The sequence below is a fragment of the Helianthus annuus genome, chromosome 17 (assembly GCF_002127325.2).
Source record: "Helianthus annuus cultivar XRQ/B chromosome 17, HanXRQr2.0-SUNRISE, whole genome shotgun sequence".
NCBI lineage: Eukaryota > Viridiplantae > Streptophyta > Magnoliopsida > Asterales > Asteraceae > Helianthus > Helianthus annuus.
This window is the reverse complement of record NC_035449.2, coordinates 151,869,093-151,941,181: the sequence shown is the minus strand read 5'-3', so window position 1 is coordinate 151,941,181 and position 72,089 is coordinate 151,869,093. Positions and strand designations below refer to the sequence as shown.

Genomic DNA, 72,089 nt, shown 5'->3' with positions numbered 1-72,089 from the left:
ATTTTTGTCATACACACTCTGCACAATAAAACAATATCAAGCAACATCTTAGTAATTCGGAGATCAAACTTTTTGTCATGTTGCTGGGTGTAAACAAGCCGAGCTACTTGTAAGCTACTTGAGATCACATCGTAAATAACTCGAATCAAACTGAGCTTACGAGCCCGGGCTCGAATTGAGCCTAGATTGGAGCTAAGTTAATAAACAAGCTTAATCTCGAGCTTCACATATCGAGTTTGACTAGGCAAACAAGTCTATTATTTCTATAAATATAATAATTTTAATATTGTATGACAAATATAAAATAACATTGTAGATATCATTATATATCAAATTATAATAAAATAAAATAATATATGTGTTGCCACATATGACATTATACCTATATATTAAAAATCATCCTTATTTACAATTATATACATATGTGCTATGTGTGTGTATATAAATAAAATAGTTATATGATAAACGAGTCAAGCCCGAGATCTCTTAACTTAAACAAGTTAAGTTTGAACTTAGGCTAGCTCGTTCTTGACTTGACTCATTTACATTGAGAGGCGAGAGCACAATAGACATAGATGTTATAGTCCTACCTTTTTGGCACGTTTCACGGCCACGAGGGTTCCGTCTTTAAGCTGACCCTTATACACAGTCCCGAATCCGCCTTGACCAACTTTAAGAGCCGGAGAGAAGTTCTTCGTCGCCGCGGTGATTTCCGCCAGAGTGAATTTAATACTTCCCGGTTCTCTCATGCGTGTAGAGTCGTTCTGAGTTGCGTATATACCACGAGCCGTTCCACGCTTCTTTCCTTCAGTGGAATCAGAAGCCCCCGAAACATCTATAAAATCAAACAATTCCACTTTTAGAGATGTTCATAAACCGTTTGAAACCAATCCGATATCAACCTTTTTTTCCTTTTGAAATACAATCATAAATTATTTTTATTTTTTTAAACCATAAAAATGATTTTCAAATAAAGTAGAAGAATCATTCTGTCAGAATTTTACTAAAAAAAGATCATGAACACAAATGTGCGGCTATGAATAACTAAATCACACCGTACAACTTTTATTACAATAAGTACAACTAAACGTATAACACACCTACACCAGATCTCTCATCATTGCCGTGCTCAACACTTAACCTAAATTATTTATTCAAACGACTATTTCATGCTCAATTAAAAACATACCATTATAATAATAATAATAATAATAATAATAATAATAATAATAATAATAATAATAATAACGACCTGATGTTGAACTGAATGCATCAGAACCACCGTACGCGGAGGAGCTATGGTGATTCGAGTCCTCATCCGGCGGAGAAAAACAAGCAACAAAAACTCCGGCAACGGATCTTGCAGCACCTTTGACTCGGCTTCGGCCAGAAGTTGACTTTTCCGACGAGTAGGTAGAATAGGAGCTGGGTGACGGTGACGGAGGATAACTAAAACGGTCAGGTGTACTCATCATGTCGGAGCTGTGTCTCCGACGACCGGACATTGTGGGAGAGAGAGAGATGAGAGAGAGAGAGAGAGATATGGCGGGTGTGTATGTATGTATGATAACGGATTGACTGTAAACAAAGACTTGATTTTTATGAGATGGTGGGTGATGCTAACGTGCGCGTGAGTAAAAGGCCGACGACAGTCCAGCTAAACATACGCCACTTGCCATTTATTGCATTTACCAATTGGATACCAACGACTAAACAGTTTTTTAATTTCTTTTAAAAGTTTCCTGATTTATCCAACATGTATTTTGTTGTTAGCAAATTTTAGATAAACTAGTTTTTTACCCTTGGTATGTTGTAGCGGCGTGGCATTATACACGACGTGATAAATTATAGTCTAGAGACTACAATCAATCTGGCTAGTTTTTGAATTAAATTTACGTCGAAGCATAGAGTAATTCGAATTGATATTGTTGAATGAAAATGTATTATATTTGACACGACTTGTTTCCAAATAAAATTTACATCGAAATGTACATAAAATAAAATTTATGAAAGTTGTGAGACAGTTGAAGCAAAATTTCTGTGTGATTATTGTTGGGATTTACTGTTTTGAAGAATTATCCAATTTGGATCCATGGTGATGTAGCATCTAATCTTTATCTCAATAGTATAACTATAATCACTAAAAACGTGTTAAAGGGCTCACGTGCTTAAGCAGGGTGATTCACACCTTTGGCTGAGGCTCGTTTTTCCTAAGACCCTAAATAATATATGAAATCGAAAAACTAGGATTCTATATAATCCAGTGACGGACCTAATAATTGTTTTCTAAAAGGCAATCGGGGGGTTTAGCTGAACTTTTAAAGGGGACAATCGAGATTTTTGTCTAATACTACACTAATTTTTTAAGGGGTGCGGCCACCCCCACATCTATATGTAGGCCCGCCAATGTATAAAACAATAAAATCTCAAAACTTATCGGACTCTCTATCTAATAATTAAACCCTCTTAACTTACTGGGCATAAATAAAAATAATTGAAGTTTTTCGAAAAATTATTGAAATCTTACTTACGATTCACAATGTCTCAAGAAAGACTTAGTGAATTGACGATAAAAACTATCGAGAACAAAATTTTAGAGAGTATAAACTGAGAAGAGGTGATCAAACAATTTGCTACCAAAAATGCTAAGAGAGCTTCACGAATCATTGGTTAGCTATCACGGTATGTCTTTCCAATACTATGATTTTATTATGTTTTTTGCTATAACGTTAATCGTCGTTTATGAAAATTAGTTTAAGTAATTCATTAGGATTTAAAAGCCTTTTTCTCAACTTGTACATGATATTTAAATCCTTAGGACCGACTTTGGCTTTACCTGTAAAGTGTAAACACTTCGACGTTTAAATCAGTTTATATTCAGCAAGGACCGTTAACCATCATAATATGGATATGATATAAATAGATAGATAAGTAGATAACCAATAAGGATGCATTGTCATAACAGATGGTAGAGTTGAAAAATGCACGTTTGCTTTAAATTTACTGTTTCATTTTTATTTTTATTAGTAAAAATACCACGTAAGTTGCAAAGTAAGATGACAAATCAACAGAAAATATTAGGTGATGTGCGACTTGAACTTGTTTAACATGTAACATTTACGATAGAACTACTTTTTTTTTTAAATGATAACATTTAGACACTCTTAAATATATCCTATAACTAAATGCTAATTTTTTTTATAAAATTACTGTACAAAATTACTCTACAAGATCAAAATTATTCTACAGGATCATATTACAAAATTACTCTACGAGATCATTTGTAAAGTAATTTTGAATAGTATGTTGTTTGATAAACTTACAGAGTAATTTTGATAATTACCCTACAAGATCACAATTACTCTACAAGAACATTTTACAAAATTACTCTACAAGATTAAAATTACTCTATAAGATCATTTGTAGAGTAATTTTGATAATTACTAATAATTATGAAAATGTCACTGCGTTTCTTCAGCAAAACCTTCAGTTCGTACATTTTTGTTGGTGCAGTTTTCGTGTCCGATATTGTTCGAATAGATTAGATTTACTTTATGCTGATTATGTAATAGTTAGTGAAACGGTCAAACGAACGTGTTTTGACCCGCTCGTTTGAAGTGGTCAAACGAAATTCGTTTGACCTTGTGTGTTTGCAAGACAAGGGGGTGTGGCTATAAATACCAACCCTTAGTCATTTGCAACATTTGAAGGTTTTAGACTTGGGGGAGAGATCATCACTTGGTCTCTCCCAGGATGTATGATCATTTGGTATAGCTCTGCTAGTTTGTAATCGGGCTGGTTTTGTAATATTATGCTACCGAATTCATACAAGGAAGTTGTTTATTCGTCTCTAATCTCTCCCGCCTTAAACATAATCACACACCAATCACGGGTTTCGGTCCGAATCCTGCACCTACAATTGGTATCAGAGCCATGGTACCCGACTTAGTGAATTTAACCATTTGCTAAGTCACATGTGCTCTAGATCAGTGATTTTGTGGTTTTGTTCAAGATTAAAATGGTGTAAAGAAGAAAAACCCAAATTTGGACCCAAATACACGGATCTGAGCTGAAACGGATTACACCAGAGGGTTGGGTTTTGTGTTTCACGCCTAGAATATCAAGTTTTCATCATTCATTATCAATTTTTGATGGTTTTTTCGTCAGATCTGCAAATGAACAGTTGGCTGTGTTCTTGAAGATGATGGCGGCTGTTAAGAAATATTAGGGTTTCTTCAGTTACCCTCCACGAAGAACCCTCCACTGGTGAAGAACCCCCCCCCCCCCCGGAAGAACCCACTGGTGAAGAACCTGCTTTGTCTTATTAGGTGAACCATTTTTTTGTCTTATTCAAGTGAAGAACCATTCTTCACCTTTGTTTCAATCTCACGAAGAACCTCAGGTCAACGAAGAACTTCTTTGAGTCGACAATAATCCAAGTGATTTGTCTTATTAGGTGAAGAACATTCTTCATGGCCCATTTGTCTTATTAGGTGAAGAACATTCTTCATGGTTCATCAACGAAGAACCTCTCATTCACGAAGAACCTCCTGCGAAGAATAGGAGACGAAGAACTGCCAGCCGAAGAACCACCTTGGCCGAAGAACATGTTTCACGAAGAACCAGTCTTTCGTCAAGGGGTTTGGAACGAAAGATGTCAATCAACGTAAAATAACCTCCAACGAAGCATATTCTTCGTATGATTGTGAAACAGGTCTGAGATGGTGATGTGTGGTGACATCTGTGCTGGATGATGATGTCCGATGGAGCTGAAGATGTTATCAGCTAGAGGTGAGTGCAGCATATTCATTTGCGGCGGATTTTACCAGAGCGTAAATGCTGAGTTTGTGATTAGGGTTTGAGTTCTTCGTGGTGGGTGGTGGGCGGTGCCGTAGCGGTGGTCTGTGGTCGTGAATCAGCAGCGAGTAAAAAGCATATGGGGTCGGGTGTTCACAAAGTTTATCTGAACTGAGCTTCTATTTTTCAACGTCAAATTCGTACGGGTTCGGGATCACTTTAGGATGATGAAAACAAATGTTTTTTTAACGTGGGGTAGTCACGGTTATCGATGCAAATGTCAAATTTGGTGACTTGACTATTATGGGCCAAAAACGGTGTATTTCCGCACATGAAAATTTGTTTTGTTATCGGTGTTCGTAAATGCTCGGAAGCATTTTTTGTTGTCATATTCTCGCATTTGGTAACGATTGAAGGAACCTAGAGAGCCAAGACCGGTCCTAACGAGTTCACAAAGTCGAAGAGTTATGCCTATGATGGAAGTTTGCGGATTAGGTGTTAGCAGAACTTTGGATGGATACAAGTCGGATCCTACGGGGCTAGGGGACTTTCTTTATCAACTAGAATATGCAAAGAAGAAAGTCGCTTTCGTGATTTTTCGAATAATCGAGAACATTTGAAAATTTCTGCTCAGTGGAGAGAATTTGTTCAGTGAAGTTGACGACAGTTCCGCTCAGAGGAGGGAATTTGTTAAGGTTTAGAGATTTTACCAAAGAAATGGGGGGATAAAAATTTTCATATGTTTTGGAATTTCTTCGGTAAAATTCTAAATGTAATCACAGGTGGTAGAGTTTGTGATTTTCTTGTGATACCAAAGGTTCTGCGTGGAATGTTTTTGTAACAACTGTCACTAAAATCAATAATTAGGACAATAATTAGTCAATAAGAAAACCCTAATTGAGACACTCAAGTAATTCTGCACTAGCCCTAAAATTTTCAGAATGATCGGAATTAGGATCAGGGCCCCTAAAACTCGAAGGGGGCAAACCCTAGCTGATAATTATCTAAATTAAAACGTTGCACAGTTCTGATTGGTTAAATTCTTGAGTCACCAAGGCTAGTCCCGAGTCTAGGCAGCCTATGAATTAGACTGCTTAGCTTACGGACCGTAAGGGGTCAGGCATACGGTCCGTAAGGGAGACCCAAAAATTACTATAAATAGCCGACATTGGGACTTGCACAGGGGAGTTAAAACGACGCAAATAGCTTCTGTGTACGTCGAGTTCAGGCCATTATATCACAATAAACACACACACGATCACGAGGTGCTGCCGCAATCAGGGTAATAACTCGATCGCTATTACGATTCAACGTCCGATCGATTATAACTATCCAACGATTGTCCGAGTGCTGCTCAAATTGAGCTTGTACTTTATTATTCATTGTGATTTCAACTTGAATGTTTGAGTGCTGTTCGAATTCGGACTATTCTCTGTCATTCGTTGTGAATCCATTGAATTGTTAAGTATCGCACTTGATAATAGTTGTGAGGGTTTAATCTCGTGAATTGACGTAACTGCTGAATTAGTTACTAATCCTGTTTGTGTGTGCATTGTTATTTAAATTAGGTTAGCAGGCTAATCAGTAAAGCTTATACTCTGCTCGTAAATCTGCAATGTGAGTCATTCCTCTTTTATAAACTCTTTTCTCACAGTTTGTGAGTCATTCTCTTTTTATCAACTGTTTTACAAAACTCCAAATTATTTTCAAAGTTATAGTTACAGTGATTAAGTCTATGTAATCACCAAGTTACAGCCGGTATGTGGGGTTTTGTATACATTACTTATTTCTCGTCACACTTGGACAAACGGGTGGCCAAGGGTGATCTGACCACAGTCACAGACACCATTGGACAAATGGGCTAGCCAATGGATGGTCGAGTGACAAATACTGTGGGTAGTTGGTTTGATATCAGAAACATTGTAATTCCCCTTAATACTGTAGATTATAACAAATGTGTCGTTTTCAGTAAAATGAATGATTCACTCAGTATTTCTCCGCTGACAAAACCTTTTTTCAAACATGTTTCAGGTGATCTGGTATGAGCAAAGAAAAGTGCCGTGGAGCACTCCCAGCTTAGAAAAGTGGCTCAATGTAAATAAATAAATGAACATGTTTTTGAAAATAAAGATTTCCGTGAGAAATCACATTATTGTAAATTTCGGGAATTTATCCCTAAGTTATGAAACGAGCAATTTAAATTATTGAAAGATCCTGTTTTTAAAAAGACTTCCGCTGTCGCTTAAATTAAATACCACGGGATTCCTATCCCGCGGCTCCTGAAATGGGTCAAACCGTGTCGGGGGCCGTGACAGGAAAAGGTGGTATCAGAGCCACTGTTTTAAGCTTACTGATTAAGCTCACTGTTCTAATTAATTTAAGTTTATTGAAAATTTTATTTGTCATTCTGTGAATATATGCTTATTAATTGATTAATTGTTAAAATTACAGTATGGGTAAACAAAAGATTTCTGCTATCTACCGCAAATTAGATAGTACACCTAAAGAACAGGGAACCTCTTCCTCCAAAACTTCCGTCAAGTTAGAGGAAGGAATCTTTGTCCGTAAGGCAAATTATGAAAACCCACTTACACCAGAGAAAAGGAATTTGATTATTAGGAAGGGTCAAGAGAAAAAGAAACCCCAAACCAATAGAGTGAGGTTTAACCCGGAAATTCAGGAAATTAACAGTAATCCACCAGGGGAAAATAACTTAGATGAAAAATGGGCAAATCTGTATCTGCTCGCTACTGTAGCAGAAAATGCAAATCTTTAAGCTTTAAATCTAGAAATATTTACTTCCCAGTAAATAAATAAATAGATCTGAGTGTGTTCTGTTTGCTGTTATGTTGTACAAATTAGTGTGCAATAAAAATGTTTATTTGTTAAGCTTTGTTCCAAAGTTTTAACTTAGCATTTTGTGCATTTTGCATATATGCCGTACAACATGAATGAGATATCGGAAGCATTTCAAAACTCTATCCTGTGCCAATTGAAGTCTCCCACAACTTCACTGGTTACATTGCTGACATAGAGGAACCTCTGGAATTCCAAGCTCCACCGCTGGAAAAAGCAAAACCTAAAAAAGAAGAGAAGATATGTAGGGTGGCGAAAAGTGCGCAGAAGGAAACCTAGGAGAATCCCTAAAATAGAAAACCCTGTGAGTGTGAGCAAGGGAAAAGAAATAGAAACCGGAGAAAGTTCCAAGCCAGCAGAAATAGGGATAGACCTAAAGCAACAGGAAATAGAGATCGGAGAAAGCTCTAAACAGTCTGAGGAAATCACATTCCAGGACGAAATAGACCGCCTACTGGATAATTGTGATGTTCTAGAGCCTATCAACGATAATCTCTTCTCTTATCCTGCTACAGCCCAATTCCCAATAAACCTAGGACCAGCTATTCCAGACCCGCTAGTTCACACCCGACCATTAGGCCAAATGGAGGAATGGTGGACCAATGACTGGCAATTCCAAAATATAGTCAATAGTCCCTATAGTTTTCTCCCACAGTTTGATCCAGAACCTATCCCTAATCCGCCAATGAGCTATGAAAATTTAGCTGAACTACGTCAGTTTGGTGAAGAACTGATAGGCACCGGGAATAGGATCCGGGAAATGGGGGAGCAGATCTCTTGGAAGTACGACGAGAGGGAGCGTCGTTACTGAAACTGCCAGTGAACCAAAAGATATGAGGGGTTTGAGAAGTTTGTTTATATTATTATAACTAATATAGTAAAACTAACTTTGTAAAATGGGCAATAAAACACTGTAAGATAAAAAGTGTGTATTGAAGGAGGTATAATATATAAAACAAAACAGAAGTCGAGGCATCGACAATTTTGGCTATGCTTGCATGTTATACTGATCTATGTGTTTATCTGTGATTTTGTTATCAATAATTAAACACTAATAATTTCTATAAATACTAATTAGCAGATGGAAAACGCTAATAGTGAACCAGTTAATGAAGTAAATCAGTCCGAGCAAAATCAGGAAGATCAATATATAACTAGACAAGATATTGAGCACTTTATTGCTCAAGGGATAGCCAATGCTATTCCAGAAATTGTGGCTGCTGTCCAAAAACCTGTCGAACCACAATTAATTCCTAGTAAACGTATTTCGGAAGATAACGGCAGTAACAGTATAAATGGAGGCGGCAATCATGACGATCATGATCCGCAACAGGCCCCACTCCCTAAGAGAATGAAAGCTGCAACACCTGGTTGCACTTACAAAGAATTTCTTGCCTGTAAACCCGCAGAATTTGCAGGTAATGAAGGGGCAACTGCAACACTGCGTTGGTTAGAGAAAACCGAAGCAGTAATTACAATAAGTAAATGTGCTGAAGAAGATCAAGTGATGTATGCATCAAACTTGTTCAAAGAAGGGGCGCTAGAATGGTGGAACACGGTGCTACAAGCAAAAGGAAGAAGGGTGGCCTATGCAATGAATTGGGAAGAATTTAAGAGTCTTGTAGAAAGAAAATTCTGTCCCGAATATGAGAAGGAACAAATGGCAAACAAGTTCCTGAGCCATCGTATGATAGGTGTAGACTGTCGAGGATATACTTCGACATTCTTCGAATATGCGAGAGTGGTACCTTCCCTGGCTTCGCCAGAACCGGTACTTATTTCCCGTTATATTTGGGGATTAATCGGAGAAATCCGCAACATCATTAAAGCTGCGAGACCACGCACGATTGACGATGCTGTGGAATTAGCTAATACCTTAACCGATGAACTAGTCCGCACCAGAGAAGAAGATCGCAAGAAGGAATTGGCTCAGAAGATTACCCAAGGATTTCGTGTGGGTAATAGTAACAATAAGTTCAAAAAGAGGGGAACAGGGCAATCGTCATCACCTCCTTTCTGCAGAAATTGCAAAAAGAAACACTATGGACAGTGCAATATATTTTGCAACTTTTGCAAGGCAAGAGGACATCGGGAAGAAGACTGCAGAAGGAAAACAAGAATTTGTTATAACTGCAGAAAAACATGACATTTCCAGTCTAAATGTCCTAAGTTAGCTAAACCAGCAGACAGTAGAGCTAAAACGACTGAAGGAACTACTAAGAAAAATGCACGAGCATTCCAGCTGACCACTCAAGAAGCCGAACTCATTCCAGACGTGATAACGGGTACGTTCTTAGTGCATAACGTCTATGCAAAAGTATTATTTGATTCTGGTGCAAACCAAAGTTTCATTAATACTGCATTCTGCCAAGCTCTTAACTTACCTCTAACTACCCTTAGGCAGATTTATACAGTCGAAACAGCAGAAGGGAATTCTGTTAACATAGACAAGGTTTTGCAAGAAGGAAAGATAGATTTATTAGGCCATAAGTTTTCTGCAAACCTATTACCTATGAATCTAGCCGGATTTGATATAGTATTAGGAATGGATTGGTTAGTCACCAACCATGCTCGAATCCTGTGTGATAAGAATTCCGTAGAAATCCGTACCCCCACAGGAGAAATAATTCTAATTACAGGAGATAGACCTCGAAAGCCACTAAAATTCATTTCAGTAATGAAATTGGCTAGTTATTCAAGGAAACAAGAAATGGTGTATATGATTTCTGTAATCATTAACACTAAAAGTAAGAAACTCCAGGACATCCCTATAGTTTTAGAATACCCAGATGTTTTTCCAGAAGAATTACCTGGTTTACCACCTGATAGGGAAGTAGAGTTTAGAATTCATTTAATTCTAGGTACTACACCAATAGCTAAGACACCTTATCGATTAGCACCTACTGAAATGCTAGAATTGAAAAAGCAATTAGATGAATTACTAAGCAAAGGATTCATACAACCTAGTTCATCCCCTTGGGGTGCACCAGTGTTGTTTGTGAAAAAGAAAGATGGATCAATGAGGATGTGTATCGATTATAGGGAATTGAATAAAGTTACAATTAAGAACCGATACCCATTACCTAGGATTGATGATCTTTTTGATCAATTGCAAGGAGCTAGGTATTTCTCTAAGATAGACTTAAGATCTGGATATCACCAGCTGAAAGTGCAAGACGAGGACATACCTAAGACTGCTTTCAGAACTAGGTATGGTCATTATGAGTTTAAAGCCATGCCCTTTGGATTAACAAATGCTCCAGCTGCATTTATGGACATGATGAATAGGATCTGTAAACCCTACTTGGATAAATTTGTGATCGTTTTCATTGACGATATACTTATTTATTCCAAAAGTCAGGAGGAACATTGTGAGCACTTGCATACACTCTTAACATTGTTAAGAAAGGAAAAGCTTTATGCCAAATTCTCGAAGTGTGAATTCTGGCTACAAGAAGTGCAATTTTTAGGTCATATGGTGAATCACGAAGGAATTCACGTAGATCCTGCTAAAATAGAAGCAATCACAAATTGGAAAGCTCCACGAACGGCTATGGAAGTTAGAAGTTTTCTAGGCTTAGCTGGATATTATAGACGATTTATTAAAGATTTCTCTAGGATAGCTATACCTTTAACTAAGCTAACCTGTAGAGCTGTTAAGTTTGAATGGGGATCTAGACAAGAGGAAGCTTTTAGGATTCTAAAGCACAAATTGACAAATGCTCCAATTTTAGCTTTACCCGAAGGAACTGAGGATTTTGAAGTATACTGTGATGCTTCAAAATTTGGATATGGATGTGTGCTGATGCAACGCAAAAAGGTAATTGCGTATGCCTCTAGGCAATTGAAAAAGCACGAAGAAAATTATACAACTCATGATCTAGAGTTAGGAGCCATAATTTTCGCCCTTAAAATTTGGAGACATTATTTGTATGGAAGTAAGTTTACTATCTATACGGACCATAAGAGTTTAAGGTATATATTTGGGCAAAAAGAGTTAAATATGAGGCAAAGAAGGTGGATGGAAATCCTAAGTGATTACGACTGTGATATTCAATATCATGAAGGAAAGGCAAACGTAGTCGCAGACGCCTTAAGTCGTAAATATCATGAAAAGCAAAAGCGAGTTCGTGCTCTTAGGTTAAATCTACAATTAGATTTAATGGAACAATTGAAGAAAATTCAGGGAACGGCAATCAAGGACGATGTCGAAGGAATGAAAGGTTACCTAAAGGAATTAGAACAAGGAAAGGATGGAATATGGAGATTCCCCAAGAAACGAATTTGGGTACCTAAGCAAGGAGAATTAAGAAATAAGATTTTAGAAGAATCTCATAAATCTAGGTATACTGACATCCAGGAAATAATAAGATGTACCAAGATTTAAGAAATAATTTTTGGTGGATAGGAATGAAAAAGGATATAGCCGAATACGTATCTAAGTGTCTAACCTGTTCACAAGTTAAAGCCGAACATCAGAAACCTTCAGGACTACTACAACAGTTAGAAATGCCTGTATGAAAATGGGAACTCATAACAATGGATTTTGTTACTAAGTTACCCAAAACCAGAAAAGGCAATGATGCTATTTGGGTAATTGTGGATCGATTAACCAAATTAGCTCATTTTCTACCAATGAAGGAAACCTTTAGCATGGAAAGGTTAGCCAAGTTGTATGTAGATGAAGTAGTATCCTTACATGGAGTCCCACTCTCCATTGTATCGGATAGAGATAGTCGTTTTACTTCCCGTTTCTGGACAAGTTTCCAAGAAGCAATGGGAACTCGACTTAATTTGAGTACTGCATATCATCCTCAAACGGACGGGCAAAGTGAAAGGACGATACAAACCCTGGAAGACATGCTCCGAGCATGTGTAATTGACTTTGGTGGTAATTGGGATAGCCATTTATGTAACACCTCGAATTTTTGTGTCCAATGATGTGTTAACACGTGTCATTTGATTACACGTGGCATTGATATTAAATAAAGGACTAATTTTGACAAACCTTGAATGTATGTAAATTCGAGGGTTATAGATGTCAAGCAAGGGTAAATATACTGTATGGTAACCCTAAATGGTGCTTGTACCTTCAAACGAATAAATCATGGATCGTACGGAAGCGAAACGCGGAAGAAAGTGAGAGATTACAAGCTACAGGGGTTAACTGTGTCAACATGTTTAATTATACCTCTGAGTGACCCTTTAACGCTCCCGAGGCTTTGTAACAGTATTATACGCTCACTAGAATATACTGTATGAATTCCGCGAAGTTCCGTTTTAAAACGAGAAAGTTATGATCGAATTCGTATGAGAAGGGTTAAAAGCATCAACAATGAAAGTTAAGGCTTTCAGAATAATTAAATAAACTAACCAGGGACTTAACTAAGCGGGTAAATAACACGAGGTCCTTAGTTGTAATTAACCGAGGGCCAAACCGCAAAGTTACCCCTTCAAATCCGAAAGGTCAGGATAATAATTACGAAAGATTTTGTAATTAATTACCGGATTCTCGTCATCATTATAAAAGATTTTAAAAACTTGAAAATCTAACCTCTCGCGACCCGCATTGAGTTTCAGGTTAAGTGAAAGCGGTCCGCGAGCCACCTCCTTTACGCGCCTGAAGTTTGAATCTCAGGCGGCCCGCATTAAAACATGCATGGATCCTCCATGCGGGCCGCATTGGACGCCCAGATGCAGAAACCTTGTATTTTCTTGCCTTTTGAGCTTGTGAATGATCAAAATGCCAATAAAAGAGGCATGGGCGCCCCCTACTCGACCCATAGCTCTATGGGACACCTGCCCATCATCCATGATCAGTATAGACCAATGTGGAATGATCTTGGAGCTCATTTTTCACTATAAATAGCCATGTTGTGTTCATAACAATCACACCACTCAAAACACACTTCACTGATCATTCTAAGAGCTTTCAAGCATTCTTCTCTGCTCCCTAAGCAAGACACAACTTCTGTAAGTCGTTCACATTCATTGTGGTCTTGTATTTCCATAGATTTAGCTTATAAACCCAACCGTCGTAACTAACGGTTGTCATAGCGATAATTCACAAATGGTCCAGTGAATTGTCGGATCAAAAGTAGTTATGAGTTGGTATTTATGTGGGTAATAAACCCCTAAAGGGTTCCCTCTGATCACCACTCTAACTATGTCAAATGTCGAGTCAAACGTGCACTTAAAAAGTCAACAGAAAGCTATTTTGCCGTTTTATACATAATCTGTAATGTATATGCTATGAAATCTGTTTTGACACTCATAAAACATGATATTAAGTATATAAACTTGTTTACGCTCATTTGAATCGACCATTTGCTATATTGACCCGGTTCGGAGCCGAATGTCGCAAAAGTTTGACTTTTGCTTTGACTTCAGTTCTGACCCGTTTTAGTGAGGTATAGATATGCCTTAGGACTCTCTTAGGACCAGGTTACATGATGGTATAGACCTCTGTGATCGGTTCATGAATTGTCCGAGTCTTTTACGCATTTCCGTTAATCGCCCAAAAGTTGACCGTAACGGCCTTTTTAAAATAAAACGAGTATTTCGGACACGTGAACGGACCATAACCTTTCTTACTAAATTATAAGCATGTCCTTAAAGTTTCACGTCAATCCGAGGTCTAGAATGAGAGTTATGCTAAATAGCGCATTTATAAGAAACTTTTGTAATAAACGGCGCAATTAGCATAACGCCTATCTAAACCAAGATTTCGTCACCAAAACTTTTACCCACTGTTATAAAATAATATTTTTGGAATTTTAAATATTTTTAATAATTTTTACCTTGCTCATAACCTGCGGTTATGGCTACGGTTCGGTAAATACCGAATATGCCCTTTTCGGCCAAAACTTGAGTTCTACAAGGTCTTTTGACCCGATTCCAGTTGCTACTGATTTTAAATAATAAATAAAGTATTTTAGACTTTACAAACTGATCGGGAAACTCAGATTTCCTGTAGAACTCGAAAAGCCCTTTAAAAGTCTTTAAAATGACCGAAAAGCCCCTACGGGGCATAATATTAACTTAAACTCGTTACGGGCATCACGGAAGGTATCCTACTGATACCACAACCTCTTTAAGGCATATTGACTTAGGAAATAAGCGTAAGACTCTCATGGTTAACCGTTTCGCCTATTGCGCGCACGGTTCGGCTTATGGAACTAGTTTTCATAAATTAGCCGATACGGGTCAAATTATATTATTTGAACCCCAAAATACAGAGTGTGAACATTGAACCCATATAAAACAAGTCTCTGAACTTGTTTGGGGCAGAATCACATTCCATTCTCGGTTTTCTCCTTTCACGCGATTAAACTATATCTATATATCGGAACCAACCGGTCTAGGCTATGGCTAATATAAAGACCCGTTAGGATTCTAAGAGGTTAATTACAACCTTCGTTCCAGATTAGGAGCCCCAGTAAAAGCTATCGGTGATTTAATCAAATTAAGGAATATACTTGCAAAGGTAAATACTTTTAACTTATTTCCCCTATACGGGCTTGGGATACGGTATAATAATACCGCTTGATTGAGCATCATATCTTCCATCGCTGAGGTGGTTAATTTGTATAATGTGATCGGCTCATTTAAACAGTTTTGTTTCTTAAAAGCCTTTGGGGGGTTAATGACCGTTGTCCCGGATATCCTTGGCATCATTTTACGAAATGGCCACGACCATCGACATCCCGGTGTAGGCGTACACCCGGTATATATTGTCGACATTTAATTAAAAGACGTAGCCGTTGGTTTCTATACTACGGTTTTACGCAATGTGGTGTGTCTATTAATCTTTAACCCGGCACGATCCGGGCTACTGAACGCATAAAAGAACATGTAATACGTTCACAAGATTTTAATAATTTTCCCAAGTTATAAAAGAATTTGTGCCTTGTGCATTCAAATCAATTTTAAATAAACATTTTCAAATGTGTCAGTTGAATGTATTTACCAGTGTAAACTGACGTATTTTTCCCCAAAAGATTAAGTGCAGGTACTATACGAAATTGGCTGGTAATAGCTTCCTAAGCATCACGAATAGTCTCGCAAACTCGATGCCGTATCTGATTGAACAATATTTTATTATTATTTTGATCCGTTGTGGATACATTCGACTTCTGTAATACTTTTGATATTACAACCAGAGGTTGAAGTATATATTTATCTTTAAGCTTCCGCTGTGCATTTATATAATTGTGTGGTTTGACTATATTGTTGCCAACTACGTCACGGTAATCCCCCACCGGGCCCACCGGTGATACACGTGGAAATCGGGGTGTGACAGGTTGGTATCAGAGCCAACATTGAGTGAATTAAACACGTTAGGCATTGTGTTTAATCTCAATGGCACAATTGCACATACTTGAGTCTAGACAAGAACTTAGGACAAATTCGAATTGTTATTCCAATTTTGTCTTTTTCTTTTATTATTGGTATTTAAAGTTTTATAAAGCAGGAAACATGCCGCCAGTAATATTCCGAGGAAGAGGAAGGGGAAGAAGAGGCAGAGGAGAGATCGTTACTCATCACGATCACGAAGCCGGACCTTCTGGTACGCGAGCTCCTTCGACTACAAGGAGTGAAGAACCACAGAGGCGAAGAGACCTTTACGAACCCGCGAGGCATTCCACCTCGCACAGCTCGACGCCATCGTACCGGCACTCCTTTGGGCCAAACTCAGAGAATGATCCCAACAACCCACAACCTTCCTTCATACCTCTACAACGTTCGGTATGACACCGAAATTTCGACGACCCTACTCCATACTTCATAGGTCAGTTTAATCCAGCTGACTACATACAGGAACCTTCAGGCTTTGTTCCATTAGGGCCACAAGATCACTTCTCCGAAGACCATATGGATGAAGATACTGATCCAACAGAACCTACTCGTGGTACGCCCACGCATCCGATAAAAGTCTCTGATGGGTCATCCTTCCATGGCACACCCTATCAGGGACCAGATAGTTTCCAAGCGTTGTTCGACCGACATGAGTGGTACTACACACCACCTCAACAGACATCACAACAACCGCGACATCCACATGATCCCTCTGAGGATTCACGCTTTGTGGCAGTTACGCCACCACCTCCGCCACCGGCACAACCAGTAATGCCTGATCCGCCAAGGCGTAGGAGAACGAATGCTCGTATGTCCACCCGAGGAGGAGGGGGTATCCACTTCAGCACCCCTCGACACTCTAGTAGTAGCCACTATCCGCCACTACAAGAAGAAGGACCTTCAAGTCCTATACAGGAGGCGAACTCCGCACCAGCTGCACCAAATTCGCCACCATTTGGGTATGACCAACCCATACCTGCTTACACGGGTCCAACGGCTTACAACCCGTTCGAACCGTCTCAGGCACATTACAACTACAATTATGAGCGCGACCCATATGTGGTGTCGGCTAGATATAATGCACGCTACCCTGACGGAGCTCATGGGAACATGGGAGCACCGGACTACTCAGCTCATGGGTATCCAATACCTCCCAGACCTCCAGTTCCGCAACAAGCGCCACAACCACGTTTCTCTCCTCCTGAACAGGAAGAGATACTCCATCGACTAGATCGTGTGGAGAGAGAGTTCGAGGAAGAGAAAAAGAGCCACCGAGGATTTCTCAAAGGCTTAGCGAACCTACTAAAGGGCAAAAAGAAGAAACGTGACCACTAGCCCTTAATAGTTGTACTAATGTAATTTCTACTTTGAAATAAGTCCCTGCGAGGACATTTATCGTATTTCAGTCCCTACGTGGACTTATCTTTTAGTCCTTGCATGGACACCTATCTTATATCAGTCCCTGCATGGACTAGTCACTTATTTTAAAACCTCTAAGTAGGTATGTACTCGTTTAAAGTCCCGTTTAGGGCAATATGTAATAGTATTTGAGATTTTGGAATGTATGATTTGAGTTCGGTTTTAATATATATGAAATAAATCAAAACCATTCCTTTTAAATTGATCCGCCAATATAAAGAATCTTAGAGTGAAACCTAGCCAGGTGTCTTTTAAGATCCGGCCAAGATGGTACGACCAAATTAAAAGATTCAGATTCCCTGTTAACCTCTGCAAGCATGTTGACATTCATGGCAGATGTGATTCGTTAAAATCACACACATCATTCTTATACAATAATCCTTTAAAGGATTTTAAAAAGACCCAACTAAATGATTTATAAATCATGGGTTAAATCATCAATAGAGATGATCACTTATTAAAACATCCATTAGTGATGTAGTGCCTACGGGCCAATCTTATTAAAACATCCATTAGTGATGTAGTGCCTACGGGCCAATCTTATTAAAACATCCATTAGTGATGTAGTGCCTACGGGCCAATCTTATTAAAACATCCATTAAGTGATGTAGTGCCTACGGGCCAACCTTATTAAAACATCCATTAGTGGTGTAGTGCCTATGGGCCGTAATAATTGTCTTATAAAGACAAAAGACAGTGGTGGTCTATGACTCCCTGCCAGAAAGGGGTAAGAGAACTACGGTTCAAACCTCTATGCCTTTGATTCTCTGAAATCTCGGCTAATATTGTAAAACATCCTCGTGATTAGGCTTTATGCCGCCAATATTATTGATATAGCTAAAATAGGATATATTCAAATCCTAAGATTAAATGAGTAATAAGTTAACCAAATATGGTCTCTGTTACCATGGTTGACAAATTGCCATAAAAGACAATTATATAATAATCTCCTGAATAAAATTTTGTTATCTTCTGTAACAGATTCAAGTTACAATGGCGGATCCCAATGGAGAGAATAGCCATACTAATGAAGATGACTACGACAATGCGCCAGTGCATTTGACAGGCGCACAGTTAAAGGCTCTGATTGACAACGCTGTTCAGGCAGCTCTGGATCGTCAATATACTGAGTCCCAAGGCAAAACTGTATCAAAACCACCCTCCAAACCAAATTCACAATCCAAACCACTCTCCAAACCCAAGAAAGATGATGATAACCACTCGTCCGCTGAGAATAGTATTCGTCGTGAACGAGAATATACTGATGCATCCGGTGCCAAGGGTTGCACCTACAAGTACTTCGTGTCTTGTAAGCCCCGGGAATTCACAGGGGAGAAGGGTGCTGTGGATTGTATCACCTGGCTGGATGAGATGGACACTATTGTGGACATCAGTGGGTGCGCAGAGAAGGATGTGGTGAAGTTTGTGTCCCAGTCATTTAAGGGCGAGGCCCGGCATGGTGGAGAGCGTTGGTGCAGGCATCAGGTAAGTCTGCTTTATACAAGATGACATGGGAGGAATTTATTGCTCTCATTAAGGAAAACTACTGCCCTCAGCATGAGGTTGAGAAGATCGAGGCTGACTTTGTGTCACTGGTGATGACGAACCTGGACTGCCAGGCTTATTTGACGAGCTTCAATACGATGTCTCGCCTGGTTCCGTACCTTGTGACACCAGAGTCTAGAAGAATCGCCCGTTTCATTGGGGGCTTGGAGCCTGCGATAAAGGCTAGCGTGAAGGCCTCTCGGCCGACGACCTTCAGGTCAGTTACTGACCTCTCCTTGTCTCTCACTTTAGATGCTGTCCGTCTGAGGACGCTAAGGAGCAAGGAGGCTGAGAAGAGGAAACGTGAGGATGATACCTCACGAAGGTCAGGAAAGAAGCACCGTGGAAACGGTGATGGCAAAAGAGGGTCGGAGACGAAGAAAGATGGGCAAACTGGTGAAAGACCCAATTGCAAAATCTGCAAGAAACCCCACTCTGGGAAATGTAGGTTTGGGTCGAATTCACAGTCTCAGCCAAAGACTTTTTCCTGTGGACTATGCAAGTCCAAGGATCATAAGACTGTAGATTGTAAGAAAATCAAGGACGCAACCTGCTACGGTTGCAATGAAAAGGGGCATATCAAGAGCAACTGCCCTAAGAATGCCAGGAAGGCGGAGGAGACCAAAAAGACAAATGCGAGAGTCTTCCGCATGGATGCAAAGGAGGCCGTGCTGAACGACAATGTGCTTACAGGTACTTTTCTCGTAAATAATATATTTGCAAGAGTACTTTTCGATTCAGGCGCCGATAAATCCTTTGTAGACCAAAAATTTTGCCAACTATTAAATATGCCTATCAAAACCCTAGATGTGAAATACGAGGTAGAGTTAGCAGATGGCACGATAGAAACCGTCTCCACTGTTCTAGAGGGATGTGAAATGTCCATTAAGAACCATTCTTTTCCTCTATCTCTACTTCCCTTCAATCTGGCGGGTTTCGACATAGTCCTAGGTATGGACTGGTTATCCCGTAATCAGGCCCAAATCATTTGCGGCAAAAGGCATATAGTATTAAGGACTCCGAGTGGTGAATCGCTTACCATTCGAGGAGATACGCAGTACGGATTGCCCGAGGACGTATCTATGCTCAAAGCTTCTAGGTGTTTGAACAGAGGCTGTGTCATTTACATGGCTCAGGTGATAATTGAAGAGCCTAAGCCGAAGATAGAGGATCTTCCTGTCATTTCTGAATATCCCGAGGTTTTCCCCGAAGAACTACCTGGTTTACCACCAGACAGACAAGTGGAATTCAGAATAGATATCATTCCTGGAGCAGCTCCTATAGCTAGAGCGCCCTACAGGCTAGCTCCGACGGAAATGAAGGAATTAAGGACCCAGTTGGATGAACTATTGGCAAAAGGTTTTATAAGACCTAGTTCGTCTCCCTGGGGAGCACCTGTCCTGTTTGTAAAGAAGAAGGACGGATCGATGCGTTTGTGCATCGATTACCGAGAGCTAAACAAAGTTACCATAAAGAATAGATATCCTTTGCCAAGGATCGACGATCTGTTCGATCAGCTGCAAGGAGCAAGCTATTTCTCGAAGATCGACTTGAGGTCGGGCTATCATCAGCTAAGGGTCAGAGATGAAGATGTACATAAGACAGCATTTAGGACTCGCTATGGTCATTACGAGTTCCTAGTGATGCCTTTTGGGCTCACAAATGCACCGGCTGCGTTCATGGATCTCATGAATCGCGTCTGCAAGCCGTATTTGGACAAATTTGTCATCGTCTTCATCGACGATATTCTTATATATTCCAAAAGCCAAGCTGACCACGAGAAGCACCTCCGTTGCATTCTCGAATTACTACAGCGTGAGAAACTCTACGCCAAATTCTCGAAATGTGAATTCTGGCTACGAGAGGTTCAGTTTTTAGGTCACGTTGTAAGTGAGCGTGGTATCCAAGTGGATCCCGCTAAGGTAGAGGCAGTAGTGAACTGGCAAGAGCCAAAGACGCCTACCGAAATTCGTAGTTTCCTGGGATTAGCAGGATACTACAGGAGATTTATTGAGAATTTTTCAAGGATTGCTGCGCCCCTGACTTCCTTAACCAAGAAGAAGGAAAAATTTATTTGGGGCCCAAAGCAGCAAGAGTCCTTCGAAGTTCTGAAGCAGAAGCTAAGCAACGCACCTGTGTTGACACTACCTGAAGGTACAGATGAATTCGTAGTTTACTGCGATGCATCACACACAGGCATGGGGTGTGTGCTTATGCAGAAGGGCAAGGTGATTGCCTATGCTTCAAGGCAATTAAAGGTGCACGAAAAGAATTACACCACCCATGATTTGGAGTTGGGTGCCGTTGTATTTGCACTGAAATTGTGGAGGCATTACCTTTATGGTATTAAATTTGTGATTTATTCTGATCACAAAAGCCTCCAGCACCTGTTCAATCAGAAAGAGTTGAACATGAGGCCGCGTCGTTGGATGGAAACCTTGAATGACTATGATTGCGAGATCAGGTACCATCCCGGCAAGGCGAATGTAGTCGCTGACACCCTGAGCAGAAAAGAAAGGGTAAAACCTATTCGAATCAATGCCAAGAGCATTGAGGTCAAGAACAATTTAATTGAAAGGATATTAGCTGCACAGCGAGAGGCTGTGTTGGAAGCTAATTATCCTAATGAAAAGTTAGGAGTAACTGAGGAGCAGTTGACTCTTAGCAAGGATGGAATCCTTAGACTGAACGGACGTATATGGGTTCCGATTTATGGAGGACTACGAGATGTTATCCTCCAGGAAGCCCATAGTTCCAAATATTCGGTCCATCCTGGAGCCGACAAAATGTATCATGACTTAAAGGCAAATTATTGGTGGATAGGCTTGAAAAAGTCTGTGGCCGCCCATGTAGCAAAGTGCTTGACTTGTGCTCAAGTCAAAGCCGAGCACCAAAAGCCGTCTGGCTTGCTACAACAGCCTGAGCTTCCCGAGTGGAAGTGGGAATGTGTAACTATGGATTTTATTACCAAGTTACCGAAAACCAGGAAGGGAAACGACACGATATGGGTCATAGTCGATAGGCTGACTAAATCAGCTCATTTCTTACCCATCAAGGAGACGTATAGCTCCGATATGTTAGCCCAACTGTATGTTGATAAGATTGTAGCCTTACACGGCATACCTGTGTCTATTATCTCCGACAGAGATACTAGATACACGTCACATTTCTGGAAGAGTTTCCAGCAATCTTTGGGTATGCGTTTGAACTTCAGTACGGCTTACCATCCACAGACGGACGGTCAAAGTGAGCGTACTATACAGACGTTAGAAGACATGCTTCGTGCATGTGCGATCGATTTAGGTGGTAACTGGGATAAGAATCTACCCCTAATCGAATTCTCCTACAATAATAGCTACCATACCAGCATAAAGGCTGCGCCTTTCGAGGCATTATACGGTAGGAAATGTAGATCGCCTGTTTGTTGGGCGGAAGTAGGAGAGGTCCAATTATCGGGACCAGAGATAGTTTTCCAGACAACGGACAAGATTGTCCAGATACGGGAACGTCTCAAGGCTGCCCGTGATAGGCAGAAAAGCTACGCTGATCCGAAGCGTAAGGACCTTCACTTTGATGTAGGTGAAAAGGTGTTGCTTAAAGTGTCGCCCTGGAAAGGGGTGATGCGTTTCGGCAAGAAGGGCAAGCTGAGTCCGAGGTACATAGGACCTTTTGTGGTCATTGAACGTGTCGGGTCAGTTGCCTATAAGTTGAACTTGCCTGAAGAGCTCAATGGAATTCACAATGTGTTCCACATCTGCAATCTCAAAAAGTGCTTCGCCGATGAATCATTGGTGATTCCACACACAGATGTGCATATAGATGAGAGCTTAAAGTTTGTAGAAAAACCTTTGTCGATTGAAGATCGACAGGTGAAGAAGCTTCGAAGAAAGCACGTACCGATTGTAAAGGTCAAATGGGATGCTCGTAGAGGTCCCAAATACACGTGGGAAGTCGAAGCCACAATGAAAGAAAAGTACCCCTATTAATTTGAGTAAATCTCGGGTCGAGATTTATTTTAAGGGGGTGAGGATGTAACACCTCGAATTTTTGTGTCCAATGATGTGTTAACACGTGTCATTTGATTACACGTGGCATTGATATTAAATAAAGGACTAATTTTGACAAACCTTGAATGTATGTAAATTCGAGGGTTATAGATGTCAAGCAAGGGTAAATATACTGTATGGTAACCCTAAATGGTGCTTGTACCTTCAAACGAATAAATCATGGATCGTACGGAAGCGAAACGCGGAAGAAAGTGAGAGATTACAAGCTACAGGGGTTAACTGTGTCAACATGTTTAATTATACCTCTGAGTGACCCTTTAACGCTCCCGAGGCTTTGTAACAGTATTATACGCTCACTAGAATATACTGTATGAATTCCGCGAAGTTCCGTTTTAAAACGAGAAAGTTATGATCGAATTCGTATGAGAAGGGTTAAAAGCATCAACAATGAAAGTTAAGGCTTTCAGAATAATTAAATAAACTAACCAGTGTCACACCCGCTCGTAGCGGAAGCGCGAGGTGTGATCTGATCAGTTCTCATTGCATAACAATATAAGTGAACATACTAAATGAATAAAAACAAGCTCCAATGCCATTGTCATAATCGTTTCAAATGAACGCAAATAAGTTAAATGTATTGGTTACAAACCATCAAATGAAAATAAGTTGTCATTGTTTTATACTTCGAAATGTAAGTCTTAAAATGTCAAGGCTTTGACCACTATATCACCGCAAAGAGGCGGTATATAACGGGCAAACCCTTTAAATGGTGGCATGGAGTCTTGATACTTGCTTTCCTTGACTGAAATGTCTGCATGGTCCACTAATTCCCTGAAATACATGTTAAGTTTGAAAACATCAACAAAAGTTGGCGAGTTCATGCAGTTTAGTTGGATGAGATGTATCTGTAAAATGTGAGTTGTATAAAATGTATCCATAAAATGTGAGTTGTATAAAATGTATCCATAAAATGTGAGTTGTATAAAATGTATCTGTATGTAATGATGTAGTATGTAAAGCGTCAATGAAATCGTTGATCATTAATGTTTCGCGAGGACATTAATATGTGTGACGAAAAAGGAAGCAATCCAACCCTAGACGATTTTATGCCGATTCCTATCGACTGGGACACAAAAGCACTCTTCCGTATGGGTCCACGACCAAGAGTGGGGCTCGCCAAAACCCATTAGATCTAACCACTTGTACCTAGGTCCAAACTGGATTAATGGTGCTTAGATGTATAACCCTAATTCGCACATGATCTAAGGTGTTTCATTCCCTAACTTTAACATACGTTGAACATGTATTTTCCCCGATAGTTGTAAAGTTGTAAAACATTTAAATGAATAGGGGACATGAACTCACAGAATTGCGTCCGTGAATGGTAAGTAACTGTGATCTGACGTACGGTCGTCCTGAATAGTATCACCACCTACAAACGTTCTATATTTGTTAGACACTTCGGTCTTGTAATGACTTGAGTACAAGTCTTTTATCTTGAATATGTGTTAAGAATTGTATGTCTTTGTTATTCATTGAACTGTGTCTTAGATGTATTAATTGATAACTGTTTAGTGTATATATTTCGCCAAATATATATTCTTGTATCTCGTGAGTTGTATCATCGGGTCTTGTCCTCTGGATTTCATGTCTTGTATGAATAAATTGTATAATTGTATTTTTACCAATTTATATGTCATTGGGCTTAGCCCAAGAATTCATGTTGTTGGGCCAAAATAGTGTTGGGCTTCAATAGTGTTGGGCCTAAATAGTGTTGGGCCTAAATAGTGTTGGGCCTCAATAGTGTTGGGCCTAAATAGTGTTGGGCCTAAATAGTGTTGGGCCTAAATAGTGTTGGGCCTCAATAGTGTTGGGCTTAAATAGTGTTGGGCCTCAATAGTGTTGGGCCTAAATAGTGTTGGGCCTCAATAGTGTTGGGTATTGGGCTTAGCCCATAATTTTTGGTATTGGGCTTAGCCCATGTATTTATGTTAAGCCCATTTAGGATGATAAGCCCATTTGTAAAAATAGCCCATTTGTTATAAAATAAGCCCATTTGTTAAAAATAAGCCCATTCGTAAAATAGCCCATTTGTTATAAGAGAAGCCCATTTGTTAAAAATATATTCTTTCATTTTTATAAAAATTACTAAGTATAGGCTTTTTAGTTAAAAGAATACACAATAGTTTTTATAAGTTTCAAAACATTCGGATATTGTTTTCGGTGATGTGTATGTATTCGTGTCGAAAGATCGCCTAAACGTCGTAGTAACTTCCTCGGAATGGCGAGATGTTCATAGATTCGCCCGTCGTCCGTTTTGACCATAAGTTGTGTTTGAAAACTCGGAATGTCCGTAAGGTGTTTATAAGATGTATTTAAATGTAGTCTTGTAAGACTTTAGTCGAAATGTACATTGTGTTCATTTGTATCATTGTATTCAAGTTCCTAGTTATCATAAATATAACTAATACAAACAAATGACACATAGCACATAAGTTGTTAAGTTAACTAAATATATATTTTCTCAAAAATATATATTTATATCAAACTTTGCTTTTATAAAAACTATTCTTTGAAATCTTTTTAATCTAATAAAGATTTTGTCAAAAATAATAGTTTTTGTAACTTATGATTTTTAAGAAAAACTTGGCCATATTTTATTAGAAATATGGACTTTGCCATGTTTAATAAAAACACATCTTTTTCTTATAAAATCACTACTAATCTTCTCATATTTTTCTTAATAAAAACATATGAGATTTATAACATAACTTATCAAGATGAACTCATAATCATGTAGGGTTTTGGTATGATCTTTACATATGTTTACTAGTCCAAAAATCATATTTTACTTCTAGTTTTAACAAGCTTTTCATAAAAACCCATCTTGTATGTTTTCTTTTTATAACTTGTAAAAGCATTATTTTTTGTTAACAACCTTATATACTTTAACAAAATCAAAGATCATGATCCTCCATCTAAACATTTATGTTTAACAAAACCCTTATACATTTTCATGTACACTTGTTAGATTATGTTTTTAAACATCATCTAACAAGTTATTTTTATGCTAATCATCAAAACTAGATCAAATATGCAAGTAATCATCTTTAACTCACAACATAAACACACTTTTATATCATGATTATTATTTTGCTTCTTTATATTTTCATCTTGTTTTGTATTGTTGTTTTAGTTATAAGTTGTTCTTTAACAATAAATACATAAACAAGTATGAAAATAAAGGATTTAGAAGTCTCACTTCTAGCTCTTGGCTAGGGATGATCTAGGTGAAAATAAGAAGCAAAGAAGATGAAGATTTGATGGTTGAAAGCTCTTAGATGAATGGAAATGCTTGCTTCAACTTGTGGTTGTCTTAGATCCTCCTAAGTTCCATGAAAATGCATCTTGATCATCATGAAAGTGGCTTGAAAATGAAGATGGGGGAGGGGTGTTCTTGACCGAAAATGGGGTGTTGTTGGGAGCTTTTGGTGTCGTGAAGATAGGAGGTGAAATGCATGAATGAAAGGGTTAGAAAAAGAAGGTAACTAGTTGCTACAATGATCACATTTCACCACTTGTATCAAGTTGCAACATGAAGTAAATATCTAGATATTATTGGTAACAAGTTGAAAGAAAAGTGGGGCCCACAAGGGGTGTTGCAACCGTGAATGGGGGGGGGGGTTCCCTTTGCTTTTCCTTCTGGAATTACTTAGTAAAAATGCTAGAGTTCTTAGTTAGATGTTTTAGGTAGTTTATAAGTATAAGTGTTTAAGTGTTTAAAGGGTGTTAAATGATCATTACTAGACCAAAATGATCCGATTAACACTAGATGACCATTAAAAAAAAGATTTGATATCGTTCGGACATTTGTTTCGAATTGTTTCGGTTAGATGTTATTTGAACGCTAAGTTGCGAAACATGTGTGAATTGATGTAGTTATTGGCTCGGATATTACCCGAATGTATCCTCACATGAATTATATGTCAAATAATATTTTTACATGTCGTAAAAATATTAGAAAGCTGATTTCAGCAGAATTTCTGCGGAAAAATGTTGAAATCATCGCTTTTAGTGCTTTTCGAGCAATTTTTAGTGTTATCGGACTTCGGAAAGGATTTAAATCAAACCCTTGTATTCCTAGTTAGGGTTTAATATATATAAGATGTTGGACTTTCGTCTAAGTCCCAAAGATGTCGTTTAGATGATTTTCTGCGGATTCTGCTTTTTCGTCAGAATACTAGTTTATTAGGTGCTTTTCTAGTAGTTTCGATGCATTGTTTAAACTGTTCCAAATGTACTTAATAAAAATGAGTCATATGCATCCTAAGTAAGTATTCCTTGAGTATTCTATGTGTATGTCACGAAATAAGCAGTTCGGATGTTCAAAATGAATAAAAAAATGTAGCTAAAAATGTAGCTAAAATGAGTATTTTAAGTGTGAAAAGTTACCGTAAAGTGGCAGTTGTCACATTCTCCCCCTGTTATTAAGAATTTCGTCCCGAAATTCAAGCTGAGTCATCCTTTGCAGGAGTATTCTCGAACAGGCAGGGGTATTTTGGTTTTGATTTGATCTGTACGTTCCCAAATATATACGGGTCCGTGTCGAGAGTTCCAACGAATTTTAACTAATATGTTACGACTCCTTCGTATTTTCTGAACCTCCCGGTCCATGACCTTAACAGGTGCTTTATGAATTGGAGTTTGTCATCAATGTGAACTTCATCCGCCGGGATGATAACCGTTTCTTGTGTTGGACTCTTCTTAAGATTCGACACATGAAATATGTCGTGTACACTACTTAGTTCTTCTAGTAACTTCAGTTTGTAGGAAACGGTGCCAATCTTTTCTAAGATTTCAAAGGGTCCTACATAACGGGGGTTAAGCTTTCCACATTTGCCGAAACTTGCTACGCCCTTCCAAGGTGAGACTTTCAACAAGGCCTTATCTCCGACCTCGAAAGATAATGGCTTCCGTCTCCTGTCTGCGTAGCTCTTTTATCGATCGCGAGCCGCCTTGATACTGTCTCTGATCTAAAGATTTTATCCGTAGTCTTTTGGACTAAATCCGGTCTAATTAGTTGTTTATCGCCCGCTTCCGCCCAACATAGCGGAGAGCGACACTTTCGACCATAGAGAGCTTCAAACGGTGCAGCTTGTATACTTGTATGGTAGCTGTTGTTGTAGGAAAACTCAACCAAAGGAAAATTAGTATCCCAATTGCCGCCCAAATCCATAACACACGCACGAAGCATATCTTCGAGTGTTTGGATTGTCCGTTCACTCTGGCCGTCAGTTTGTGGATGAAAAGTCGTACTTAGATTTAAATGAGGTCCAAAGGCCTGTTGGAATGATTTCCAAATTCTTGACACAAAGCGATCGTCTCGGTCTGAGATGATTGAAATAGGCACTCTATGACGAGCCACTATTTCCTTGAGATAGGGTTCCTCTGGTTTCTCTGTACTATCCTCCTCTCGAATCGGTAAGAAGTGTGAGGACTTTGTTAGTCTATCGATGATTACTCAATCATGTCATGACCGCATGAAGTCCTGGATAACTTCGTAATGAAGTCCATCGATATTTGTTCCCATTACCAAACAGGAATCTCGTGTTGTTGTAACAAGTCTGAGGGATTTTGCTATTCGACTTTGACTTTCGCGCAAGTCAAGCATTCTCCGACATAAGTCGCGATATCACTTTTGAGGTTAGACCACCAATAGTATTCTTTCAATACTTAGGCCTATGTGCTTCCTCAACATATCATCTCGAAGGCTGCCAAAGAATGGAACCCAATTTCGACCCATAAGGTATAAAGTTCCATCTTCTTTCGGCACTAATTGTTCCTTCATGCCTTGAAGTGTTTCTGCTTGAATATGCTCTTCCTTGAGCGCTTGTGAATCATCTTCTCTAATGCTTGAACTCTGAGTGTTCTAACTCGCTCCTTGCGGCGCAAGGCGTCAGCTACAACGTTTGCCTTGCCCGGATGGTACTTTATTTCACAATCGTAGTCGTTCAACAATTCAACCCAATATCGTTGACGCATATTTAATTCTCTTTGGTTGAATATGTGTTGAAGATTTTTATGATCCGTGAAAAATAATGCATTGAGTACCATATAAATAATGTCGTCATATTTTGAAAGCGAATACCACCGTACCTAACTCGAGGTCGTGAGTGGTATAGTTATTTTCATGAACTTTCAGTTGACGCGATGCGTATGCGATAACTTTCTCCCGTTGCATAAGTACGCAACCCAATCCTTGATGCAAAGCATCACAGTAAACTACAAAGTCATCGGTACCATCGGGTAGTGATAAGATTGGTGCATCGCACAACTTATCCTTGAGAAGTGGAAATGTTTCTTCTTGTTTCCCGATTGGGTGAGGGAGGTTAGCGGTTGAGAAAGTTTTAGAAAAATTCTCTATAAATCTCCGATAGTACCCTGCTAATCCTAAGAATTGTCGGACTTCCGTTGGAGTCTTGGGTGCTTCCCAGCTCTTAATTGCTTCGATCTTCGAAGTGTCTACTTGAATGCCTTTCTCGTTCACTATATGCCTGAGAAATTGTACTTCATAAATCCAAAACTCGCATTTGGTAAATTTTGTGTATAGTGTCTCCTTCTTGAGTAGTTCTAAAATGGTCTTCAAATGTTGTTCTTGCTCATCTGTCGATCGTGAGTATATCAAAATGTCGTCAATGAACACTATGATGAATTTTTCGAAGTATGGATTGCACATACGGTTCATTAAGTACATGAAGACCGCAGGCGTGCTTGTTAAACTAAAAGGTATAACGAGAAACTCGTAATGACCATAATGAGTCTGAAAAGCCGTTTTCGGTACGCCTTCCTCTTAAATTCGTAATTGGTGATACCCCGATCATAGGTCTATTTTGGAGTAGAAGCTTGAACCTTGCAATTGATCGAATAAATCGCCAATCCTCGATAGTGGATACCGATTCTTGATGGTGAGTTTATTCAACTCTCTGTAGTCGATGAACATTCTGAGTGTTTCATCCTTCTTCTTTACAAACAAAGCTGGAGCTCCCCAAGGCGAGAAGTTTGGTCTAATGAATCCTTTATCCAACAACTCTTGAAGTTGTGTGAATAACTCTTGCATTTCAAAAGGTGCTAATCGATATGGAGATTTGGTTATGGGTGCGGCTCACGATACCAAGTCGATATGAAACTCGACTTATTGATATGGTTATAGTGTCGACAAGTATTCAGGAAATATTTCAGGAAACTCTTTTACCACTGGAATATCTGTCAGTTGTGGCCCAACGGCCTTCTTGTCGACAACATGTGCTAGAAAGGCAATACAACCTTTCCGTAAGCACTTCTGTGCCTTTTTGTAATTAATGATCCGTAATGGTGTGTCGTGCTTCTCTCCGTGAATAACAAGTGTCTCTTTGTTCAGTGGTGGTAGGCGAATGACCTTCTCATGACAAAAGACTTCGGCTTGGTTATCGGATAACCAATCCATGCCAACCACTACGTCGAAACTACTCAACTCAACGGGTAAGAGATCGATACTGAATCTTCGCTCGCCAAGTTCCAAAGAACATCCTCTAACAACTTTCCCTAACTCGACTAGTTTACCGTATGGCGATTCTATAGAATATGGGGCACCTTGTTTACTTAACACTAGGCCAACTACATTTTGAATTCTATGTGGCGAGGACTTCACTGAATAGTTTTAGGAATCCCTATGTTTAAATGTAGGATAACCCAATCCATATGTTTAGATGTAGGATAACCCTATCCATATGTTTAGATGTTGGATAACCCAACCATATGTTTAGATGTAGGATAACCCAATCCCTAATTGTAGCTAGGACACTCCCGTCCCTAGCCATAAAACTCATGTATGTGAAATGTTGAAATGAAGCTAAAATTGGCACCAGTATCAAATAACATGGATGTGAAATGCTGGTTGATTGGAAATGTGTCGAGTAACTACTGTTTGAGTGATCAAGGTAGGGTGGGATGATGCGGTCATGCCTTGGATCTCTGGGGCTAAATCCCATATGTAACGCACAATGCGTTTGAATTCGGGTGTTACGTAGTATGGAAACAACCCTTGAGATATCGTGAAAGCCTCGAGTGTAACCAACAACATTGGCTCTAATCATGATCGAGTTCTAGAATTTTGTTTCCAACCTTTGAATTTAAATCAGCGAGCAATACTCTTCTTGTATAAGATCCTTGAGTTCTTCCCCCGACAACCTCTTTACTGTGTCATTTCCTAGCCTTTGTACTCGGAGATTCCGCCAAGTTAAGGCAGCTTTTAGTAGGAGACTCTCTATGTATCTAATTGTCTACTCAGGAATACGTTTCCTAGTATGACTTATTGACTTCATTGTCTTTATTTGGTGGACAGAACCTACCGCACCTCTCGTATTAACAAGGTCTTGCGGCTTACAGTCCGGAAAGGCCTTAGACTTAAAACCTTGTGCTGTCGTATCTTCCGGTGTGGCATTGCCCCTCGTTCCCGATCCATCGGGATTTGAACCACTTGAACTACCAGTACCACTAGTACCGTCACTAGTGTCTTCTCGATTGACCTCATGTTGTGCAATTTCTGCACCCTCGTGTTATTCCATAAGAACTCTTGTTTGACTTAATCAGTAAGATGCTGATTTCTTAATCCTTTTTGGGCGTAGACCTTCCTTTTGGCACCATGATCTTTTTAATAAGCGATATTAAAAGAATCTAGACATATATTTGGATAATATAGTCTATCATGCGCCCAAGAACGAAGGATGCAATCGGTCATGGAAACCTCAAGATCGCATTGTTCATACTTGTTTGAATAGATGATAATGTGGATAACCGAAACCAAAATGTGAAGTGCCTCTTGCGTATATTGGTCATATGTCTAAGTGAAAAATGAATTAATTCGTTGCGGAGGGGAAACCAACCAGTGGTCTCCGTCCCTATAGTATGCATTCCATACTACATAGGCTTTGATCATCCGAAGTAGAGAAATTCCTTTGTCGTACTTGTCCACGTGACGAATATGGAAATAGTACTTGAGCTTCACGAGCTCTAACAAGATCATTAAGATCTTCACAGATGTCGAACAGAATGCAATGAGGGGGTTGTAGTATGGCTCATGCCATACTATCCCTTTGGATAGGACAAATGTCAAATGACGGGATTTATTATATTCATTTCCAATAAGTAAGATAAGGTGTCACAGACACCAGAGAACCCACTCTTGTACAAGAATTCTAGAACGTTGAGGAAAGATCCTCCATGAGTGGTTAACAAGTTTTGTTTGTTTAGATGACTAGTCTCGAACAACTCGTGTTGTAGATCGAATGTTAGGTGCAAACAATACGTATCGTTTTCCTGTATTGTATTGTAGGGTGTTATGGTAACCATATCGGTTAGTGTTCTACTGGATAGAAATTTGAATAACTTGAGAATTTTGAATGGATAGTGATCACTAGCTTTGCCCGTAGAGTTTACCAGGATTCCCATGCACTACAAGTTGTTATTACGTGGGCCCCCGTAATAATAATTTGGCTTGCATGGTCACCCTAACATTCTCTTGTTCAAAGCAGATGATCAGTCAGAGAGAGGACACTATTGTCTAAGTTTAACACAGGAGGGAACTTCATGATAGTTCATGTGTCAACGTCCGTTGTCATTACTCGCAGAATGGCACGGCATTAGATGAAATAAAAATTAAGAGAATTCGTAAAAATAACAACTGGAGGGGCACCTTTAAGAAGAGTACTTCATCTTCCTTGTCTGGACAAGAGTGTCATCAATCATGATTTGGATGAGCCACAGGGACCTCGTCCCACTAATGGAGTTGTTGTCCAAGGCTTCCACCTCCGCCTCATCGTCACTACTGAAGTCAGGCATCTCAGCAATAGACGGGATCAATGCTCTATGGTCTCACTTAGGAACTATTCTTCCACGGGATCAATGCTCTATGGTCTCACTTAGGAACCACGTTCGTCATGAGCTCCGCAATAGACGTGAGGTCGATATTCTCATGGAAGATGTATTGTATAAAATATGTCATGTTTGCAAATAGAGTATCATATCTTGTGTAAAAGATGTCGTGTCTTAACCATGTTATGTGTGTCAAGGATGACAATGGAATTCGAAGTTGAAGGCATTTTGTTCTTGCCAAATATTTTGTACAACACATATATGAATAATGTATGTATATAATCATGTAAAATCCTATCAATCAAGGATTTCTATCTTGTATAAGCTAAACTTGTAAATTGTTTATAATGCGTAAACTGATAATGTAATGTATTGCAGGCACATAGTCTGTTAATGTAATGTGTCTATTTCTCATAGACTTCACCCATGGAAATGTCCTCGCTTGATTTATGTGAAGTGAATTTTTGTTGTAGTGGACCTTGAAAAATGTTTATGCAATGAAAACCTTTTGACCTGTCCAATTTTATTTATAATCTGTTCAACATGAACAAGAGGTTTTCGTGAGAGGTCCCTAGTGATTGTAGACTTAGACTCGAGAAAGAATCCTGGTTCACTACAATCGATGCTCTGATACCAATCTGTCACACCCGCTCGTAGCGGAAGCGCGAGGTGTGATCTGATCAGTTCTCATTGCATAACAATATAAGTGAACATACTAAATGAATAAAAACAAGCTCCAATGCCATTGTCATAATCGTTTCAAATGAACGCAAATAAGTTAAATGTATTGGTTACAAACCATCAAATGAAAATAAGTTGTCATTGTTTTATACTTCGAAATGTAAGTCTTAAAATGTCAAGGCTTTGACCACTATATCACCGCAAAGAGGCGGTATATAACGGGCAAACCCTTTAAATGGTGGCATGGAGTCTTGATACTTGCTTTCCTTGACTGAAATGTCTGCATGGTCCACTAATTCCCTGAAATACATGTTAAGTTTGAAAACATCAACAAAAGTTGGCGAGTTCATGCAGTTTAGTTGGATGAGATGTATCTGTAAAATGTGAGTTGTATAAAATGTATCCATAAAATGTGAGTTGTATAAAATGTATCCATAAAATGTGAGTTGTATAAAATGTATCTGTATGTAATGATGTAGTATGTAAAGCGTCAATGAAATCGTTGATCATTAATGTTTCGCGAGGACATTAATATGTGTGACGAAAAAGGAAGCAATCCAACCCTAGACGATTTTATGCCGATTCCTATCGACTGGGACACAAAAGCACTCTTCCGTATGGGTCCACGACCAAGAGTGGGGCTCGCCAAAACCCATTAGATCTAACCACTTGTACCTAGGTCCAAACTGGATTAATGGTGCTTAGATGTATAACCCTAATTCGCACATGATCTAAGGTGTTTCATTCCCTAACTTTAACATACGTTGAACATGTATTTTCCCCGATAGTTGTAAAGTTGTAAAACATTTAAATGAATAGGGGACATGAACTCACAGAATTGCGTCCGTGAATGGTAAGTAACTGTGATCTGACGTACGGTCGTCCTGAATAGTATCACCACCTACAAACGTTCTATATTTGTTAGACACTTCGGTCTTGTAATGACTTGAGTACAAGTCTTTTATCTTGAATATGTGTTAAGAATTGTATGTCTTTGTTATTCATTGAACTGTGTCTTAGATGTATTAATTGATAACTGTTTAGTGTATATATTTCGCCAAATATATATTCTTGTATCTCGTGAGTTGTATCATCGGGTCTTGTCCTCTGGATTTCATGTCTTGTATGAATAAATTGTATAATTGTATTTTTACCAATTTATATGTCATTGGGCTTAGCCCAAGAATTCATGTTGTTGGGCCAAAATAGTGTTGGGCTTCAATAGTGTTGGGCCTAAATAGTGTTGGGCCTAAATAGTGTTGGGCCTCAATAGTGTTGGGCCTAAATAGTGTTGGGCCTAAATAGTGTTGGGCCTAAATAGTGTTGGGCCTCAATAGTGTTGGGCTTAAATAGTGTTGGGCCTCAATAGTGTTGGGCCTAAATAGTGTTGGGCCTCAATAGTGTTGGGTATTGGGCTTAGCCCATAATTTTTGGTATTGGGCTTAGCCCATGTATTTATGTTAAGCCCATTTAGGATGATAAGCCCATTTGTAAAAATAGCCCATTTGTTATAAAATAAGCCCATTTGTTAAAAATAAGCCCATTCGTAAAATAGCCCATTTGTTATAAGAGAAGCCCATTTGTTAAAAATATATTCTTTCATTTTTATAAAAATTACTAAGTATAGGCTTTTTAGTTAAAAGAATACACAATAGTTTTTATAAGTTTCAAAACATTCGGATATTGTTTTCGGTGATGTGTATGTATTCGTGTCGAAAGATCGCCTAAACGTCGTAGTAACTTCCTCGGAATGGCGAGATGTTCATAGATTCGCCCGTCGTCCGTTTTGACCATAAGTTGTGTTTGAAAACTCGGAATGTCCGTAAGGTGTTTATAAGATGTATTTAAATGTAGTCTTGTAAGACTTTAGTCGAAATGTACATTGTGTTCATTTGTATCATTGTATTCAAGTTCCTAGTTATCATAAATATAACTAATACAAACAAATGACACATAGCACATAAGTTGTTAAGTTAACTAAATATATATTTTCTCAAAAATATATATTTATATCAAACTTTGCTTTTATAAAAACTATTCTTTGAAATCTTTTTAATCTAATAAAGATTTTGTCAAAAATAATAGTTTTTGTAACTTATGATTTTTAAGAAAAACTTGGCCATATTTTATTAGAAATATGGACTTTGCCATGTTTAATAAAAACACATCTTTTTCTTATAAAATCACTACTAATCTTCTCATATTTTTCTTAATAAAAACATACACTACTAGAAAAATGGGCAATTGTGACCAAAATTTGCTACCGAAAAGAAAATGGTAGCAAATTTAGTGATTGATTTGCCACAAAAATGCAAATACGTGTATTTAGTATGATACGGTAGCAAAATGGTAGGAAATTTTGCTACCATTTACTTTCGGTAGCAAATTTATGGAAAATATCAAATAATTTTAATAAGTATTATAAAAATGTGTCTAAATCATCCTGTATCTTTTAATTGCCACCATATTAGTGGTGGCAACATGAAAAATTAATTAGGCGGGATAATTTTTTAATTTTTTTTTTTTTTTTGAATGGCTAACGTTACTCTCCCAAACTCCTATATTTACAAATAACTCACCCTTGCTTGGGATTGAACCCAAGACCTCCCACTAAGAAGCATGAGCCTCTACCAAGTGAGCTAGCCCCACTTGGCGGATAATTTTTTAATTGATCCGCGCGCTTCAAAAATTGATTAATTAGGGTTTTAATCAAAGAACTCCTCTACCAAAATTCTAAATTGCTGCTCCCCCTCCCTCCCTTACATTGAAGAACTCAGCCTCTTGCAGAACAAACACAAGCAATTTCACCTTTCAGGTAATCTTTCGGCCTTTTATTCAATTTTTTTTATTTCGATTTGTGAAATTGAAGCTGGAATCATGAGGTTTATTCATTTGATGAATTGAAATTGTGTGTTTGTATATCAGAATTAGATCTTGGTATTTTGAGTTCTCCTTCTCCTTCGTCTTAGGGTTTTTGATTTGTGTCAATTTGCATTTCTTAAGCAAATTGATGCTCTTGATTGTATCTGGGAATCAGATCTTGGTATCATATTGATATTTGAGGTTGTATGGCTAGATTAGTTTTACCATGTATCTTAATACTCTCTGATTAGTGATTATGTGAAAGGTGTTTTTTTCTTCATTTTTGTTTTGAATGTGTTCAGGTTTTATGATTGACTTGTATACAATTGTTCAGGTACAGACAGTTCCTTTCCTCGTGGGTTTTGGCCTCCCAAATTGCAAACCCTTATCATAGGGGGTTTGAAGAAGCCCATCTTGGAATGGGGACAACAGAATTTCCCAACCTCACTTGTCTACCTAGGGTTAAGGTGGGGAGAGTCAGAAGAAGATGATGTGAGTAGGTGTAGTCAGTTGTCGTATCTTCTCTGGTGGCTCATTATACAATTTTATATATCTTCGAAATTCTTTGAACTGATGTCAACAGAACTTTTTTTTTTTGTAATATCATCTGTTGGTACCACATCTTAGGTCTGGTTGGGTGGGGTACATAACACTGGTCAACAGTGATCTAAATCGATGGCTGCTAACCATATCAGATTTACAGTTCGGTAACCCGTTTATTTTGTCTCCATTTCAGTGACAGAACATATGAGGTTATGGAGATGACTTTATACTACATTCTAGTGGAGTGACTGTCTGTAGGGCACCCTTTGGGCAAATGCCAGCACTGATTAATTGGCTATAATTGAAAGAAAAAAAATATAAAAAAATTAAAAAGCCTGCTTCGGTAATTCGCCAGTTCAACCGGTCCGACTTGTAACCAGCCGGTTCATAATCCAACCTATCTGGTTAGTTTACACAGTTTCATAATGTTTGACTTTTTCAAGTTTCAAACTTTTGTGGACTTTTTATTGTTGTTGATCGACTTTTTCTTAATGTTTATAGTGGTTTTCCAGTATGGTTGAAGTATGTTCCTGGTATGAGCTTCAGAACTGATAATGAGCCATTTAAGGTTTAATTTTTCATAACTTCTTAATTTATTTTAGCTTTTTATGGAATTTTTTTAAATGAAATGACAAAATATGACCCTCATTTTGTGGCTTATTATATGGTAATAATACTATAGGCAGCTATGCAAGGATTTACACAGAAGATAGTAGAGATGATGAAGGCTGAAAACTTGTTCGAATCACAAGGTGGCCCGACCATCCTCTCACAGGTTCTAATTTTTATCCAACTTTTCGATTGGTTTTTGTTTTTTCTTTTAAAACTATGTAGTTTTGATTAAATTTCAATTCATACATTTTTAAATTAGATTGAGAATGAGTATGGTGCACAAGGGAAGTCACTTGGACCCCCTAGAAAAGCGTACATGAATTGGGCCGCAAAAATGGAAGTCGGACTGAACACATGCGTCCCATGGTCAATGTGCAAGGAAGAGGATGCACCTGACCCCGTGGTTAGTTTTCTTGATGCCTCATTCTGTCACTAAAGGGTTCCTTACTTCCTTCATATGTTTTGGTATATATGTCCGAATGAGCCGAATGGGTAATACGTCAAAACTTGTTCAGGTCAAAATAGCTAAAATTTTCCACATGTTAACACAGGTCACGGGGGTTAACCAAAAACCTTTTTTGGTCAATAACTTTCAAAGTTATATCATCAGTAATAAAATATGTTTTTGCATATTATCCTTTTAGTTAATAGTTAATGTTTCCTTTTTATTTTACCCTGTTAGAGATTCTAGATGTCTCTCTAATCATGCATGAATAACTCTTAGATTAAAGTAGGGGTGCAAACGAGCCGAGCCGAGCCCGAGCTCGACCAGGCTCGAGTTCGATTAACTTATGAGAGCTTGGGCTCGAGCTCGGCTCAATTCGAGCTTTGTTTTCAAAGCTCGAGCTCGGCTCGTTTGTATTTTCTCAAGCTCGAGCTCGGCTCGGGCTCGGCTCGTTTATTATCTATTAATTAGTATATTAAATAAAAATAATATAAATAATAGACTTTTTAGGCTCGCGAGCTCGATAAGTGAAGCTCGGGCTCGGGCGCGTTTACTAAATAAGCTTATTTTTAGGTTCGAGGTCAGCTTGTAAACAAGTTTAAATAAGCTTGGCTCGACCCGGCTCGTTTACACTAAGGCTCGATAAGGCTCGACGAGCCTAACGAGCTTCACATGCGAGGCTCGAGCTCGGGCTCGATAAGCAAACGAGCTTTGTTTTATAGAACCAGCACAATATTTAGTTGAAATAACCGAATGCTTCATGAGAAAGTGTCAGTTTTCGATATAATTAAATTGTTGTTTTAATTTGGTTATCATCAGTAGTAACTTTATTAGCATGCAACTCCTTCAGCAATAATTTTGCTCGCTGTGGGCTCAACCACTCCCCCCGCCGAGGGAATACAGCCCCCTAGGAACCCTAGGGTTCATCGTTGTCAAAAATATATGCTAGTCTTAACCTTTGTGCACTTCACACCTCCTAACTAATATCAATGTGTATTTTGATTTTAGGTAAATTTAGTTACACTAAAATGACTTGATGATAATGACCAACGTGTATCACAAACTTGCCATCAAATATTATGTGAGCCTCCGTATCATGTACATATGCTGCAAGAAAGGTGAAAACTTTTTAAGTATGAAAAACTACAGCATACATATAAAAGTTTCCATGAATGATCCTGTCTAATATGTTTAAATATGCAGTAATCTCTAATGTTACTTAATTTAAATGTAAATTGAATCATATTAAATATTTCTATATGGTCGTCATTACAATGTCAAATTCTTTGTTTCCTTTGTCTTTATTTTTTAAGACCGGTGGGTATGGGGCGTGGCGTGGCGGACTGTGGTTGGCTGGTTCAAAGTAAAGAGTTTAAACAACAACAAAAAATTCCACATGGTTGGCCACGCCCAGCTAAGCGACGCCCCACCACACCCCTAGTTTTTTAGTATTAGCTACAAAAGCCTTCGTGATCTTCAATGCTCTGTTTTGATTGGTTGACGCTTGTACGTGCCATTAATAGAATAGTTGGGTTTTTGGCTGTTCACGCTTGTTCGATACACTCATCTTGCATTTTTATTCTTTTCTAGGTTCGCTCCAATCCCCTCATCAGCTTTCTATCATTTAGGGCTGGTTATCCTGCACAAGTATGCTAACAGGCTTGCATCTTGTTTGGCAACTAAGGTAATCGCTGCTCTACTTATATTATATATCTTTCACACTTGGATTTGATTTTATATGTTTTTTTTGCAAGGACATTGACATTAGCCTGTTTGTCCCTCTTCAAGGTCTTGTAAATATGTTCTCAACACACTTATGCAAGTGATTTTCCATATGCTGCTCTGTTTTTTTTCTTTTTACATTAGTTAATGACAGTTTAAGTGAGCATCTTATGTTTCAAGACTGTCCTTTTTTGCAGACTTTTCAAAATAAAGGGCTTGCTTTGTTGCTCCTTCTGTCACATGTTCGATGAAAGTGTTCAAGGATGTATTATGGTAACATTTTATATTTTCATTGTCATATCAGTGGTGAAGATTCTACTCACCAAAATATTTTCATTGTCATTACATTTTATATTTTCACTTAATGACGGTTTAAGTGAGCATCTTATATTTTCTTTGTTATTTTTTAATGGCAGCTTCTACTTGAGCTATTGCGAACGCGGGAAGCGATGTCTCACCAAATTTTCATGTTTGAGGAAATATTTTTGATAGCAGACTTATTTTTTTCCCATTTCATTGCTAATAGCTCTTTGTTTTCTCGCACGTAGGTGCTACCAAGGAAGCAAATGTCTAACAAGATTTTTATGCATAGGTAAATTCTTCGTTATGATACCGATTTCATGTCTGTGGTTTACTATATCGAATCAAACACTAGATTTTAGAATTGAAATCCCTAGTCTATGTTAGACAATGCAAGACGAGCGTGTTGGTTGATGGGGTCAAGATAGTGTCCGGTTGAATATCGTAATTTTCTAAAACTAGAAATAGTAGTAAAACTGGAAACCGGAAACAGCAATAAAGGGAATTTTTTGTAGATTGAAAAGTTGAACTTAGTTATCATTGGTTGTTTTGTAGATTGAAAAGTTGAACTTAGTTATCAAGGAGCTCGTTAAGGAAAATGATGAAGAAAAAGAAAGGCTAAATGGAATTATTGCCGGGTTGTTGGCTGAAAAAGAAAAAGATAAGGTGGATAACGATGCTATGCTCGATACGATGTCACAAATTGAAGCTGTTTACAAATACAATTTGAAGATAGGCTACAAACATTTGGTTTTGAATGTTTCGATGTTTATTGTATTAGGATTTTTTAGTTATTTGATGTTTTAGCTGGTATTTCTATTAGAATGTTTTATATGCTTTTGATACACATAAGTTTTATATAATTTTGGGTTTTCGTGATCTTATTAGACTTTTTATATAATTTTATTGATTATATAATTTTTATGAAAAAAGCAAGGAAAAATGAAAAATCAACCTGAATAAAAAACCAATATTAAAGCAATCACAAAATGGTAGCAAATAATTCAACAAGCTCGCTAAATACCCACCAAACAAGGTGGACCGTAGCAACTTTTCAATGAAAATGGTGGCAAATCGGTAGTAAACATGGTGGTTAAATGGTGGCAAATCGGTAGCAAACAAGGTGGACCATAACAAACAAGAAGCGGTGGCAAATAATTTTGACCAATTTTGTGGTGGCAAAAATAAGGTGGCAAAATATAAAAATGGTGGCTATTTGGTGGCATTAGGGCAATTGACACGGGTGTTTTTGTTACTGCATTTTCGGTGGCAAAATGGTGACAATAGGGAAATTGCTACTGTTTTGTGACCAAAAGTTTCATGACAAAAACCCTCTTTTCTAGTAGTGATATGAGATTTATAACATAACTTATCAAGATGAACTCATAATCATGTAGGGTTTTGGTATGATCTTTACATATGTTTACTAGTCCAAAAATCATATTTTACTTCTAGTTTTAACAAGCTTTTCATAAAAACCCATCTTGTATGTTTTCTTTTTATAACTTGTAAAAGCATTATTTTTTGTTAACAACCTTATATACTTTAACAAAATCAAAGATCATGATCCTCCATCTAAACATTTATGTTTAACAAAACCCTTATACATTTTCATGTACACTTGTTAGATTATGTTTTTAAACATCATCTAACAAGTTATTTTTATGCTAATCATCAAAACTAGATCAAATATGCAAGTAATCATCTTTAACTCACAACATAAACACACTTTTATATCATGATTATTATTTTGCTTCTTTATATTTTCATCTTGTTTTGTATTGTTGTTTTAGTTATAAGTTGTTCTTTAACAATAAATACATAAACAAGTATGAAAATAAAGGATTTAGAAGTCTCACTTCTAGCTCTTGGCTAGGGATGATCTAGGTGAAAATAAGAAGCAAAGAAGATGAAGATTTGATGGTTGAAAGCTCTTAGATGAATGGAAATGCTTGCTTCAACTTGTGGTTGTCTTAGATCCTCCTAAGTTCCATGAAAATGCATCTTGATCATCATGAAAGTGGCTTGAAAATGAAGATGGGGGAGGGGTGTTCTTGACCGAAAATGGGGTGTTGTTGGGAGCTTTTGGTGTTGTGAAGATAGGAGGTGAAATGCATGAATGAAAGGGTTAGAAAAAGAAGGTAACTAGTTGCTACAATGATCACATTTCACCACTTGTATCAAGTTGCAACATGAAGTAAATATCTAGATATTATTGGTAACAAGTTGAAAGAAAAGTGGGGCCCACAAGGGGTGTTGCAACCGTGAATGGGGGGGGGGGGGGTTCCCTTTGCTTTTCCTTCTTGAATTACTTAGTAAAAATGCTAGAGTTCTTAGTTAGATGTTTTAGGTAGTTTATAAGTATAAGTGTTTAAGTGTTTAAAGGGTGTTAAATGATCATTACTAGACCAAAATGATCCGATTAACACTAGATGACCATTAAAAAAAAGATTTGATATCGTTCGGACATTTGTTTCGAATTGTTTCGGTTAGATGTTATTTGAACGCTAAGTTGCGAAACATGTGTGAATTGATGTAGTTATTGGCTCGGATATTACCCGAATGTATCCTCACATGAATTATATGTCAAATAATATTTTTACATGTCGTAAAAATATTAGAAAGCTGATTTCAGCAGAATTTCTGCGGAAAAATGTTGAAATCATCGCTTTTAGTGCTTTTCGGGCAATTTTTAGTGTTATCGGACTTCGGAAAGGATTTAAATCAAACCCTTGTATTCCTAGTTAGGGTTTAATATATATAAGATGTTGGACTTTCGTCTAAGTCCCAAAGATGTCGTTTAGATGATTTTCTGCGGATTCTGCTTTTTCGTCAGAATACTAGTTTATTAGGTGCTTTTCTAGTAGTTTCGATGCATTGTTTAAACTGTTCCAAATGTACTTAATAAAAATGAGTCATATGCATCCTAAGTAAGTATTCCTTGAGTATTCTATGTGTATGTCACGAAATAAGCAGTTCGGATGTTCAAAATGAATAAAAAAATGTAGCTAAAAATGTAGCTAAAATGAGTATTTTAAGTGTGAAAAGTTACCGTAAAGTGGCAGTTGTCACAACCAGGGACTTAACTAAGCGGGTAAATAACACGAGGTCCTTAGTTGTAATTAACCGAGGGCCAAATCGCAAAGTTACCCCTTCAAACCCGAAAGGTCAGGATAATAATTACGAAAGATTTTGTAATTAATTACCGGATTCTCGTCATCATTATAAAAGATTTTAAAAACTTGAAAATCTAACCTCTCGCGACCCGCATTGAGTTTCGGGTTAAGTAACAGCGGGCCGCGAGCCACCTCCTTTACGCGCCTGAAATTTGAATATCAGGCGGCCCGCATTAAAACATGCATGGATCCTCCATGCGGGCCGCATTGGACGCCCAGATGCAGAAACCTTGTATTTTCTTGCCTTTTGAGCTTGTGAATGATCAAAACGCCAATAAAAGAGGCATGGGCGCCCCCTACTCGACCCATAGCTCTATGGGACACCTGCCCATCATCCATGATCAGTATAGACCAATGTGGAATGATCTTGGAGCTCATTTTTCACTATAAATAGCCATGTTGTGTTCATAACAATCACACCACTCAAAACACACTTCACTGATCATTCTAAGAGCTTTCAAGCATTCTTCTCTGCTCCCTAAGCAAGACACAACTTCTGTAAGTCGTTCACATCCATTGTGGTCTTGTATTTCCATAGATTTAGCTTATAAACCCAACCGTCGTAACTAACGGTTGTCATAGCGATAATTCACAAATGGTCCAGTGAATTGTCGGATCAAAAGTAGTTATGAGTTGGTATTTATGTGGGTAATAAACCCCTAAAAGGGTTCCCTTTGATCACCACTCTAACTATGTCAAATGTCGAGTCAAACGTGCACTTAAAAAGTCAACAGAAAGCTATTTTGCCGTTTTATACATAATCTGTAATGTATATGCTATGAAATCTGTTTTGACACTCATAAAACATGATATTAAGTATATAAACTTGTTTACGCTCATTTGAATCGACCATTTGCTATATTGACCCGGTTCGGAGCCGAATGTCGCAAAAGTTTGACTTTTGCTTTGACTTCAGTTCTGACCCATTTTAGTGAGGTATAGATATGCCTTAGGACTCTCTTAGGACCAGGTTACATGATGGTATAGACCTCTGTGATCGGTTCATGAATTGTCCGAGTCTTTTACGCATTTCCGTTAATCGCCTAAAAGTTGACCGTAACGGCCTTTTTAAAATAAAACGAGTATTTCGGACACGTGAACGGACCATAACCTTGCTTACTAAATTATAAGCATGTTCTTAAAGTTTCACGTCAATCCGAGGTCTAGAATGAGAGTTATGCTAAATAGCGCATTTATAAGAAACTTTTGTAATAAACAACGCAATTAGCATAACGCCTATCTAAACCAAGATTTCGTCACCAAAACTTTTACCCACTGTTATAAAATAATATTTTTGGAATTTTAAAGATTTTTAATAATTTTTACCTTGCTCATAACCTGCGGTTATGGCTACGGTTCGGTAAATACCGAATATGCCCTTTTCGGCCAAAACTTGAGTTCTACAAGGTCTTTTGACCCGATTCCAGTTGCTACTGATTTTAAATAATAAATAAAGTATTTAAGAATTTACAAACTGATCGGGAAACTCAGATTTCCTGTAGAACTCGAAAAGCCTTTTAAAAGTCTTTAAAATGACCGAAAAGCCCCTACGGGGCATAATATTAACTTAAACTCGTTACGGGCATCACGGAAGGTATCCTACTGATACCACAACCTCTTTAAGGCATATTGACTTAGGAAATAAGCGTAAGACTCTCATGGTTAACCGTTTCGCCTATTGCGCGCACGGTTCGGCTTATGGAACTAGTTTTCATAAATTAGCCGATACGGGTCAAATTATATTATTTGAACCCCAAAATACAGAGTGTGAACATTGAACCCATATAAAACAAGTCTCTGAACTTGTTTGGGGCAGAATCACATTCCATTCTCGGTTTTCGCCTTTCACGCGATTAAGCTATATCTATATATCGGAACCAACCGGTCTAGGCTACGGCTAATATAAAGACCCGTTAGGATTCTAAGAGGTTAATTACAACCTTCGTTCCAGATTAGGAGCCCCAGTAAAAGCTATCGGTGATTTAATCAAATTAAGGAATATACTTGCAAAGGTAAATACTTTTAACTTATTTCCCCTATACGGGCTTGGGATACGGTATAATAATACCGCTTGATTGAGCATCATATCTTCCATCGCTGAGGTGGTTAATTTGTATAATGTGATCGGCTCATTTAAACAGTTTTGTTTCTTAAAAGCCTTTGGGGGGTTAATGACCGTTGTCCCGGATATCCTTGGCATCATTTTACGAAATGGCCACGACCATCGACATCCCGGTGTAGGCGTACACCCGGTATATATTGTCAACATTTAATTAAAAGATGTAGCCGTTGGTTTCTATACTACGGTTTTACGCAATGTGGTGTGTCTATTAATCTTTAACCCGGCACGATCCGGGCTACTGAACGCATAAAAGAACATGTAATACGTTCACAAGATTTTAATAATTCTCCCAAGTTATAAAAGAATTTGTGCCTTGTGCATTCAAATCAATTTTAAATAAACATTTTCAAATGTGTCAGTTGAATGTATTTACCAGTGTAAACTGACGTATTTTTCCCCAAAAGATTAAGTGCAGGTACTATACGAAATTGGCTGGTAATAGCTTCCTAAGCATCACGAATAGTCTCGCAAACTCGATGCCGTATCTGATTGAACAATATTTTATTATTATTTTGATCCGCTGTGGATACATTCGACTTCTGTAATACTTTTGATATTACAACCAGAGGTTGAAGTATATATTTATCTTTAAGCTTCCGCTGTGCATTTATATAATTGTGTGGTTTGACTATATTGTTGCCAACTATGTCACGGTAATCCCCCACCGGGCCCACCGGTGATACACGTGGAAATCGGGGTGTGACAATTTACCATTAATTGAATTCTCCTATAACAATAGTTATCATTCGAGCATCGAAGCTGCTCCATTCGAAGCACTATATGGACGCAAGTGCAGAACTCCCGTTTGTTGGGCAGAGATAGGAGAAAATCAGTTATCAGGTCCAGAGATTGTACAAGAGACTACAGACAAAATAACTCAAATCAAGGAAAGATTGAAGACAGCTAGAGATCGTCAGAAGAGCTATGCAGACAATCGCCGTAAGCCATTAGAATTTCAGGTAGGAGACAAAGTACTTTTGAAAGTTTCTCCTTGGAAAGGAGTAGTACGATTTGGTAAGAAAGGAAAACTGAGTCCCAGATATGTTGGACCATTCCCAGTGATCCAACGAATAGGACCAGTAGCTTATCGTTTACAACTACCAGAAGAATTAGCTAGAGTACATGATCTGTTTCATGTATCCAATTTCAAGAAATGTTTATCAGACGAATCCCTGGTAGTACCTCTTCAAGATATAGAAGTAAACGAAAAGCTGAAATTCGTAGAGAAACCCTTACAAATAGAAGACCGGAAAATCAAGTTTCTCAAACACAAACGACTAGTGCTATTAAAAGTCAAATGGGAATCCAGGAGAGGACCAGAATATACTTGGGAACTGGAATCAGAAATGAAACGAAAGTACCCTCATCTATTTCAGTAAATCTCGAGGACGAGATTTTTCTTAAGGTGGGGAGGATGTAACAACTGTCACGAAAATCAATAATTAGGACAATAATTAGTCAATAAGAAAACTCTAATTGAGACACTCAAGTAATTCTGCACTAGCCCTAAAATTTTCAGAATGATCGGAATTAGGATCAGGGCCCCTAAAACTCGAAGGGGGCAAACCCTAGCTGATAATTATCTAAATTAAAACGTTGCACAGTTCTGATTGGTTAAATTCTTGAGTCACCAAGGCTAGTCCCGAGTCTAGGCAGCCTATGAATTAGACTGCTTAGCTTACGGACCGTAAGGGGTCAGGCATACGGTCCGTAAGGGAGACCCAAAAATTACTATAAATAGCCGACCTTGGGACTTGCACAGGGGAGTTAAAACGACACAAATAGCTTCTGTGTACGTCGAGTTCAGGCCATTATATCACAATAAACACACACACGATCACGAGGTGCTGCCGCAATCAGGGTAATAACTCGATCGCTGTTACGATTCAACGTCCGATCGATTATAACTATCCAACGATTGTCCGAGTGCTGCTCAAATTGAGCTTGTACTTTATTATTCATTGTGATTTCAACTTGAATGTTTGAGTGCTGTTCGAATTCGGACTATGCTCTGTCATTCGTTGTGAATCCATTGAATTGTTAAGTATCGCACTTGATAATAGTTGTGAGGGTTTAATCTCGTGAATTGACGTAACTGCTGAATTAGTTACTAATCCTGTTTGTGTGTGCATTGTTATTTAAATTAGGTTAGCAGGCTAATCAGTAAAGCTTATACTCTGCTCGTAAATCTGCAATGTGAGTCATTCCTCTTTTATAAACTCTTTTCTCACAGTTTGTGAGTCATTCTCTTTTTATCAACTGTTTTACAAAACTCCAAATTATTTTCAAAGTTATAGTTACAGTGATTAAGTCTATGTAATCACCAAGTTACAGCCGGTATGTGGGGTTTTGTATACATTACTTATTTCCCGTCACACTTGGACAAACGGGTGGCCAAGGGGTGATCTGACCACAGTCACAGACACCATTGGACAAATGGGCTAGCCAATGGATGGTCGAGTGACAAATACTGTGGGTAGTTGGTTTGATATCAGAAACATTGTAATTCCCCTTAATACTGTAGATTATAACAAATGTGTCGTTTTCAGTAAAATGAATGATTCACTCAGTATTTCCCCGCTGACAAAACCTTTTTCAAACATGTTTCAGGTGATCTGGTATGAGCAAAAAAAAGTGCCGTGGAGCACTCCCAGCTTAGAAAAGTGGCTCAATGTAAATAAATAAATGAACATGTTTTTGAAAATAAAGATTTCCCTGAGAAATCACATTATTGTAAATTTCGGGAATTTATCCCTAAGTTATGAAACGAGCAGTTTAAATTATTGAAAGACCCTGTTTTTAAAAAGACTTCCGCTGTCGCTTAAATTAAATACCACGGGATTCCTGTCCCGCGGCTCCTGAAACGGGTCAAACCGGGTCGGGGGCCGTGACAGTTTTGCACAGACACATATTTGAGAATTTTAATTAATTCTCCAACCAGCGTGAAGGGTTTTGCATGGAAACATACAGGTATCTAAAGTCAACAGTAGTTTCAAAACGTTGTTCACTGAAGACCTGGGGAATCTTTATGAGAGCTGATAGTTCAAGGCTGACTAGTGTGGATTCCAACTCTATCAGAAGTTATAGTTGAGGGGGAATTTTGCAGGATTCGGTTTTGGGTTTGATGTTCTTTGGGATTTTACAGGGATCTGGATGTAACTCAATTCGTTAAGTTTGCAAACGATGTACTTGGTGAAGCTGACATCCTGAGTACTGATGCTGAAGATCCGTAGTGCATTACGTGGTCAACTTCACAAAGGCGAGACAATGAGATCTGGATGTAGTTCAACTAAGCGTGCTGGTTGAGCTTGCAAATGATATACTTGGTCTAGCTGACTTCCTGAGTGTTGATGCTGATGATCAAAGTTCATTACTTGGTCGATTCCACAAAGATGGTTTACAGAAGACAGTTCACCAGAAAACTCTACCAATGTAGTATGCTTCTTATGACAAGATCAGACTTGATGCAGTTTTTTTAAAGAATGGAACCCTTATCAAATGCCGGTTGGAGTATTAGAAGATTAGCGGAAGATCGGTCAATCTAGCCTTGCGAGGAGATTGCACAACACTCAACACGCATACGCGTACTTTGAGGGGGAAATACTATACTAGAAGCTTCAAGGTTTTGGTATTGCTATGAAGACTCAAGTAAAGATACTACTTACCTGGATCATCGATCAAGGGGGAATTTGTTAACACAGAGAAGATAACATCAACAAATACTTGACTGAAGATCGATTGCAGCTGCATTTTCAGCATTCGACAGCAACGGACAAGGGGAAATTTGTTGGTGCAGTTTTTGTGTCCGATGCTGTTCGAATAGATTAGATTTATTTTATGCTGATTATGTAATAGTTAGTGAAACGGTCAAACGAACGTGTATTGACCCGCTCATTTGAAGTGGTCAAACGAAAGGGTTATTTGTTTGACCGTGTGTGTTTGCAAGACAAGGGGGTGTGGCTATAAATACCAACCCTTAGTCGTTTGCAACATTTGAAGGTTTTAGACTTGGGGGAGAGATCACCACTTGATCTCTCCCCGGATGTATGCTCCTTTGGTATAGCTCTGCTAGTTTATAATCGGGCCGGTTTTGTAATATTATGCTACCGAATTTATACAAGGAAGTTGTTTATCCATCTCTAATCTCTCCCGTCTTGAACACAATCACACACCAATCACGGGTTTCGGTCCGAATCCTGCACCTACAATTTTGTACGTTAAATTATTTGTATTTGATCTTTTGTCTATATATAAGATATGAATGAACACCCAAACAAATGGCAACTAATGATCAATGTTTGTAAAGTTCTATACATCATTCTAATAAGTTCATACGTAACACCACGACAAGGTACTTGCGCAAGTAGGATCATTACAAAAGTGAAGCAAATATGAAAAACTGAACACATGCTTATAATCGGTTGATTGTACGTACCGTTATAACTTATTAGACATGCCATTGTAATAACCGACTATGTAAAAATATGAAACAATTGTATATTTCTTCTTAAAAAATTTGTTAATTGTGTATTTACCCAACTTAAAATTAAAATTGTATATATGCCCGTCCTTAACTAATAAAATTGCAAATTTAGTCATTTTGATTTATATCGTTAAAAACAAGTTATATAATGACTTTTTACCCTTATTTTTGCTGGAACTTTAAAAAATTACATATTTACTCATTTTTACTAGTTTTTTTTTTTTTTGCTCTTTCACAATTTTTTTTTACGTTTTGTTTGTTAGTTTTCTTTTGTTTTTTTTATAATCTAAACATTGAAATAAAGCGCTAAAGTACGTAGATGCATAATTTTCCATAGAATATAAACAATTTATGAATAAGTGGGAGCTTAATCAGAGGACTACAGATCAAAGAAAAGTATATAACCTGCTTTAAACGTATTTTCAAATATATATATATATATATATATATATATATATATAAGTCAGCTGAAAATCACTATAGTTAGTTTTTTTATTAAGTTATATGTTGTGTGTTCTTTCTTTTAATCATTAAACGTATTTTAATGTATATATTTATAAATCAACTGAAAATCACAAACACCACTAGATATATCTAAGTAAAATAAATAACTTAGTAAAAAGGCAAAAACAACAACAACAACAAAACTAACTAGCAAAACATAAAGAAATAAAAACAAAAAAAAGAAAATTGTGAAAAAGCCACAAAAACTAGTAAAAATGAATAAATATGTATTTTTTTAAGTTTCAATAAAAATAAGGGTAAAAAAGTCTTTAATGAAATAAATCATAATGGGTAAATTTGCAATTTTATTAGTTAAGGAAGGGGATATATGCAATTTTAATAATTAAGGAATGGGATATATGCAATTTTAATTTTAAGTTGGGTAAATACGCAATTAAGCAGTTTTTTAAGAAAAAATATGCAACTGTCCCTAAAAACTTTGTTTTCGAAATAATATAACAAGACTTATAAAAAGTTTAAAGAGAAACTAATTGGGGAAATACCATAAAAAACCAACATACTTTCTGTTTTTCTCATAAAAGTCGTTTCCTTTTTTTACACATTAAATACCAACATTCTTTCCTTTTTTCTCATAAAAAGTCCCTAAACAACTTTTTGCATATAAAAATCCCCCCCCCCTCCCCAAATGTTAAATTCGAACAAAATTGTGAATTATTTTTTTACTTATTAATATGAGGTTACAAATTGGTAACAATAAATATTATTCGGAAAACGATAATACAAGGGTGGATGACATAACTCAAAATAAAATAACAAACATATAAAATGATAGACAAAATTGCACAAATCAACCTTTATGTTATACCTAAACTGCACTTCATACCTTTCACTATGAAATCGGCCAAACACAACCTTTATGTTCATGTTTTGTTACATTCTATAACCTTTACAACTAACATCGTCCAAAAACTCGGTTAAGTTACCTCACATGCTTTGCATGTGAGGGTACTATGGTCTTTTATATCATAAAGGTTGATTTGTGCAAATATATTATTACATATATAGTAGAATATATATTTTTTTGCAATAATATTATTATTTGTTAATAATTACATATTTATATATATAAACAAATATAAAAAATTAGTTTTAAATTTATTTTATAAAAATCCTAATTTTAATATTTTTATAAATTAAATATTAATGACAAAAGAAATTACTTTTTATATCAAGTAATATTACAATAACTTTATTTTAAAAGAATTTATGTTTTATTTATACTTTATAAATAAAACAAAGCACATAGTACATAACAACAACGGATTATCTAGAATAAGTGATTTATATTATTATCTGTATGGATCATTAGTAAAGGTTGAAGGCATACACGAAAAAAAAAACGCGGTGACATTTTTGTAAATATTTGCTCGTATGTTAATTATCAAAATTCCTCTTAAAATGATCTTGTATGGTAATTTGATCTTGTGGGGTAATTTTGTAAAATGTTCTTGTAAGGTAATTTTGATCTTGTGGGTTAATTTTGTAAAATGTTCTTGTAAGGTAATTTTGATCTTGTATGTATGTGTTTATAAAATCAAAAATATTAAAATCAAAATATTACACAAATTTATATCGATAAAACTACTCAAAATAAAAGGTATTTTTTATGTATATGTAAGTATGTGTTTATAAAATCAAAATATTAGACAAATTTATATTGATAAAAGAAACTAGTAAATTAATTTGACGTTTAAAAAATCTTTAATAAACATCAGTAAAAAAATTCTAAATATATAATATATAAATAATACTAATACAAATGCAATAAGAAATAATAGAATGTCTTAAATTGCATATATATTTTTAATTGGATTTGTATTATTTACATATTATATATTTAGAATTTGTTTACTGGAGTTTATTAACGATTTTTAAACGTCAAATTAATTTAGTAGTTTCTGTTATCGATATAAATTTGTCTAATATTTTGTTTTTATAAACACATACTTACATATACATAAAAAATACCTTTTAGTTTGAGTAGTTTTAAAACATCCGTTATAATTATAAAAATATCCGGATATTACAAAAAACTTTATTTTAAAAGGATTTGTGTTTTATTTATACTTTATATAAAAAGTAATTTATCTTGTCATTATTATTTACTTTATAAAAATATTAAAATCAGAATTTTTATAAAATAAATTTAAAACTATTTTTTATATATTTGTTTATATATATAATATATAATTATTAACAAATAATAATGTTTTTACAAAAAAAAAATTACTTTATATATAGTAACATTTTGCACAAATCAACCTTTATATGATAAATAATCTTTTTGCACAAATCAACATTTATGTTATAAAAGACCATAATACCCTCACATGCAAAGCATGTGAGATAACTTAACTGAGTTTTTTGACGACGTTAGTTGTAAAGGTTATAGAATGTTATAAAACATGAACATAAAGGTTGTGTTTTGCGGATTTCATAGTGAAAGGTATGAAGTGCAGTTTAGGTATAACATAAAGGTTGATTTATGCAATTTAGTCAAAATGATATATACAAATTTAAAATCATTAAAAGTATAACATAATTTGTCAAATAATGTTTCCTTGATTTCATCTGATCGCAATTAAGAAATTTTTTTGCTAAAGTTTAAAATTTTAAGGGACTTATATGATATAAGAGTAGAAAGTATGTTGTTTTTATGTATAAAAATTGGTTAGGGGAATTTTATGTAGGACTGAGCAATTTACGGTTCCGAACCGCCAGAACCGGGGAACCGAACTGGAACCGCTAGATCCGAACCGTATTGTTGCATTTCAGGTCCGGTTCTGGTTCTTAAATTTGGGAATAAACGGTTCCCGGTTCAGTTCCGGTTATAACCGAGGGTCTGTTTAAAGAACCGCTAGAACCGGTTTGGGTTTAAACTTTAAATAACATAATAAAAAAACCCTATTACTTTATTTAAACTTTAAATATTATATTAGAAAAATGTTTATAGAATTAAAGAATATAGAAATAGTTTTTATATAATGTCTGAATGAAGTTTTTTTTTTGATGATTAACTAAAAGTTTTTTTAGTTGAATTTTGTTTTTTTACATTGTATACTTGCATTTCATGGTTTGAAACATTTTATTGTTGCTAGTTGCTACTTTTATTTTGATTGGTTTGAATTCTGAATGTTGCAACTCTTAATTATATATTTTAAACAGTTTGAATGTTTTAATTGTTTTTATTTTGTTGTTAGTTTTTGGATTTAATTGATAAACCGGTTCCGGCGAGAACCATCTACGCGAGAACCGTTAACCCGGTTTCAAACCGAACCCGAACTGTTAAAATACGGTTCGGTTCCGGTTCTTATATTTAGCATCAAACAGTTCCGGTTCGGTTCGGTTCGGTCTGGTTCTCTGAACCTTTGTACACCCCTAATTTTATGAGATAAAAAGGAAAGTATGTTGGTTTTTTATGTGATAAAAAAAGTAGAGGGACTTTCATGAAACAAAAAAAGAAAGTATGTTGGTTTTGTAAGTGGGAAAAAAAGAGTGAAAGGACTTTTACGAGAAAACTAGAAAGTATGTTAGTTTTTATGCCATTTGCCCAATTCAATTCTAAAGTTTTTTGGTATAATTTTTCTACAAAACTAAGTATATTAAAAATTATTAGGATTGAAAGATTTGGTGAAAACGATATTTTCCTTTGTTACGTTCAAGACGTATTTAGGGCTGTAAACGAGTCGAGCTGAGTCGAGCCGAGTCGAGCCAGGGTGGGGTCGAGCTCAAGCTCGAAATTAATTCAGGCGGTTAAACTTGGCTTGAACTTAACGTCGGAGTTAAATGAGCCAACGAGCCGAGCCATGGGCCGAGCCGAGCCGAGCTTAGCTCGAGCTGGGCTTGGTTACAAAATGAGCCAGCTTGGTTCACGTCATCTCAAATTGAGTTTTTTAGCTAGTTTTTCTCGAGCTTCTTTCGAGCGAGCTACGAGTCGCGAGCTTTATGAACAACCCTAGACGTATTTAACTTCTTATTAGTTACAAATTTATTTTTCTTCGTTACATTTTGAGACGTATTTTATTTCTTATTAGTTACAATTGTACTATCAAATTATTGGAAACCATCTAATTTAAGGCAATCAATGGCCGAATTTTTTCCTACACTTTCTTAAGAAAAAAACACTATTAGAACATGCTTAATGGGAATTATATGGCATAAAGGAACTTGATAAGTGATAACGTCTTTCAACACCGCTCCCTAGGCGTTATAGGGGAATGAAGAGGGAGCGACTTTTTTAGTATAACGTCAAAAGAGGAGAAAAAATTGGAAAGTAATGATCGAAAGAGCATTAAGAGACATTAGACATTATGATGCTGATGTGACAGAAAATGTCTCTTAAAGAGTATTAACTATTACAGATGGTCTTGTGTGGTTATCTGTATATATAATCGCCAATTAAGGTTCAAACTCGACCCCTTCACGGTATTTTTGTTTTCCTTTATCACATTGGCTATTTTTAGTTTTCATGTCATCATGTGTGATGTCGCTGGTCGCGTCTTGGGCAGTTGGTGTCCAAATCTGACCCATTCCGTTTTAATCCACCAAAATCGCTTTGACATACTAAAGTTAATTTAATTTGAGTTTTCGTTAAATTAGTTAGGATTAGGATCGAGAAATAACCAAACTAATTCAAGCAAACAATTAACCTCTATTAAGTCATAACCAATTAACCAAAATTGTAGTGAGTTTTGGTTTTAGTGTGTGACAACCGATTTTACACCCATGCAAGTTAAAAGTAATCTATTAATCTTTTTCTTTTGAACGGCAAATTTGGATCACTGGAGTATTATCGTATCATGAACGGAATCACCCGATCATATTCATCTTCACTAGGCATAATGCCTATACACCAATTCAGGAGGAAACCCAATAAATATGGGAAAACTCACTCACTTGTGAGAATAAAACCCATGACTTATTGGTCCCAAACCTTATCTCACCCTTAAAATACCACTAAGCTTTAAAACCATGAAAAAAAACTAGGCTTTAAAGCCATGGCCAAAAATAATCTATTAACTGCTTTCTAGATTACAAACATGCAAACCCTGTTAAAAGATTTGTTTTACCAAGTCATTTACTTCTTGGGTGAAAAAGTATGTTAATAAAAACATTTTTTTTTTTATTTTACAATGATAGACATTTTTTTCACAAATAAATAACGTCGCAAGCAAGATCTTTTCTTTGGGATTTACTCTATTATTTTCCCAAAACAGTTTGTTCTTACAAACTACAATTTTCTTTTTTAACGTTTCTACTAGGCTTAGAAAGGAACCAAACGTTTGTTTACCGAAATGTTTGTGAACTCTTAAGCAGAAAGTTCATTTAACTTTGTTTATACAATAAACTAACGAATATGAACATTCTTTTTTTTTTGTTAATTTAGTTAAACGAAAGAACATGAATGTATGTCTTGTTCGTTCAATTATGTACAGGAACGTTTGTTCATGTAAATTCGTTTAGGTTCGTTCATTTACATTCATTTATGTCGTAACTTTTAACGTTCGTTTAGGTTCATCTATATGCTCTTTATGATTTAGTCTAGTTTTATTAATGTTTAGACCCAACAGACCGACGTGCACATTTACATATGATTTGTGTCTGGTCGATTGTGTTCGTTTATGCTTATTCATCTATGTTCACTTATGTTGATTTGTTTATGATCGTTTTTGTTTGTTTATGTCTGTTTACATTCATGAATTGTTTGTTTATACTATTAATGAACAAACATAAAGGAATACAAAGACACTCATTTTCTTAACTTAACGAATGGACACAAACAAGAAAACCATGAGCGTTTACTTGTTCATGTTAGATCATTTGTTTGGTTAGGTTGAGCGAATCACAAACATGCCTTGTTCATGTTTAGACTATAGGTAATGGTTAATGCCCACTAAGGGGCATTTTTAACCACATCATCATCATAATGCCCTTTTAAAAAAGATGTAATGGTTACAAGCCTAATTTCTAGAAAAATATAACAAAATTGGCAAACTCCATGATATAAGCGACATATATTTGCTAACAACCAAAGAACGGTTGATGAATTCATATTCAAAGTGGGTGATTTTTAGTGATTCTTACATGCCACTTCAATATATGAATTTTTAGTTGCCACGTCATAATCAAACAACGACAAAAGGGCCAGATGATAGTGCTTAGGGGCTGGACGTCATAAAAGAACAATACGTTCTAAAATGCATAAAAAAATGGTATAAATCATTTATAAGGTAGTTAAGAGGAAGTTAAGACACTAGTCACTAACGTCGTAGTCGAACAACAACAAAAGGGCCAGATGAGCCATGTTTACGAGTTTTTAAGTTAAACCTGATTTATCCATGCCATAGATGGTGGGTGTAATGTGGGCCACGTTTACGAGTTTTTAAATTGAACCTGATATGAACCCGAAAATTTTACAAGGATTTTTAATCAGCGTAGTGAAAAAGGGTAATTGAATTGATTGAATAATTATGAAGATTACATCTAAATATATAGAACTATGAATTACACTTAGATACCCTAAACTATATTATAATTAACCAACATAGTCTAATATTCCCCCGCAAGTTCAGGGCGAGTAGCAATCTGTAACTTGGATCTGAGAAACTCAAATCTCTGAGAAGATAAAGGCTTTGTGAAGATATCAGCTATTTGATCATCCGTTGAAATAAACTTGACATTGAGCTTTCCCTGAGACACTTGTTCACGAACAAAATGATAGTCAACTTCAACATGCTTTGTTCGGGCACGGAAAACTGGATTAGCAGAAAGATAGGTAGCACCAAGATTATCACACCAAAGTGTTGGGGCTTCACTGTTCAAACCAAGTTCTCGAAGAAGAGATTTAATCCAGATTAATTCTGCAACTGTATCTGCAATGGCTTTGTATTCAGATTCTGTTGAGGAACGAGAAACAGTTTTCTGTTTACGAGCAGACCAAGAAATCAGATTAGTGCCTAAGTAGATAGCAAATCCCCCCGTGGATCGACGATCGATTGGGCAACCAGCCCAGTCAGAGTCTGAGAAGGCCTGAAGATTAGTGGACCAATGAGAATCCGTAAATGCTTGAAGTCGATAACCAGAGGTATGACGGATCCATAAGCCCAAGCTTAGTGTCCCCTTCAGATAGCGTAGTATACGCTTAACTCCAGCCCAGTGATTTTCAGTAGGAGCTTGCATGAACTGACTAACCTTGTTTACTGCAAAAGCAATATCAGGGCGAGAGAGAGTGACATACTGAAGAGCGCCTACTGTCTGTCTATACCTAGAGGGATCAGCAAGTAGGGAGCTATCATCGGGTAATAGAACAGAAGAAGTGCTCATAGGAGTTGAAATTGGTTTGCATTCTGCCAAGCCAGCCCGTTGTAGAATATCACCAATATATTTTCGTTGTGAGAGAAGCAGATCATGGCCTTTGTGAATGACTTCAATACCCAGAAAATAATGTAATTGACCCATATCTGTGAGAGCAAAAAGCGAATTAAGCTGTTCAATGATCCGTGCAACTGTTGTAGAATTATTACCTGTAATGATGATATCATCAACATAAACAAGTAAATAGACAAGAGAGCCTGCTGAGTGATGAATAAACAGTGACGGATCTGTTTTGGACCCGTAAAACCCCAGCTGATGAAGAGCCATAGAGAGTTTGTTGAACCATGCACGAGGAGCCTGCTTTAGGCCATATAAGGACTTGTTCAACAAACACACATGATTTGGTTTTTCCGGATCCACAAAACCCGGAGGTTGGCGCATATAAACTGTTTCCTCAAGATCACCATGCAAAAAGGCTGTTTGAATATCCAACTGCTTTAGAGGCCATTTATTTGTTACTGCCAAAGATAACACAGTGCGAATGGTGGCAGGTTTGATGACTGGGCTGAAGGTCTCATGATAATCCACACCATGTTGTTGATGAAAGCCCTTGGCAACAAGCCTGGCTTTGTACCTGCTGATTTTACCATTTTCATCTGTTTTCAACCGGTAAACCCATTTACAATCAATAATATTAGCATTAGGTACAGGAGGAACAAGTGTCCACGTCCCGTTTCTATAAAGCGCATTCATTTCAGTCGACATAGCATGGCGCCATTCAACATACTTATTAGCAATAGTAAAACTAGTTGGTTCAAGTGGAAGAGAAGTGAAAGTAGAAACGGTGTAAGCAGCGGGATTGTATCGGTTTGATTGTTTAGGATTGGGTCGAAGATTAGGAGGTCTGGTTCTTTGAACTGGTGGTGGCGGCGGATTAGGAGGTGAAGGTGGCGGATTAGGTGGTGATGGTGGCGGATTAGGTGGTGATGGTGGCGGATTAGGTGGTGATGGTGGCAGATTAGTTTGTGATGGCGGATTGGGGTCAAAAGTTGGGATAGTTGGCTGGATGGGAGTAGATGGTTGGCTCGGTTCAGAAGGGAAATCGGTTGGTGGATTGGGAAAGATAGAAATATATGGAGAAGATGGTTCTGGTGAAGGAGAAGGATTAGAAGGTGGTTGATAAGGAAAAATGTGTTCATTAAAACGAACATGACGGGCGATATAGATGCGTTCAGTAGAAGGGTCAAAGCATCGATAACCATGGTGAAATGGGCTGTAGCCAAGAAAGACACACGGAGTAGAACGAAATTCAATTTTGTGACGATTGTACGGACGAAGATAAGGAAAACACTGAGACCCAAAAACTCTTAGGAAGGAATAATCAGGTTTATGTTTGAAGACATGTTCAAAAGGAGATTTGTTTGAGGAGACACGAGAGGGCAACCGGTTAATTAGATACACAGCAGTTTCAAAGGCAAAATGCCAGAAACGTTGAGGGAGATTAGACTGAGCCATGAGAGACAAACCAGTTTCGACAACATGACGATGACGACGTTCCACAATACCATTTTGTTCGCTTGTGTGTGGACAAGAACGTCGATGAATAATACCAAGGTTTTGACAGATGTTGGAAAGAGGTCTAAATTCGCCCCCCCCCCCCCCCAATCGGATTGGATACTCTTGAGTTTGGTGTTAAACTGGCGTTCGACCATTTTGATAAAATTGATTAATGTGATAAGAACATCAGATTTTTGTATTAAAGGATAAATCCACATATAGCGTGTGCAATGATCAACACATAATAAAAAATAACGATGACCATTAAAGGAGGGTGCAGGCGAAGGACCCCAAACATCACAATACACAAGATCTAAAATATTATGGCTACGAAAAGTTGAATCATTCAAAGATAATTTTGTAGATTTTCCCAACTGACAAGAAGAACATAAATTGTTTGATAATTTGTCCGAAACTGGTAAAGAACAATAAGAAACAATAGAATTAAAAACTTGAGCATGAGGATGTCCCAAACGTTGATGCCAAATCTTCGAAGAAGCTTTGACAGCAGTGAAAACAACCTTGGGCAGAGACTTGAGTTGTGGAAGACGGATAGAGTACAATCCTTGCTCACTGGGGCCCGTAAGGAGGGTAGTGCGTGTAGATTCGTCCTTCACAACAAAATAAGAGGAGTGAAACTCAAAGAAAACATCGTTATCAAGACAGAATTTTTGAACTGATAAAAGATTTTGTTTTAATTCTGGTACATGAAGAATATCAGTTAAGTGAAAAATTTTGTTGGAGGAGTGGATTTTTGAAGAACCAACATGAAGAATAGGGATAGTTTTACCATTACCAACAAGTAAAGAATCGTTACCATAATATGCCTCTGAATTGTCTAGGCTGGATAGATCTGGAGTAGCATGATGAGAGGCACCAGTGTCAGGTTTCCAAGCAGTGCCAGAAGAAGCAGGACCTGAATATGCTGCATAATTGGCTTGAGGTGCAGGACGTGACTGAGGCTGCTGATTGGGACATTGTGAGGGCAGATGTCCAATTCCACAACGATTACAATGACCATAAACCATGTTTTGAGTCGAAGCCCATGAAAATTGACGTGAACCACCGTTATCTCGAGGTCGCGGAGTAAAACCACCACGTGAATTTCCACGTTGGTAACCACGAGAGTTCCTACCACCACGAGTATTATTATAAGACCGAGAACCATAAAAAGCCTGAGGAGTTGAAGACATGGAAGTTTGCTGGCTCATTTGAGAAGTCAGTAACTGAAGATTATGAATCTGTTGTTGTAATTGATCAATAGTGGGCTGATTTGGTGAGGTATTGGCAGCCGAGAAGTGGTGAGAGGGTGGGGGCTGTGGTTGCGGAGATGAGGCAGAAGAGGAGTAGGGGCCGAGAAGGCCTGGTTGGTTAGAGGCAGCAAGGAAGGCTTGAGGCTTGGTGTTTAGTGTGGTGGTAATGAGATAATCATGATCACAGAGAAGAGCATGAATCTCGTTGAAGGAGATTGGAGGAGAACGAGCCAACAGATTGGCTTTAAGACCATTGTACTCTTCTCGTAACCCTGCAATAGTATGCATAACAAGATCTTTATCTTTTACCTGTTGTCCAATATTTGCCAAGGCAGTAGAGTATTCTTGTACCCGTGAAAAATAATCGGCCGGTTTTTCATCGCCACCTTGAGAATTCGTTGTAGTTGATTTTTGAGGGTGAATTCATGGGAGGCTGTAGGAGGTGCATAGGCCTGCTCTAAAGAAAGCCAAACCTCACGAGAGTATTTACCATGAACATGCTGGTAGGAATCTTCAGACACAGTGGTTATGATTAGGGTTCGGATGTGAGCATCGTTTGAGATCCACGGGGTGTAACTGGGGTTATCAGTGGTGTTGGCTCCAGTGGTAACCTTTTGTTCAGGACAGGGTATTGTTCCATCAACATAACCAAAGAGATTGTGTGATGTAAGAAACGATTCAATCATGGATCGCCAATATCCATAGTTTTTGGGTTTGAGGGTGAAAGCAAATTTATGAGAGTTGTGGGTGGTTTTCTCTTGGTTGGTGAAGGCGATTATGGCAGCCATTGATTTTTAGGTTTACAATAGGGAGGAAGAAGAAGATGATAGGGGCGATTAGGTTAGAGCCAAGATTTGGCTCTGATACCAAATCAGCGTAGTGAAAAAGGGTAATTGAATTGATTGAATAATTATGAAGATTACATCTAAATATATAGAACTATGAATTACACTTAGATACCCTAAACTATATTATAATTAACCAACATAGTCTAATATTTTTAAATCATGCAGAGCACCTGAATGCACACACGGCATGCGTATTTAGAGATGGGCATAATCGGGTATTCTGAATACCCAGGTACTCCCCGGTACTGATATTACTTAGCGGAACCGGGTACACTTAGAAACCGGGTCCGGGTTGAACCCGGGTAGAAGTATAAAAAAACGAAACCGATGTAACCGGTTACGGGTATTTTCGAACCGGGTTCGGGTACAGTTTGGAACCGGGTATTCCGGGTACTGACAGGAACCGGTTCTATCGGGTACTTTCAAACCAAAAGCTGCATATCACTATTTGGAACCGGTTCCAACGGGTATATGACCGTTGGGACCGATTTTATATTAAAAAATTGTTTTTTTCCTATAAAACCCCAAATTCTCACCCTTCACTCACAATATTACCCCAAGTTCTTCATTTCACCTTCAACTACTAGTTCCAAAAACAAATCAAACGAAGAGAGGATGGCATGCAACGAAGAAGTGGTGATGCTTTTGGAAACCAAAAGAAACCCGACTATTTGGAAGCACTTCGACTTGTGTTTGATGACCGACAACCACGAAATGGCTAGGTGCAAGGGATGTGGAAAGTTTATGAAAGCGGCCGCCAACTCCACTCTAAAGAAGCACACCGAACACCATTGCTCTGTGACGAAGGCGAAAAACGAGAAGGGTGAAGGATCCGGTTCTTCTAATGTTTAGGTTGTTGTTGTGTAATGTTAAGTTAGGTTAGGATTGTTATGTTTTAGTAAGTTAGGTTTGGTAATGTTTAGTTAACTTAGGTTTGTTATGTAATAGTGTAATCGTTTGTTATAAATAAACGGTGTGTTTTAGGTTTAGTAACGGGTTATAAAAAAAAACTCAAATAAATATATTAACTTCCAGTAACCGGTTTCCAGTAACAACATTTAAAAATAAACAGAACCGGTTTACAGTAACCGGTTTAAAACTAACAAAACCCGGTTCAAAATGTAAAACAGTAACCGGTTTACAGTAACCGGTTTACTTCTTTTGCCTTTTGCTTGTGTCAGGTGCGGAACTTTCACATGCGCTACGCTTTGGTCCGGCCGTTTCGGTACATTCATCTTCGGAATCGTTAGTCTCTACTTCGTCGTCCTCCTCTTCTTCAATAATCTTGTGATCTAACTCCACTTCGTCTTCAAGACTCGTTTTATGTTGAACACGGTCAATTGCATCCAAATGATCCTTTAGGCAAATTTCCATCTCGAGCGATTCCGGTGTTAGTCTTGTTCTTCGAATGGATAATACCCTACCACTAAGAGAAAAAACACTTTTCGAAGCTACCATGGAAGCTTGGACCGTTAGTATATCACGAGCCATGGTGGCTAGAATCGGGAATTCCGATTCTTTTGATTTCCACCATGCCAAAATATCAAAATTGGTATATTCCTCGGCGGTCATAGTATGCGAATAATCATATATTTTATACCGACCGAGTTCACTTGATGGTTCGTTACCCCTTTGTTGCTTGGCCATTTTGTCTCTAACGACATTCAACATGGTTATGATCGGGTCTCCAATAGTTTTATCGTTAGAGGTCGACGACCTAGACGCAAACTAATTGCTATGTTGTTTTTCCCCATATTTTTTTAAATAATGATCATAAAGCTTGGACAAATTCTCGTTGAATAATTTTTTCGTTTTAGGTTTCAATGTTGGATCCTCCTCATGCATATCCAACTTGTCATATATTTCTTCGATTAAAGCTTCAACACCCGGTACGTTTAGAATTGGATTCAACACCCGGTCGTCGAAGTATCCAAACGGCAAGGCTTTTTGAATCACCAACTTCGCCATCCTATCACGAGCTATCTTTTGTTCATAGCGAAATATTGTACCATCTTTTGAGAGTTGAACTTGACCGGGTGTCAAATCTTTTAAAGCTTTACAAAACTTTTTAGCATGTTTCGCTAAAGTCGAGTTAGAGTCCTTGCTTAACAAGGCGCCACAATGTTTACATTGGGCCTTTTGCGAACCGTCACTCATTTCGACCAAGTCCCAATTGCACCATACTTCCACATTGCGATTATGTGATAATGTTCCAACAACATATGGAGCGGTTTGACTTGTAGGAACATTATTGACGGATGGAGAATTTGTGGTTTTAGAGGTCTTTGAAGCCATTGTAGAAAAGTATAAGAATTAGAAGAAAATGATATAAGAAGAATAAGAGGATTGGTGAGTTAAAAAATTGAAATTTGAAAATATTATATAGGAATCGGTTCTAACGGCTAGTAACTGGTTCCAACGGATAGAAACCGGTTCCAACGGATATATTAGGCATTTATGCATATTAATGAGCTTGCAACGGATAGAACCGGTTCTAATGGTAACAAAATACCGGGTATACTGGAGGAACCGGGTACTGGCAGAACCGGGTACATGAGAGGAACCGGGTACGGGTATAAACCGGGTAGGGTTCGGAACCGGGTACTACCCATTTATTATGAGAAAAAATGGAACCGGGTAGGAACCACCGGGTTTTTTGAAACTGGACCCGGTTCTCCTATGTACCGGGTACGAACTGGAACTGGTTCCGGGTCGGTTCTACGGGTCCGGGTTTGGAACCGGGTATTATGCCCATCTCTATGTGTATTTGCGAATTAACATAATCATGACCTATTTACCCTGATTTTTTTTTTCGTTTTATTAATGCTGCAAAACAATTTTACAAAAATAAATTTATAGTTGTCTAATATAAGTACATTTTAATGTGTATAACCTAATGCTTATTTTCTTTTTTATCTTTTAAACTTTGACATAAAACATTTAAGTTGTTCAAGTCATGGTACGATACCATATATAAATAAAATGTCAACCCACAAATCTACAAGTGACCCAATCCTAACTTGTTTAGCTATACGTGTTCACATCTTTAACATGAAACTAACCACAACACTTTTAGCTTAGACTCAATCCTATGAATTTAATGTCGTGTCAGAAATTCATACACTAGATGCCACAACAAATAAAGGGTTGAACCAAGTTGCCATAACGAATTTCGAGCCATGTCAAAAATTCATCTCTTCTCAATTGTTGAGGATTTACAAAATACTTGTAGATACCCTATACAAGTTTCGCCTAGACTCAAACCCGTGACTTTTATGGCATGTCAGGAATTCACACCTTAGATGCCACAACAAATAAAAGGTTGAACCAAGTGGTCATAACGACTTGTCGAATTTAAAGCCATGTCACATATTCATCTCTTCCCAGTTGTCTAAGAAACATAATAGTTTCCACAATCAAATGATTCTCAACTCATGCACTATTATTCAAAAGTTCTATGATCATCAATAATATAGTAAACTCTTAATCCAAATCCAAACCAAAATACGAAATGCAACAATCGAACATGTGTGTCGATAACTAAGAAACTATGTGGATTTTAGCGAGTTTGCAATGTCAATAACAAAGCGATAACGCACGTCAGATTTCTGAAGACGCTCCATGGCAGTGTTGATATAGTCCATGGGGATGAGCTCAATTGCTGCTGTTATCTTGTGCTTTGCTGCAAATTCAATCATTTCTTGTGTCTCTTTCATCCCTCCAATCAAACTTCCTCCCACAAGTTTCCTCCCTACAATCATGACAAAGTAGACTTTGACTTTAGTTTCAAAAGTCAAAACTAGAGATTGACCAGAAAGTCAGCTTGCTTATGTTCTATTTAGTATTTATAACAAAACAAGCAATGCATTGAGGAATATCAAAGCCATACCAAATAGCAAAGGGAAAGCAGGCAATTCATGTGGTTTGGTTGGGGCACCAACCAAAACCAATTTGCCATTAGGCTTTAGGAGGCTGATTAAAGGTATTAGAGGATGATCAGCCGAAACGGTGTCGATAATACCATCCATAGTACTCACAGCAGCCTGTACAAACAGTTAAAACAAAGGAATAATATACAAACTGAATTTAATGTAATTAAATGAGAGCGACGATATGATCATAATGCTGATGACTGCCAAACGCAGGTGTGAATGTGTGAAATATAAACAAAAACCACTAATTTAGACGATTTAGGACATGATTGATCCATTCAAACTTTATATTGGAGGGCTTGATTGTGCTATTCAAGTTTTAGGGATTAGGAGTCTATGGGCAAAGTCTATAACTATTTTCAAAAGCATAGGGACAGCTTATAATGTAACTAAGTCAACATGTTAACAAGAGAAATCATAGGAGGTTTGAGCTTACAAATAAAAATACTGATGAAAATTAGAAAAATGGTTATTTTAACCAACTTTTAACATGTGACTGCGCGATGGTTAAATAGTCACATCCGAAGCAAAAAAAAAACATTTTTAGTGCTAAGTATTAAAATCTCATTGGCTAAACAAGATGCAACCGTATTTTAGCTTTTATAGCCCAAACCATGCCTTTTTGGACCGACGTCTCAACTCATGACTGATTGCTTGGCCACAATGTTTTCGTCAAAACCAAGCAAATGTTGATTTTTATAGCCAAAACCGTGCAATCTGCCACAAATGAGATCGTGTAGTGTCTTTTTATCATGTTATGCTTTCGTGTAATCATTTGTAACACTAGGGGTGAGCAAATTAACCGACATAACCGAACACCCCTATGGAACAGTATTATTTCATATTTCAAAAAGCTAGTAAATAACGATGTATCCAATAGTCATAATTACCTGCATCTGTGGTTGATCACTGCTGACCAAGAATGAATCAGCACCAAGTTTACTCATAGCTTCTTCTTTTTTCTTAAGGTTGGTGCTGATCACAGTAACCTTAACACCAAGAGCTTTAAGAAACAAAACAGCAACATGACCTAACCCACCAAGACCAACCACACCAACATGCATTCCGGGCTTATCAAGCCCATAGTATCGCATGGGGCTGTAAACAGTAATCCCAGCACATAGTAAAGGTGCACCGCTATCGAGTGGAAGGTCTTTGGGCCAGGAGATGATGAAGTGTTCATTGCAAACCATGTGGTCCGAGTAGCCACCATAGGTTATGACAATACTGCTATTGTAGGTCATGACATTTTTCGAGCAGTATTGCTCTTGATCAGCACCACATTGATCACATGAACGACATGATCCAACCAAACAACCCACCCCAACTTTGTCACCAACTTTGACTTTCTTCACCTTGCTGCCCACCTCAGTCACCACACCCACAATTTCATGCCTGAGATGAAGCAACTTAGTTACTAGTTAGCATTCCGCCTTTACAACCACACCTTAAACGAGTTGAACGTTTAGTGAATCCTTCGACAAGAATTTTGTTTGTTCGAACTCAACAAAAGTTTTTGTTCAGCAATACTAATTAGCCCAACCCAATAACCCATCAACCCAATCAATTTTTTTAACCAAGCCATTAGGATATTTGGTTGTTTACTTTTGATTGGTGTTCGCTTGTTTTCATTTATGTTAGTGTATTTTGTTCCTTTGTTTTAAAACGCGCGCATCAGGAGCGAGTAACGCATGCATCACACGATGTGGTGATGCAATCGATTCCATGATGCGCGCATCATATGATACGGTCTGATGCAGCGCCTCATGCAGCTAACCAGTAATTAGACATTATTGCAAAGGGTATGAATATTTAGAATCTAACTGAACAAATATGACCAATGATTGAGCAATGGGTTTGAGTATTTGAACAAATTAGATCATCGATCGAACAAATCTTACTAGAAATGATGAGAATAACCTAAATTTTAGTATTTAAAAGTTAACTTTTTAGTATTTTTTAATAACAAAAGCCTGGAATACATGATGACCGCGCTTTGTACATCATGTATCTCGCACCAGCTTTTGTGATCAAAACTCATCAGATAGCCACACACCTTAAGGTTTATTCAAAATATTAACGAATGAGCATAAACGAACACAAACACGCTAAACCTAAGCAAGAAAATCCATTCGTTTAAGTGCTAGTGTTTGTTCTTAAGTTAATGAAACAAGCATCGTTCGTGTTAATTCGGTTCGTTAACATACATTAAAAATAAAATAATAATAAAAACACTTCGTGGGGTCAATTAGGGTTTTACCCAGGGATCATGGGATACTTGGCATTGAGCCAGTCATTCTTGATAGAGTGAAGATCTGAGTGACAGACTCCACAGTACAACACTTTAAACCTCACATCTTCATCTCCTGTTTCCCTACAATCAAAAACTCAAAATAACTTACAAAACAATTTTAACACATATTATATACACTGTTTACGTAGATCTTAACTGTGTCATTGATCACAGCACACACACACACACCCCAAAATCCAAAACAAATTAACGTTGTTTAAAGCGAATGAAAAACCCTATTCGCCACAAATTTCAAGTTTAATGTTTCACCGATCTAAGATTAAGATATCAAAATGTATCAGAATGTGGATCGATCGCTCGTATCAGTGAAAAAAATAAAAATAAAAAATCATGACAATCGAAGCAAAAAATATATAGATTATATATACCTGCGGGAGAAGTTGATGGGGGAGAGTACGCCAGAAGAATCCCTAGCGGCGTATCCAAAGGCCTTCACTGGGTGCTCAGTCTCCGGTGAACTCCCCATCGACGATCACGCTGTGTGTGTAAGAGAAAGAGAAAATGTGAATACAAAATGTGAGCGTTTGACGGTGAAATGTGTGTTATGTAAACTATATATAGGGCTATTGTGGGGCTAGGGTGAGCTCGCGAGCATGGCTCTAGTTTAGACCAAACCGGCTAGCTAGTCTTGAAGTTTGAACTAAGCCGGCTTAGCTTGAATGTGAAACCGAGCTCAAAATTTAAGCTTGAGTTCGGCTCGGTTTCTAAAAGATCGGTTTGAGCTATAAGTGCAGAGCGTTCCTACATTTTTTGAGACCCTAAGCGAACTACGAAGTGGGGACCCTAATTTCGTCGATAAACTCTCCTCCAATCCCGACGTCATGGGTGATTACCCTTACTTTTTCGTCTAGTGATAGTCGATAGCCTAGAAACTAAAAGCAGATTGTGATGGGAAGTGGGAACGATGATTGCGGCTGTATTAGGGGTTTTAGGCCGCTAAATGTTGATGATTAGGTCGATGGTTGTTATGTTGTAATAGTTGGAAATCAAGGCGAAATTGGTTTTGAAACTTGACCTTTTTTGCTAAACAATATTTATTTTGGGCTCCTTCAATGAAAAACTAGTTTAGTTTTGAAATAAATGTATTTATTTGAGCCTAATACATACATATACTATATAAAAACTTTCAAAAAACTTGAACACTCTTATTTTGATGGCCCTAGGCCCATGTCTAGGTTGCCAAGGCTATGGAGCCGGCCCGGTATAAGTGTATGCATAGTGAAGCGCATCAAGAGGTGAAGAGGGCCTATGGCGCCTATATGGAATGTGAATTTCGTGGAGCACGATGGTGACAGGGTGATGTTGGATGAATATGGGTGAAGGTGGGGTTGGGGAATGTGTTTTATGGGGTATACGGTGGGGGTTATGTGATGTAAGTAAGGGTTAATTTACACAAGTAAATATAACAAGCCAACTTTGACTTGAGTTTAGCTCGTTACAATCTGAGCCATTTTTTAGGAATCTAACCCTAGGGATTGTAGTATTGTACCCTTCTTTCTGTTTCAATGACTTTGAGGTATACGTGTCTGACCTGTTATATTGGGATTAAAATATGAGATATTTTAAAAATGATTTTCTTTAGTAATTGCATCAAACTTAACATAATTACCTTTTTTAAGATTTCACATTTTTAGTTGAAATTTAATATTTTGATACGAGATATTCTAAATTCGGTTTTCGTTACTATTACTTTTTTTTAGTTTTTATATGACTTAAGAATTTTTCACACATTTTACTCTTAAATTTAGTTATCAGTTGAATTTTAATATTTTAATTGTGATTTAATGCAAAGGTGCTCAACTTGTTATTGGTCTATAATTTATTTGCATTTAGATGTGAAGTCTTTTAGGGAAAAAAAATTGGATTTAGATGTGAGGTCTTTTAGAAAAAAAAAAAAATTCGGATTTAGATGTGAGGTCTTTTAGAAAAGAGTAAATTACTGTTTTGGTCTTTGTGGTTTAATCGGTTTAACCATTTCAGCTTAAAAAGGAATCTTTTAACATATCAAACCTCGATGTTGCATGTCTTGTAATGTCTTGCGTAAGATTTAGGACCATACCTCTTCAGTTAATGAGATATGTGAAAAGGAGGGAGGAGAGTGGTGCATAGGTGGCGGTGTCCGATTGTTAAAAATATATCATAATATTCAGTTTTATATTTGTTATTTTTATTTTATTCTTCTTATATTTGTTTTTGGTTTGCGTATATGAGGTGGTTGAACATGTGGACTGCTTGTCACAAGTTATTGCTGGACTTGTTGAATTGTAGCTGATCAAAGGAGTGTTGCAAGTTGGACTGATGCATGACTTCGAGATGGGCTTAAAAATATAGATGGGCTTAGGCAACATGCTGTGTTCGGGAGTCCAGATATACACAAACTGGACAACATTTCTATCGAAGTTTCTTTATCTCTCTGTCTTCAACGTTACACAATGCCATCGTGAATTAGGATTTTCTTGCCAATGATCTCTAGATCAAGTGGTGGAGGAGTTGCATTTCTCTTGAAAGATGCAGGTTTGACTCCCACTTGGTGTAGAGTGAGGTACTAGTGGGCAGTGATAGGAGACCCAGGGAAACCTGGGTTGGATCCTTGAGCCAAACCGGGTTTACCGGTAATTTTACCGTCGTGCCTATGGGCGGATGGGTTACCGGGTTTTCCCCGGAATTGGTGGTGGACTCGGGTTACTCTCGGAGTACTCCGTTTGTCCAGTGGGTGCCCCGAGAGTGCTTGGGATTGAGTTTGTTGGCCGTTCAAAAAAAAAAGTTTATGTGTTTGGTGTAATCAGATCATTAAGTTATTGATCTTAATGATCTGATCTTCTTTGTGTAGTTGTATTGAGAGTTCTTCGAGTGATTTACAAAGATTTGTCGTAATAATTCATAATAAGTTCTGTTAATTCCATTTCTTTGACACCGATGGCGTTGGATGAAGTACTTTCTAGTCTCTGGAGATGCTCTAACAATTAAAAGTTTAAACATGTGTTATTTGGGTGACCATATTTCTAGTTGGGCCGAGAATGTATACTTCGGTTAGTCCTTGACTCCTTGGTTAACAATTAAGTAAATTATCGGGTTCTGTCTTGGACAGTTGGACATTGGGAGAAACCCACCAAGACCAAGTATTTTGTTCAATTGTCATTAGCCCATGAAATTTATTTGAGTTGGCCCATGACTTCAACATACTCAACTAATGTTGTGTCCTCAGCCCAAGCAATTGATTTGAGTCGGCCCCATCACAATTCACAAACAAAAACATTTCATTTTCATCTAAACTAGCGACGGGAACTCGATCAATATCAGTTCGTTATGGTCTAGACCCTCTTTATAGCAACCGAAAAAACAAAAAAAATAAGGTTGTGATATTCCCAAAACGATATCAACACATGTTTTACATCGATAGAAAACCCTAAAAATGAATATTGGTACCGGTTTTGATAATTTTGATATTGGTACTGTGTTGTTCGTCAAACGCCAAATCAAAAAGGAGTAAAAGCACAAATCAAACAATGTACCTATTATGTTTTTATGATTAATGCATGTATGTTATCAAATAAAAAGTTAAATCAAATAATAGATGGCATATTATTTAAAAAAAAAAAAACCCTCTTTTCATCATGTTTCTTTTTAATATATAACTTTTAAATGTGTAATAAAATGTTTATCCATTGTAGGTAATATAATTTAGTATGTGAATAAAATGTATATTAATAAGTTTTGCTAAAAAAATGACATAAAATGAAGTTGAAAATATATTAGTGAGATCACTGGAAAATCAAGCACCCTGCTATCAAATTGGTTTTGCGAATTTAGCCATTTGTATTTCAATCTTTTTATAATATAATTATCCACGTGATAGAAAAAATCAAGAGCAAATACTATTCATGAGCTCTTTCCATTCATATGTATAATAGTCAACCCAGCATCAAAACAAATGAATAAATAAAACAAAAATACCCGATCAGTAAATACAATGCTACATACGACAATTCTTGAACATCATATGCATTCATACATACGATAATTCTTGATAAGGAAATACGTACATTCGTGGATACGACAATTCTCAATCAACAAATACATCCATAACATCATATTGTTTGTGTTATTTGATTGTTCATAACTTCATATAGCAAGCCAACAAGGCAACAACAAAAGATATCAATACAAAGGTGGTCAATATGTATCATTAGTTTGAACTTTGAACTTTAGAGGGTTATGAAACAAAATTCTTTTAATTTATCATAACTCATAGTTATATTATTTTGGTGTTTTTTCGTTGTTTCTGTCCTGGAAATAGTCAATAAATGTCATAAATTATCACAACAAAATATTCAAAAGAAAACACAAGTGTACGAAAGAAAAGTAAAAGAGTGACACGATTAAATATAGCGTTTGGGATCACTTTGAAAATTTTGGTGATTGTAGAGGTATCTTATGGAACCCGACTCAAACGATCGGTCATTTATGTTATCATATTTTATTATGTTATTTATTATTGTGTACTAACCT

General features: G+C 37.4%; 3 protein-coding genes and 2 long non-coding RNA genes across 13 annotated transcripts in view; 1 reads left to right on the top strand and 4 right to left on the bottom strand.

The window, feature by feature from the left end:
* The window catches only part of LOC110920949 (calmodulin-binding receptor-like cytoplasmic kinase 2), a 4,466-nt gene extending 2,823 nt beyond the window's left edge, over nt 1–1,643 (bottom strand). Inside the window, exons 1-3 of the mRNA XM_022165196.2 lie at nt 1,253–1,643; nt 591–835; nt 1–18 (exon numbers count right to left, since the gene is read on the bottom strand). The exon at nt 1–18 is cut by the window's left edge and continues 151 nt beyond it. Of these exons, the coding sequence (XP_022020888.1) occupies nt 1–18; nt 591–835; nt 1,253–1,505 (516 nt within the window). The 5' untranslated portion in view covers nt 1,506–1,643. The remainder of the gene's footprint in view (nt 19–590; nt 836–1,252) is intronic.
* Nucleotides 1,644–23,773: 22,130 nt separating this feature from the next.
* Nucleotides 23,774–26,468, bottom strand: LOC118489342. The gene is made up of 3 exons (XR_004887323.1): nt 26,245–26,468; nt 24,348–24,414; nt 23,774–23,813 (listed from the first exon to the last, which is right to left on the bottom strand). It is a non-coding gene; the product is annotated as an uncharacterized LOC118489342 (long non-coding RNA).
* A 7,364-nt stretch (nt 26,469–33,832) lies between these two features.
* On the bottom strand, nt 33,833–42,302 carry LOC118489341. The gene is made up of 3 exons (XR_004887322.1): nt 41,916–42,302; nt 34,407–34,473; nt 33,833–33,872 (listed from the first exon to the last, which is right to left on the bottom strand). It is a non-coding gene; the product is annotated as an uncharacterized LOC118489341 (long non-coding RNA).
* On the top strand, nt 36,236–40,938 carry LOC110922634 (beta-galactosidase 5-like). 9 transcript variants are annotated; one of them, XR_004887320.1, is made up of 13 exons: nt 36,236–36,387; nt 36,769–36,926; nt 37,171–37,381; nt 37,479–37,545; nt 37,660–37,752; nt 37,849–37,992; nt 39,043–39,152; nt 39,625–39,718; nt 39,789–39,856; nt 39,954–40,029; nt 40,173–40,225; nt 40,305–40,348; nt 40,612–40,938. XR_004887320.1 is itself a non-coding variant. In XM_035987167.1 (8 exons), the coding sequence occupies exons 4-8, from the start codon at nt 37,513–37,515 to the stop codon at nt 40,622–40,624; spliced, it is 327 nt and encodes a 108-aa protein (XP_035843060.1). In that variant the 5' UTR covers nt 36,236–36,387; nt 36,769–36,926; nt 37,171–37,381; nt 37,479–37,512; the 3' UTR covers nt 40,625–40,938. The 9 variants fall into 9 exon arrangements, 2 of the variants coding, with proteins under 2 accessions (XP_035843060.1, XP_035843061.1); XR_004887321.1 differs by lacking the exon at nt 40,612–40,938 and adding an exon at nt 40,572–40,596; XR_004887316.1 differs by having other exon boundaries at nt 39,789–39,822; nt 40,173–40,348.
* Nucleotides 42,303–64,656: 22,354 nt separating the features above from the next.
* Nucleotides 64,657–68,114, bottom strand: LOC110923586 (8-hydroxygeraniol dehydrogenase). Its single transcript, XM_022167660.1, has 5 exons — nt 67,949–68,114; nt 67,527–67,640; nt 66,157–66,661; nt 65,224–65,377; nt 64,657–65,085 (listed from the first exon to the last, which is right to left on the bottom strand). The coding sequence occupies exons 1-5, from the start codon at nt 68,044–68,046 to the stop codon at nt 64,883–64,885; spliced, it is 1,074 nt and encodes a 357-aa protein (XP_022023352.1). The 5' UTR covers nt 68,047–68,114; the 3' UTR covers nt 64,657–64,882.
* Nucleotides 68,115–72,089: the final 3,975 nt, after the last annotated feature.

Excerpts from the sequence above, each read along its gene's own strand:
- LOC110923586 (XM_022167660.1), bottom strand. The coding sequence starts at position 68,046 with ATGGGGAGTTCACCGGAGACTGAGCACCCAGTGAAGGCCTTTGGATAC. Across the intron at positions 66,662-67,526 it reads AAGTATCCCATGATCCCTGG|GCATGAAATTGTGGGTGTGG; the intron begins GTAAAACCCTAA and ends GCTTCATCTCAG. Across the intron at positions 65,086-65,223 it reads TGCTTTCCCTTTGCTATTTG|GGAGGAAACTTGTGGGAGGA; the intron begins GTATGGCTTTGA and ends TCATGATTGTAG.
- LOC110922634 (XM_035987167.1), top strand. The coding sequence starts at position 37,513 with ATGAGCTTCAGAACTGATAATGAGCCATTTAAG. Across the intron at positions 37,753-37,848 it reads GCCCGACCATCCTCTCACAG|ATTGAGAATGAGTATGGTGC; the intron begins GTTCTAATTTTT and ends TTTTTAAATTAG. Across the intron at positions 37,993-40,304 it reads AGGATGCACCTGACCCCGTG|GTGCTACCAAGGAAGCAAAT; the intron begins GTTAGTTTTCTT and ends TCTCGCACGTAG.